Source organism: Triticum urartu, chromosome 6 (assembly GCF_003073215.2).
Source record: "Triticum urartu cultivar G1812 chromosome 6, Tu2.1, whole genome shotgun sequence".
Lineage (NCBI taxonomy): Eukaryota > Viridiplantae > Streptophyta > Magnoliopsida > Poales > Poaceae > Triticum > Triticum urartu.
In genome coordinates this window covers 539247885-539319973 of record NC_053027.1, presented here as the reverse complement: position 1 = coordinate 539319973, position 72089 = coordinate 539247885, and the positions used below count along the sequence as shown (strand labels likewise).

Below are 72089 nucleotides of genomic sequence, written 5' to 3'. Positions count from 1 at the left end.
GTCAGGAAACCATGACTATCTTTTGATCAACGAGCTAGTTAACTAGAGGCTCACTAGGGACATGTTATGGTCTATGTATTCACACATGTATTATGATTTCCAGATAACACAATTATAGCATGAATAATAGACAATTATCATGAACAAGGAAATATAATAATAATCATTTTATTATTGCCTCTAGGGCATATTTCCAACAGTCTCCCACTTGCACTAGAGTCAATAATCTAGTTACATTGTGATGAATCGAACACCCATAGAGTCCTGGTGTTGATCATGTTTTGCTCGCGGAAGAGGTTTAGTCAACGGATCTGCGACATTCAGATCCGTATGTACTTTGCAAATATCTATGTCTCCATCTTGAACATTTTCACGAATGGAGTTGAAGCGACGATTGATGTGCCTGGTCTTCTTGTGAAACCTGGGCTCCTTGGCAAGGGCAATAGCTCAAGTGTTGTCACAGAAGAGAGTGATCGGCCCCGACGCATTGGGTATGACTCCTAGGTCGGTGATTAACTCCTTCATCCAGATTGCTTCATGCGCTGCCTCCGAGGCTGCCATGTACTCTGCTTCACATGTAGATCTAGCCATGACGCTTTGCTTGCAACTGCACCAGCTTACTGCCCCACCATTCAAAATATGCACGTATCCAGTTTGTGACTTAGAGTCATCCAGATCTGTGTCGAAGCTAGCGTCGACGTAACCCTTTACAATGAGTTCCTCGTCACCTTCATATACGAGAAACATATCCTTAGTCATTTTCAGGTACTTCAGGGTGTTCTTGACCGCTGTCCAGTGTTCCATGCCGGGATTACTTTGGTACCTTCCTACCAAACTTATGGCAAGGTTTACATCAGGTCTGGTACATAGCATGGCATACATGATAGACCCTATGGCTGAGGCATAGGGGACGACACTCATCTTTTCTCTATCTTCTGCCGTGGTCGGACATTGAGCTGAGCTCAATTTCACACCTTGCAACACAGGCAAGAACCCCTCCTTGGACTGATCCATATTGAACTTCTTCAATATCTTATCAAGGTATGTGCTTTGTGAAAGACCTATGAGGCGTATCGATCTATCTCTATAGATCTTGATGCCTAATATGTAAGCAGCTTCTCCAAGGTCCTTCATTGAAAAACACTTATTCAAGTAGGCCTTAATACTGTCCAAAAGTTCTATATCATTTCCCATCAAAAGTATGTCATCCACATATAATATGAGAAGTGCTACAGAGCTCCCACTCACTTTCTTGTAAACGCAGACTTCTCCATAAGTCTGCATAAACCCAAACGCTTTGATCATTTCATTAAAGCGAATGTTCCAACTCCGAGATGCTTGCACCAGCCCATAGATGGAGCGCTGGAGCTTGGATACCATGTTAGCATTCTTAGGATCGACAAAACCTTCCGGCTGCATCATATACAATTCTTCCTTAAGAAAGCCGTTAAGGAATGCCGTTTTGACGTCCATTTGCCATATCTCATAATAATAGTATGCGGCAATTGCTAACATGATTCGGATGGACTTCAGCTTCACTACGGATGAGAAGGTCTCATTGTAGTCAACCACTTGAACTTGTCGATAACCCTTAGCGACAAGTCGAGCCTTATAGATGGTAACATTACCATCCGCGTCCATCTTCTTCTTAAAGATCCATTTATTCTCTATCACTCGCCGATCATCGGGCAAGTCTGTCAAAGTCCATACTTTGTTTTCATACATGGATCCTATCTCGGATTGCATGGCTTCAAGCCATTTGTTGGAATCTAGGCCCGCCATTGCTTCTTCATAGTTAGAAGGTTCACCTTTGTCTAACAACATGATTTCCAGGACAGGGTTGCCATACCATTCTGGTGTGGAACATGTCCTTGTGGACCTTCGAAGTTCAGTAGCAACTTGATCCGAAGTACCTTGATCATTATCATTAACTTCCTCTCTAGTCAGTGCAGGCACCACAGGAACATCTTCCTGAGCTGCGCTACTTTCCGGTTCAAGAGGCAGTACTTCATCGAGCTCTACTTTCCTCCCACTTACTTCTCTCGAGAGAAACTCTTTCTCCAGAAAGGACCCGTTCTTGGCAACAAAGATCTTTCCTTCGGATCTGAGGTAAAAGGTATACCCAATGGTTTCCTTAGGGTATCCTATGAAGACGCATTTTTCCGACTTGGGTTCGAGCTTTTCAGGTTGAGGTTTCTTGACATAAGCACCGCATCCCCAAACTTTTAGAAACGACAGCTTAGGTTTCTTCCCAAACCATAATTCATACGGTGTCATCTCAACGGATTTAGACAGTGCCCTATTTAAAGTGAATGTAGCTGTCTATAGAGCACATCCCCAAAATGATAGCGGTAAATCAGTGAGTGACATCATAGATCGCACCATATCCAATAGAGTGCGATTACGATGTTCGGACACACCGTTACGCTGAGGTGTTCCAGGCGGCGTGAGTTGTGAAATGATTCCACATTTCCTTAAGTGCGTACCAAATTCGTGACTTAAATATTCTCCCCCACGATCTGATCGTAAGAATTTTATCTTTCGGTCACGTTGATTCTCTAACTCATTCTGAAATTCCTTGAACTTTTCAAAGGTCTCAGACTTGTGTTTCATCAAATAGACATACCCATATCTACTTAAGTCATCAGTGAGAGTGAGAACATAACGATAGCCACCGCGAGCCTCAACGCTCATTGGACCGCACACATTAGTATGTATAATTTCCAATAAGTTGGTTGCTCGCTCCATTGTTCCGGAGAACGGAGTCTTGGTCATTTTACCCATGAGGCATGGTTCGCACGTGTCAAATGATTCGAAATCAAGAGACTCCAAAAGTCCATCTGTATGGAGCTTCTTCATGCGTTTGACACCGATGTGACCAAGGCGGCAGTGCCACAGATATGTGGGACTATCATTATCAATCTTACATCTTTTGGTATTCACACTATGAATATGTGTAATATCATGTTCGAGATTCATTAAGAATAAACCATTGACCAGCGGGGCATGACCATAAAACATATCTCTCATATAAATAGAACAACCATTATTCTTGGATTTAAATGAGTAGCCATCTCGTATTAAACGAGATCCAGATACAATGTTCATGCTCAAAGCTGGCACTAAATAACAATTATTGAGGTTTAAAACTAATCCCGTAGGTAAATGTAGAGGTAGCGTGCCGACGGCGATCACATCGACCTTGGAACCATTCCCGACGCGCATTGTCACCTCGTCCTTCGCCATTTTCCGCTTATTCCGCAGCTCCCGTTTTGAGTTACAAATATGAGCAACCGCACCGGTATCAAATACCTAGGAGCTACTACGAGTACTGGTAAGGTACACATCAATTACATGTATATCACATATACCTTTAGTGTTGCCGGCCTTCTTGTCCGCTAAGTATTTGGGGCAGCTCCGCTTCCAGTGTCCCTTTCCCTTGCAATAAAAGCACTCAGTCTCAGGTTTGGGTCCATTCTTTGGCTTCTTCCCGGCAACTGATTTACCGGCCGCGGCAACTCCCTTGTCGTCCTTCTTGAAGTTCTTCTTACCCTTGCCTTTCTTGAAACTAGTGGTTTTATTGACCATTAACACTTGATGTTCCTTTTTGATTTCCACCTCCGCTGATTTCAGCATTGAAAATACTTCAGGAATAGTTTTCACCATCCCCTGCATATTGTAGTTCATCACAAAGCTCTTGTAGCTAGGTGGGAGCGACTGAAGGATTCTGTCAATAACCGCCTTGTCCGGGAGGTTAATGTCAAGCTGGGACAAGCGGTTGTGCAACCCAGACATTTTGAGTATGTGCTCACTGACAGAACTATTTTCCTCCATCTTACAACTGTAGAACTTGTCGGAGACTTCATATCTCTCGACCCGGGCATGAGCTTGGAAAACCATTTTCAGCTCTTCGAACATCTCATATGCTCCGTGTTGCTCAAAATGCTTTTGGAGCCCCGGTTCTAAGCTGTAAAGCATGCCGCACTGAACTAGGGAGTAATCATCAGCACGCGACTGCCAAGCGTTCATAACGTCTTGGTTCTCTGGGATGGGTGCTTCACCTAGCGGTGCTTCTAGGACATATGCTTTCTTGGCAGCTATGAGGATGATCCTTAGGTTCCGGACCCAGTCCGTATAGTTGCTGCCATCATCTTTCAGCTTGGTTTTCTCTAGGAACGCGTTGACGTTGAGGTTGACATGAGCGTTGGCCATTTGATCTACAAGACATTTTGCAAAGGTTTTTAGACTAAGTTCATGATAATTAAGTTCATCTAATCAAATTATTTAATGAACTCCCACTCAGACAGACATCCCTCTAGTCATCTAAGTGATACATGATCCGAGTCAACTAGGTCGTGTCCGATCATCACGTGAGACGGACTAGTCATCATCGGTGAACATCTTCATGTTGATCGTATCTTCTATACGACTCATGTTCGACCTTTCGGTCTTCCGTGTTCCGAGGCCATGTCTGTACATGCTAGGCTCGTCAAGTCAACCTAAGTGTATTGCGTGTGTAAATCTGGCTTACACCCGTTGTATTCGAACGTTAGAATCTATCACACCCGATCATCACGTGGTGCTTCGAAACAACGAACCTTCGCAACGCTGCACAGTTAGGGGGAACTCTTTCTTGAAATTATTGTGAGGGATCATCTTATTTAAGCTACCGTCGTTCTAAGCAAATAAGATGTAACACATGATAAACATCACATGCAATCAAATAGTGACATGATATGGCCAATATCATTTTGCTCCTTTTGATCTCCATCTTCGGGGCACCATGATCATCGTCGTCACCGGCATGACACCATGATCTCCATCATCATGATCTCCATCATCGTGTCTTCATGAAGTTGTCTCGTCAACTATTACTTCTACTACTATGGCTAATGGTTAGCGATAAAGTAAAGTAATTACATGACGTTTATGTTGAAACGCAGGTCATACATAAATTAAGACAATTCCTATGGCTCCTGCCGGTTGTCATACTCATCGACATGCAAGTCGTGATTCCTATTACAAGAACATGATCAATCTCATACATCACATATATCATTCATCACATCCTTTTGGCCATATCACATCACATGGCACATGCTGCAAAAACAAGTTAGACGTCCTCTAATTGTTGTTGCAAGTTTTTACGTGGCTGCTATAGGTTTCTAGCAAGAACGTTTCTTACCTACGCCAAAACCACAACATGATATGCCAATTTCTATTTACCCCTCATAAGGACCCTTTTCATCGAATCCGATCCGACTAAAGTGGGAGAGATAGACACCCGCTAGCCACCTTATGCAACTAGTGCATGTCAGTCGGTGGAACCAGTCTCACGTAAGCGTACGTGTAAGGTCGGTCCGGGCCGCTTCATCCCACGATGCCGCCGAATCAAGATAAGACTAGTAACGGCAAGTAGATTGACAAAATCAACGCCCACAACAACCTGTGTTCTACTCATGCATAGAAACTACGTATAGACCTAGCTCATGATGCCACTGTTGGGGAACGCAGCAGAATTTTAAAATTTTATACGCATCACCAAGATCAATCTATGGAGTCATCTAGCAACGAGGGAGAGGGGAGTGCATCTACATACCCTTGTAGATCGCGAGCGGAAGCGTTCAAGAGAACGGGGTTGATGGAGTCGTACTCGTCGTGATCCAAATCACCGATGACCGAGCGCCGAACGGACGACACCTCCGCGTTCAACACACGTACGGTTGGGAAAGATGTCTCCTCCTTCTTGATCCAGCAAGGGGAAGGAGAGGTTGATGGAGATCCAGCAGCACGACGGCGTGGTGGTGGAAGCAGCGGTGATCTCGGCAGGGCTTCGCCAAGCTCCAACGAGAGGGAGAGGTGTTACGAGGGGAGAGGGAGGCGCCAGGGACTTGGGTGAGGCTGCCCTCCCTCCCCCCCACTATTTATAGGGCCCCTAGGGGGGGCGACGGCCCTAGGAGATCCCATCTCCAAGGGGGGGGCGGTGGCCAAGGGGGGACTTGTCCCCCAAGTCAGGTGGGGCGCCCCCACCCCTAGGGTTTCCATCCCTAGGCGCAGGGGGAGGCCCATGGTGTTGGGGAACGTAGTAATTTCAAAAAAATTCCTACGCACACGCAAGATCATGGTGATGCATAGCAACAAGAGGGGAGAGTGTGATCTACGTACCCTTGTAGATCGACAACGGAAGCGTTTGGTTGATGTAGTCGTACGTCTCCACGACCCGACCGATCAAGCACCGAAACTACGGCACCTCCAAGTTCTAGCACACGTTCAGCTCGATGACGATCCCCAGACTCCGATCCAGCAAAGTGTCGGGGAAGAGTTCCGTCAGCACGACGGCGTGGTGACGATCTTGATGTACTACCGTCGCAGGGCTTCGCCTAAGCACCGCTATAATATGATCGAGGTGGAATATGGTGGAGGGGGGCACCGCACACAGCTAAGGAACGATCACGAAGATCAACTTCTGTTCATAGGGTGCCCCTTGCCTCAGTATATGAAGGATGGAGGAGGAGGAGGCCGGCCAAGGCAATTTGTGCGGCCAGGATGTGTAGTCCTACTAGGACTCCAAGTCCTAGTAGGAGTCCACCAAGAGGGGAGGAAGGGAGAAGGAAGTAGAGGAGAAGGAAAGGTGGTCGGCCCCCTTTTCCCTAGTCCAATTCGGACCAGAGGGGAGGGGGGCGCAGCAGCCCCTTGGCCCTTTCTCCTCTTCCCACTAAAGCCCATCAAGGCCCATTGCTTCTCCCGTAACTACCCGGTACTCCGAAAAATACCCGAATCACTCGGAACCTTTCCGATGTCCGAATATAGTCGTCCAATATATCGATCTTTACGTCTCGACCATTTCGAGAATCCTCGTCATGTCCCCGATCTCATTCGGGACTCCGAACTCCTTCGGTACATAAAAACTCATAAACTCATAATATAACTGTCATCGAAACCTTAAGCGTGCGGACCCTACGGGTTCGAGAGAACAATGTAGACATGACGAGACACGGTCTCCGTCAATCAACCAATAGCGGGACCTGGATGCCCATATTGGTCCTACATATTCTACGAAGATCTTTCAGACCGCATAACAACATACGTTGTTCCCTTTGTCATCGGTATGTCTACTTGCCAGAGATATTCGATCGTCGGTATCCAATACCTAGTTCAATCTCGTTACCGGCAAGTCTCTTACTCGTTCGTTAATACATTCATCTCACGCAACTAACTCATTAGTTTGCAATGCTTGCAAGGCTTATGTGATGTGCATTACCGAGAGGGCCCAGAGATACCTCTCCGACAATCGGAGTGACAAATCCTAATCTCGAAATACGCCAACCCAACATGTACCTTTGGAGACACCTGTAGAGCTCCTTTATAATCACCCAGTTACGTTGTGACGTTTGGTCGCACACAAAGTGTTCCTCCAGCAAACGGGAGTTGCATAATCTCATAGTCATAGGAACATGTATAAGTCATGAAGAAAGCAATAGCAACATACTAAACGATCGGGTGCTAAGCTAATGGAATGGGTCATGTCAATCAGATCATTCAACTAATGATGTGATCCCATTAATCAAATAACAACTCTTTGTCCATGGATAGGAAACATAACCATCTTTGATTAACGAGCTAGTCAAGTAGAGGCATACTAGTGACACTCTGTTTGTCTATGTATTCACACATGTATTATGTTTTCGGTTAATACAATTCTAGCATGAATAATAAACATTTATCATGATATAAGGAAATAAATAATAACTTTATTATTGCCTCTAGGGCATATTTCCTTCAGTATCCCACTTGCACTAGAGTCAATAATCTAGTTCACATCGCCATGTGATTTAATAGCAATAGTTCTCATCACCATGTGATTAACACCCATAGTCCACATCGATATGTGACCAACACCCAAAGGGTTTACTAGAGTCAGTAATCTAGTTCACATCGCTGTGTGATTAACACCCAAAGAGTACTAAGGTGTGATCATGTTTTGCTTGTGAGATAATTTTAGTCACCGGGTCTGTTATATTCAGATCCGTAAGTAAGTATTTTGCAAATATTTATGTCAACAATGCTCTGCACGGAGCTACTCTAGCTAATTGCTCCCACTTTCAATATGTATCTAGATTGAGACTTAGATTCATCTAGATTAGTGTCAAAACTTGCATCGGCGTAACCCTTTACGACGAACCTTTTTTCACTTCCATAATTGAGAAACATATCCTTAGTCCACTAAGCATAATTTTGACCGCTGTCCAGTGATCTACTCCTAGATCACTATTGTACTCCCTTGCCAAACTCAGTGGTAGGGTATACAATAGATCTGGTACACAGCATGGCATACTTTATAGAACCTATGACCAAGGCATAGGGAATGACATTCATTCTCTTTCTATCTTCTGTCGTGGTCGGGCTTTGAGTCTTACTCAATTTCACACCTTGTAACATAGGCAAGAAACTCTTTCTTTGTCTGTTCCATTTTGAACTACTTCAAAATCTTGTCAAGGTATGTATTTATTGAAAAACCTTATCAAGCGTCTTGATCTATCTCTATAGATCTCGATGCTCAATATGTAAGCAACTTCACCGAGGTCTTTCTTTGAAAAACTCCTTTCAAACACTCCTTTATGCTTTGCAGAATAATTCTACATTATTTCCGATCAACAATATGTCATTCACATATACTTATCAGAAATGCTGTAGTGCTCCCACTCACTTTCTTGTAAATACAGGCTTCACCGCAAGTCTGTATAAAACTATATGCTTTGATCAACTTACCAAAGCGTATATTCCAACTCCGAGATGCTTACACCAGTCCATAGATGGATCGCTGGAGTTTGCATATTTTGTTAACACTTTTAGGATTGACAAAAACTTCTGGTTGCATCATATACAACTCTTCTTTAAGAAATCCATTAAGGATTGCAGTTTTGTTATCCATTTGCCAGATTTCATAAAACGCGGCAATTGCTAACATGATTCGGACAGATTTAAGCATAGATACGAGTGAGAAACTCTCATCGTAGTCAACACATTGAACTTGTCGAAAACCTTTTGCGACAATTCTAGCTTTGTAGATAATAACACTACTATCAGCGTCCGTCTTCCTCTTGAAGATCCATTTATTCTCAATTGCTTGCCGATCATCGGGCAAGTCAACCAAAGTCCATACTTTGTTCTCATACATGGATCCCATCTCAGATTCCATGGCCTCAAGCCATTTTGCGGAATCTGGGCTCATCATCGCTTCCTCATAGTTCGCAAGTTTGTCATGGTCTAGTAACATGACTTCCAGAACAGGATTTGAAAGTGCGTTATATCGACTAGAGGGGGGTGAATAGGCGATTTTTATGAAAGTCTTCAAAATGTGAGAGTTATGAAGACAAACAACGAAGATTAAGCCTTTTATTATGCAGCGGAAGTTAGATTACACTAGATCAGCCATGGTCATGTATTCAGTAGAGTGAAAGCACAATGACAAGCAACTGTAGTGTAATAAGGATCAGGTAAGAAGAAGTTATGAAGCCAAACAGTTCATACATTCACGTTGTGAAGAAGAAAGATAAAGCAAGCAGGCAATGGCTTCACAATGTGTAACAGTAAGATAAGGAAGTGAAGATGAAACCAGTGACTCGTTGAAGACAATGATATGTTGGACCAGTTCCAGTTGCTGTGACAACTGTACGTCTGGTTGGAGCGGCTAGGTATTTAAACCTTAGGACACACAGTCCCGGACACCCAGTCCTGAACACACAGTCCATGACACCAAGTCCTCACCATATTCTCCTTGAGCTAAGGTCACTTAGTCCTCGCCCAATCACTCCGGTAAGTCTTCAAGGTAGACTCCCAAAACCTTCACAAACTTCGTTCACTGGCAATCCACAATGTCTCTTGGATGCTCTGAACGCGACGCCTAACCGTCTGAAGGATTCACAGTCCTCAAGTGTAATAAGTCTTCAGATCACACAGACAGGAAGACTTAAGTGATGCCCAATTTACTCTGGCTCTGGGTGGTTAGGGCTTTTCTCCTCACTAGGAATTTTCTCTCAAAGGCTTTGAGGTGGGTTGCTCTCAAACGACAAAAGCCGCGCACTGAAATCTGAGCAGCCAACCGTTTATGGTTGTGGGGGTGGGCTATTTATAGCCACTTGGCAACCCGACCTGATTTTTCCAAAATGACCCTGGGTCACTAAGGAACTGACACGTGTCTCAATGGTCAGATTTCAAACTCTCATGACAACTTTGCTTGGGCTACAAGCAAAGCTGACTTGTCTGGCTCTGGACAAGATTCGCTCTCATTGTCTTCGCTCGAAGACATAGGTTTTTGATTTAGGCATCACTTCAGTCATTCTGACTGGTTTTCCTGGACCCCACTTAACAGTACGGTGGTTCCTATGACTCAACACAAAAGAAGAAGAACTACGAAAGATCTAAGTCTTCGAGCTCCATAGGCTTCAACGTGTCTTCTTCTGTCATAGTCTTCAATGTGAATATCTTCATAAACCACCTTTGTCTTCAATGTCTTCATACATTTTTAGGGGTCATCTCTGGTAGTAAAACCGAATCACTGAGGGACTTCTACCTGTGTTTTCCTGCAATTCTCACAAACACATTAGTCCCTCAACTAGGTTTGTCGTCAATACTCCAAAACCAAGTAGGGGTGGCACTAGATGCACTTACAATCTCCCCCTTTTTGGTGATTGATGACAAACTAGTTGAAGTTTTCAACGGGGAATATAATGTGTGAAGTTTGTAAAGGATAGGGAATTGTCTTCATAAGTTGCAAAGGCTCCCCCTGAAGATGTGCATATAAGTTAATTTGCTTTTGGGATGCAAATGCACATGGCAGGTTTTACTTGGGGAGATCCTCTTCAGTTTATGATGACAATCCACTATGCATGTGAAAGTATATGAAGATAATGACATGCATAATGGAAAATGGACGTCTGCAGAATGAGATAAGTGCGGAATTTATCGTCGCACATGCGGAATTTATCTTCGCAAACAGAGTGGCAAACAAGTAGCAGGCGACCATCGAGTTTTAGTGTTTACAACACAAAGAACCAAATGAAGCAAAGACAAGAGTTGTAAACACGAAGCAAAATATGACAAAACTTAAGGCACCCGCCCATTTTGACCCGCTTGAAGACTATAAACATCCTACGCTTCTCCCCCTTTTGTCAGTAATGACCAAAAAGGTTTGAAGACATAGAGTTTGCTATGCGTTCCCAAGCGCAACAGGGTCGGTGGAGTTGTTTGGTGGTGCAGAGCTGGGATGTGCTGAAGCAGGTGGTGGTGATGTAGCATCATCGTCTTCATCAATGATCCTTGCAGTAACTGTGGCAGCAGATGAAGAGAACTCAGAGTCTTCTAGTGATGGTGTGTTGCGCATCACAACCCTTCTAGGAGGTGTGGTGTCAAACTTGAAACGCTCTGTGAAGCCATCCTCTTCAAGTTCAGCTTCAGTACATATCATTGAGAGCTCTTTCCATGTACGACGGCAGGTTTCGTGTGTAACGAGGGCATTCTTGGTGGCAAGGTTTCGAAGACGATTGACATCCACCAAGAGGCTCTTCATCTGACGTTTTAGCCAGTCATGATGCCTATCTTGCTTTTGGTGAAGGGCCACAAGAAGCTCTCGGTCAGTGAGGACACGAGCACGCTTCTTGGGTCTTGGAGCATTTGTGCTGTCTGTGGCTTCAGTAGATGCTGGTGCACGTGTAGTGCCAGCCAACAGATATACCCTGGATATTGCTTCAACACCTTCAACATTCTGCGTGAAGCTCTGGTGTTCTGCATTTTGAAGACTTATCGGTTGCTTGGCAGGCTCAGGGTATATTGCTTCAGCAGAGATATCCACATCTGGCAAGAAGATCCGATGGTTTCGGGCAGAGGGCTGATACGAGGTCGCAGAGTGCAGTTTGATTAGCCTCATCACCCAAGGAGCATAGAACTTCAAACCAAATAATTCTGAGCCTGACGCTGCAAGTTGGCGTATGAAGAGATCCTGTGTGTTGAAGCATTTGCCATGCATGATATAGAATATGAGAGTCTTCATTGCACCCTCAATCTTGGCATGTGGTGAGTGTCCCTTAATGGGCCAGAGAGTCCGCCGGACGATGTGATATATGGTCCTGGGCAGGTACTCTAGGTCTTCAACGAAGAACTCAGTTGGATAGGGTGCATCCTGAGGCAATGGCTTCATCATTGAGAGCATCTGACTCATATTGGGTTCAGGCCTCTGGAATATGCTCTCAATAGCTTCAGAATGTAGTTGACAGCCTTCCTCGAAGAATTCGCCTGGAGTTGGCAGGCCGGTGAGCTCAATGATATCAAATGCATTGGCTTCATGATGGACGTTGCCGGTCATCCACTCCAGGACCCAAGTCTTCGGATCTCTGTTGTATCCTTTTATATGGAGAGTGGCATAGAACTGAAACAGAAGCTCTTCATTCCAGTGCTCTTCATCAGTCACAAACGGCAGCAGACCCACTTGCCTGAAGCAATCCAAAGCTTCCTCAAGACATGGCAGACCAGCAATGGCTTCAACCTCAAGGCGCTTGTGCGGGAAGATGCGACCTTGGTTGTATAGTATGCTTGAGTAGTAGCTGCGCTGAGGATAGCTCCAGAACCTATCTGATACAATCCTTTCCCTTGAATAGGGGTTCCTGGAGCTATTGAAAAATGTATTGTCTGCCTTGAAGCTATTTATGTCAAAGGAGCCAGGTGCTGATGCAGGACCTGGGAACCTTGGAAGCCTTGGGACTGGCTTCTGGACATGAGGCCTGTGCTCAATATGATAATCAAACTGTGGACCTGCAGCAGACTCAGGGACTGAAGTGTCTGGCTCAGTAGATTCGCTGTCCGCTGAAGCATTTGGTGGGGCGGGCTCCACATTGGCTTCAGCGTTTGTGGTGGCAGGCTCAACATTTTCCTCTTCTGCTTGTGTAGTTGGAGGAACAGCCTCAGGCATGTTCTCCTGGAGAACTGCATCTTGATGGAGCGGGGGAGTGGGTTCTGGTGGTGCTTCTTCATTGTCTTTGGCTGATTCAGCCGGAATTTCTGCTGTAGGGACTTGAGGCCGTGGACCTTTGTGAAGCCTACGGAACGCAGACGATGCTTGTGGGGTTGGAGTGGGCTGAGCCTCAATGTCTTCTTCCTCCTGAGGGCGATCCGCCCATGACTTATCTTGTGCCATTGGCGTCAGAGGACGACCAATACTGATGAGTTCGCTTGTTTCAAGCTGAGGAAGGGCTGCATCATCTTGCACATTGTCCTGATGACCAATGTCTTCAACAGCTATTGGGTCGGCTGCTGGAATATCTTCAGCGTCAGGAGCCTCTGTGAGAGCAGGCTCATGAACTGTTAGTCGTCTTTCTACATTGGGGTGAATGACAGAAAGGGGTTCAACCATCAAGGGCTCTGTGGGAGCAGCCCTAGATTTCTTGGTCTTGTGCTTCTTTTTGCTGGGGGCAGTAGGAGAGGCTTTAGAGCTCTTCCTTTTTCTGGCTTCAGCCTCTGCATTCCGTGTCGTCTTAAGCTCAGAAGCGGTTGACCGGCTCTTTGGCTTCGAGCCAGTCGTGGCGGTTGGGAAGACAATCGGAATAGCTTCTTGTCTTGATGCCTCTGGTTCATTCACAGCAGGCTGCTTCTTCTTCTTTGCGGCCATCTTGGGGTCAATGCCAGGACGCCCAAGTGCCTTGCGCTTTTCAGCCTCGTTTTAGGCTTGAACACATTTTTCTGCCAAAGACTTCATCCTTTCACGCGAGCCCTGAGCTTCAGCACGCTTCTTCAGAAAGTTTTCTTTGAGCTCATGCAGCATGATTTTGAAGCTCCTCACTTCCTGCACGCTGAGGCTGGCCATGTGCTTCTTGAACTGAGCCTTTTCGTGATCAATTTTCTGCTTTAGCTCAACAATGCGCTGAGCAATGGCCAGTTCTGAAGCAATTGCGCCTTGGAAGGCGACGCTGAGTCCAACAGGCAGCTGCAGATCATTGAAGCTTATGTCTGGTGAGTCAAACCATTCATCGATGAAGTTGTGGATGATGGAGACATCAAAGAGAGGTAGATTGTTGAAGATTTCAGCTTCTTCTTTGCTTTTGATAAGCTGTTCTAGAGCGTCATCTCCCAGATCTTCATCGCTTGATAGATCAATGGCTTCGCTACGCAGAATGGAAGCAGCAGTGAGCTCTTTGCCGGTTTGTGGTTGGGACTCCTTTTCTTTCCGGGGCTTGGAGACGCGGGATACGTCTTCAGACTGCACACTGACTTCAGGAGGTGCAGTTTTCAATGGCTTCGCCCTTGAGATTTTTGAGGCAGGTGCCGGCTTTGAAGCTTTTGATTTCTTCGTCTGCTTTGGCTTCGGCACAGCAGGAGCTTCATCAGAGTCAGAGTCAGCTGGAGGGTCATTTACGGTAGCCCCTTGGACTAAGATGCGAGTGATCAGACCCTCAAGATTGGCAAACGGGCCGATGATATTGGGTTCGGCGTCGCGTGTGCCATCTGCCCTTGGTGAGGAGGGACCAGGGTTGAAGTCAAGCCCAAATTTCTTCTTGTTTAGCTTCGCTGACTGTTGGGCAAACTGAAAGTCGCGCTTGAAGAGATTGTCGTCACGAGAGCAGAGAAGTGACGACGGATGTGCATCATCAGGCTGTGGTCCTCGGACCATGCATGGGTAGAAGCCTTGAGCAATGGCTTCATCTCTGGTCCTGGGTACAAGGTTCTTGTATAAGATATCCCCCCGTTGGTTCTTGATAGCATTCTTTTCAGCATACTCCTGGGTGACGAAGCGGTATTTGAACCACTGTTCTGCCCAATAGCGTCGAATCCATTGGATTCGGGTCTTGCGCTGCCCATAGCTTTCTTCTGGATCTATTTTGTACATTTCTGCCAAGTCTTCAGGCAGATCCTTGGAAGTTCCCTCACGTCTCTGTCTGCCCCTCTTTCTTGCTGCTGCTTTTGAAGCCATAAACTTTAACTTGAAAGGCTTCAAAACTTTCAAAGGCTTCAAAGGCCGTCCTTTTCTGGACCAACAGGAACTGGCTTCAGGAGAGTTTATGTGATGCTGTAGGAATTCTGCAAATGAATGCAGACTATGAGAACCAAAGGATTCTCCCACGGACATGTACATGTGACAGCATTAAGGTGCGAGGGAAGGGGAAGAGGTCATATGCATTCTCAGAAGGTTTTGAAGATTAATCAGTGTAGAAGACATTGACCTCATCGTGCGAAGACATTCACTCATAGATAAGAAGTTGGTTCCAGATTTGTACGAACCCATAGATCAGTACAAGTGAGGAATCTAACTACTTTATGAAGCATAAGTGAATATACTAGGCATGTTATGAGATGTAGCGAGAGATTTAACTAGTGTGAAGAGAAACTTCTTATGGTAGAAAGTGACAGAACCATGAGATCAAAAGAGGCTGTAAAAAGAAGTTTTATTTACCACACTGGAACTGCTAGACGGAAGGGAGATGATGCCGAGCAGTTCAGTCCTCCGTGCCCTAACTTGGCGACGGAAAACACCTACGGCGACGGCGGAGAGGACGATGTCCGCAGTCGGCGTGAGGATGGCGTTGGAGAGGTTGCGGCAGCGAAGCGCTTCGTCTTCGGCGTCGTCGAGTGCTAGCGGTGGCGCTAGGGTTCGTGCGAGGGTGGAAGAAGGAGATAATGACCGTGGTAAGTGTGAACTTATAGGCGCAGGGGGCGGCACTGTGCTATTACTCAGGTGCCCCTGGCGATTCGCATTTGAGTAGTACGTGGCCATCAGGCGGTATTTTGGGGGCAGTTCCACATCCCACGCATGCCTGGATTGTCGGGTGGTCGTTCCTTCTTCTCCGGATTTTATGTGGAGGAATGAGCATTAAAAACGGACTTTATGGTTGTCTCTATATCTTCAGCTGACAAGGACGCAGTGAAGACATTCGACAGTTTCAACAGAATGCATATGACTTAGAGAGATAGAGTCTGAGATAGAAAGCATAGAGAAGTTTGGGGTCCGATCACATTCACTTAGTTCAAAAGATTCAACACAAAGCCATAGCTATAAGTGAATGCTGTAGAGGACAGAGCACTAGTATATATATATATAAGCAATGTAGTGAAGATAATCATGAAGACATGTTCGAAGCCAAACCAAATGTGAAGACAATCAAATGTGAAGATATTGCAAGGTAACGCCATGAGTGAGACACTTCAAAATAGAACATTTGGTGGTGGCGTTACCCACCGTATAGGAAGTATTAGACCCAGACACGGCGCACAATTATCGTGGCGCTCCGAAGTCAAATTCCACATTAATGTATTCACACTTAGAATGTATGTCTTCATTGAATGAAGATATACTTTACTTTGTGTGTTGCACATCTAAGTCATCAATATGCATAAGTGTTAGGATGTGTGCCTGATCACAGGACATTTGAGGATTCCAAGATATTTAGCTCACACCGTAACTTGCAAAATCTCTTCTCATCCAAGGGCTTGGTGAAGATATCCGCCAATTGCTCTTCAGTGTTGACGTGTATGATATCAATGTCTTCCTTCACAACATGATCTCTGAGAAAGTGATGACAAATTTCAATGTGCTTTGTCTTCGAGTGCTGAACTGGGTTGTTGGCAATCTTGATGGCGCTTTCGTTGTCGCAGTAAAGTGGCACTTGCTTCAGATGAATGCCATAGTCCTTGAGTGTTTGCTTCATCCACAGAAGCTGAGCGCAGCAAGATCCAGCAGCAATGTATTCAGATTCAGCAGTGGAGAGAGATACACAATTTTGTTTCTTTGAAGACCAACATACAAGTGATCGTCCCAGAAAATGACATGTGCCTGATGTAGACTTTCGATCAACTTTGTCACCAGCATAATCAGCATCCGAAAATCCAACCAAATCAAACTCTGAGCCCTTTGGATACCATAATCCTAGAGTTGGGGTGTGAGCCAAATATCGAAGAATTCGCTTCACAGCTAAGTGATGCGACTCCTTTGGTGCCGCTTGAAATCGAGCACACATGCAAACACTAAGCATGATATCTGGCCTAGATGCACATAAATAAAGCAAAGAACCAATCATGGAGCGGTATACCTTTTGATCGAACTCTTTACCATTGTCGTCAGGACCTAGATGATGTTTGGCTGGCATTGGTGTTGTGAAGCCTTTGCAGTCTTGCATACCGAACTTCTTCAGGCAATCTTTGAGATACTTCTCTTGATATATGAAGATGCCATTGCGTTGCTGTCGTATTTGAAGACCAAGGAAGAACTTTAGCTCCCCCATCATGGACATCTGATATTGCTCTTGCATCATATATCCAAACTCTTCACTGTACTTCTGGTTGGTACAGCCGAAGATAATTTCATCCACATATATTTGGCACACAAACAGTTCACCATCATATGTCTTCGTGAAGAGAGTGGGATCCAGGGAACCAGGTATGAAGCCTTTGCTCTTCAGGAAGTATTTGAGTGTGTCATACCAGGCCCTTGGGGCTTGTTTGAGGCCATACAGTGCCTTGTTGAGCTTGTATACCATGTCAGGATGTTTTGGATTTTCAAAGCCAGGCGGTTGTGCAACATACACTTCTTCTTCAATCTTTCCATTGAGAAAGGCACTTTTCACATCCATTTGATATAGAAGTATGTTATGATGATTTGCATAAGCCAGCAGTATGCGTATGGCTTCAAGCCTTGCCACAGGAGCAAATGTTTCATCGAAGTCAATGCCTTCCACTTGAGTATATCCTTGAGCAACGAGACGAGCTTTGTTTCTGACAACTTGACCATGCTCATCTTGCTTGTTGCGGTATATCCATTTGGTGCCTATTATGTTGTGCTTCCGTGGATCAGGGCGCTTAACCAGTTCCCATACATTATTCAGCTCAAACTGTTGAAGCTCTTCTTGCATAGCTTGAATCCATTCAGGTTCCATGAAGGCTTCTTCAACTTTCTTGGGTTCTGATATTGAGACGAATGCGAAGTGCCCACAGAAGTTTGCTAGCTGAGGTGCCCTTGAACGAGTGAGTGGACCAGGTGCATTGATGCTGTCAATTATTCTGTCAATCTGCACTTCATTTGCAACACGAGGATGTACAGGGCGAAGACTTTGCTCTTGCTGATCTGCGTTGTTGTTGGGAGGAATGTCTTCAGGCTGAGCATTGTCTTCATGTTGATCAGGTGCTGAGATGATAAGTTCTTCTTCAGGATGAGCTTCAGAAGGTATAATTTCTCCAGTTCCCATAAGCTTGATTGATTCACTAGCTGGAACTTCATCTAGCACATTTGGCAGTTGCTCTCTTTGTGAACCATTTGTCTCATCAAACCGCACATCCACTGTTTCAACCACTTTGTAATGGAAGAGATTGAAGACTCTGTAGGAGTGTGAATCCTTTCCATATCCTAGCATAAAGCCCTCATGTGCTTTTGGTGCAAACTTTGAGGTGTGGTGTGGGTCCTTGATCCAGCACTTTGCGCCAAATACTCTGAAGTAACTGACATTTGGCTTCTTGCCTGTTAGGAGTTCATAAGATGTCTTGTTCAGAAGCTTGTGAAGATAAACACGATTGATTGTATGGCATGCAGTGTCAATGGCTTTAGTCGAGAATTTTCTTGGAGTCTTGTATTCATCTAGCATTGTTCTGGCCATCTCAATGAGTGTTCTGTTCTTGCGTTCGACGACGCCATTCTGCTGTGGCGTGTACGGAGCTGAGAATTCATGTGTGATGCCCAAGGTATCAAGATATGTGTCAAGGCCAGTGTTCTTGAATTCAGTGCCATTGTCACTTCTTATGTGCTTTATCTTGGCGCCAAAATTATTCATAGCTCGATTGGCGAAGCGTCTGAAGACATCCTGCACTTCAGTCTTGTAAAGGATTATGTGCACCCAAGTATATCTAGAGTAATCATCAACAATCACGAAGCCATAGAGGCAAGCAGTAGTAGCAAAGGTTGAGTAGTGAGTGGGACCGAAAAGATCCATGTGGAGCAGTTCGAAGGGTTGAGTAGTAGTCATGATTGTCTTCGAAGGATGTTTTGCCCTTGTCATCTTCCCTGCTTCACAGGCACCGCATAAGTGATCTTTCTTGAACTTGACACCCTCGATGCCTATGACATGCTTCTTCTTCGCAAGGGTGTGGAGGTTCCTCATGCCAGCATGCCCAAGCCTCCGATGCCAAAGCCAGCATTTTGAAGCTTTTGCAAGAAGACATACTGCAAGTTGTGGTCTTGCTGAGAAATCTACCACGTACAAATCACCTTTCCGATACCCTTCAAACACTAGAGACTTGTCAGATTCCATTAGTACCAGACAACGATATTTTCCAAACATTACGATCATATTAAAATCGCAAAGCATTGAGACAGACATTAAGTTGAAGCCAAGGGATTCAACAAGCATGACTTTATCCATGTGTTGATCCTTTGAGATTGCAACTCTACCTAGACCCAATACCTTACTTTTACCAGTGTCAGCAAATGTGATGTGGCTCTTGTCGGATGGACGTAATGTTGAGTCCATAAGAAGGCTTCTTTTGCTAGTCATGTGATTTGTACACCCACTGTCAATAATCCATTCTGAAGACTTTGAAGTCGCTGGTGTCGTACCCTACAGTGCAGTTAGGGGGATAGGCTTCACGAAGAGAATTGTGAAGCATAAACATTTGACGAACCAGTGGGTTATGAAAACTTAGATCCAGATTAGAACTAATAGGGAAAGTAGCATGCGATTCAGGAACGAGGTACATAACGATGCCATTTGGGCATTTTATCTTGCGCCCCACAAGATTTTTAAGGTCCCCAGTAATAGTGTCAGAAGATTTTGTTTTTCTGCTGGAGACCTTTCCCTGCAAAAGAGAGTTAAGCTTTCTTAACCACCCACATCTTCAAGGGTGGCTTAGAAGCAATAAGTCTAAGTGCAGCATCTGAGAACTTTGGCTTTGAAGCCTTAGAAAACAGTCTAGCAGGTGGACAATAATACTCATAGGAATAAGCAGAATAATTTTTGGTCATATGAACATGACGATTCAAAGAACCGTTCTCATATTCATATGCCTGAGTATGATTTCCCTGCAAAACATTTGCGTTAGTGTGACTCAGGTGAGTCCTCTGTTTGTATGAAGCCTTTGGACCATATGAAGCCTTTGGTCTGAGGTTTGTCTTCTTTAAGTGAGGTGTCATGAAGACATTCACAGGAAGATTTTCCAGACACTTTTTCGGAACCCAGATCTTCTTCATAGGCGGTCCATTCCTGCAGTTAGTACCAATGTACCTGGCAAACACTTCACCATTCTGATTCTTAAACAGTTTATAGTTTGCATCAAAGGATTCATCAATGTTAATGGGGTTAGCACAAGTGAAGCCAGATAAATTGGATGGATCTGCTGAAAGTTCCTTTGCAGCAACCCATGTGGTTTCGGGGTACTGCTCAGGTTTCCAGTAAGAGCCATCTGCATTTATTTTCCTCACGAACCCAACACCCTCTTTCCTAGGGTTTCGGTTCAGAATCTGCTTCTTGAGGACATCACATAATGTCTGATGTCCTTTAAGACTTTTGTACATCCCTGTTTCAAGCAATGTCTTCAGCCTAGCATTCTCATCAGCAATAGCAGTGGTATCCTCAGCAGAGGGGTTAGTCACCACATCAACAGTTGAAGATATTGCAACAGCAGTAGCAGTGGAACATTCAGCAACAGAAGTAGCATTATCACGCTCAATGCATTTAAGACATGGTGGTTCAAATCCTTCCTGAGCGGGACTGATCTGTTCGGCGCGAAGTGACTCGTTTTCCTTTTGAAGATCTTCATGAGCCGCTCTCAATTTCTCAAGTTCTTGCTTCCTTTGAAGATAATCATAGGAAAGCTTTTCATGAGTTGTTGAGAGAGTATCAAGACGATCTTCAAGTTCCTGATACTTAACGTGAAGGTTTTTTATGTCTTCAATTCAGGATTCAGATCGAGTCATTTCAGCACCCAACAGATCATCGCTTCTGTCTAACAGTTTTTGAATATGTTCCATAGCTTTCTGTTGTTCAGTTGCAATTTTAGCAAGTGTTTTGTAGCTGGGTTTTGAATCACAGTCAGAGTCATCTTCACTAGATGTTTGATAGCGAGTAGTGCATGTGTTTACCTTGGCACCACGTGCCATGAAGCAGTAGGTAGGAGTGGAGTCGTTATTGTCATTTGCGTCGGTGTCAGTGATGCAGTCATTGTCTTCAGTGTTGAAGATGGACTTGGCGACGTATGCTGTAGCCAGACTCGCAATGCCGGAATCAGACTCCTCCTCAGACTCCACCTCTGCCTCCTCAGAAGCGGACTCCTCCTCTGAATCCATCTCCTTGCCAACAAACACACGTGCCTTGCCAGATGAGCTCTTCTTGTGTGATGAAGACTTTGAGGAAGACTTGGAAGAAGACATTGAGTATTTCTTCTTCTTCTTGTCGTCAGAATCATATTCCTTGCTCTTCTTCTTCCTTCTGTTCTCATTGTCCCACTGTGGACACTCAGAGATGAAGTGTCCAGTTTTCTTGCACTTGTGACATGTTTTCTTCTTGTAGTCATGAGCAGAAGCTTCATCATTCCTTGAGCTTGATCGTGAAGATTTTCTGAAGCCTTTCTTCTTGGTGAATTTTTGGAACTTCTTCACTAGCATTGCAAGTTCTCTTCCAATGTCTTCAGGATCATTAGAACTGCAGTCAGATTCTTCTTCAGATGAGGAAACAGCTTTTGCCTTCAAGGCACGAGTTCGCCCATAGTTTGGACCGTAGATATCTGTTTTCTCAGAAAGCTGAAACTCATGTGTGTTGAGCCTCTCAAGTATGTCAGACGGATCGAGTGTCTTGAAATCAGGACGTTCTTGAATCATCAGGGCCAGGATGTCAAACGAACTATCAAGTGATCTCAGCAGCATCTTGACGATTTCATGTTTGGTGATCTCAGTGGCGCCGAGGGCTTGAAGCTCATTTGTGATGTCAGTGAGCCGGTCAAATGTGTGCTGGACATTCTCATTATCATTTCACTTGAAGCGGTTGAAGAGGTTGCGAAGGACACTGATTCTTTGATCTCTCTGGGTTGAGACGCCTTCATTGACCTTGGAGAGCCAGTCCCAGACCAGTTTGGATGTCTTCAAGGCACTCACACGGCCATACTATCCTTTTGTCAGATGTCCACAGATGATATTTTTGGCGGTAGAGTCCAGTTGGATGAACTTCTTGACATCAGCAGCAGTGACACCTTCTCCAGCCTTGGGAACGCCGTTCTCGACGACATACCATAGGTCGACGTCAATGGCTTCAAGATGCATGCGCATCTTATTCTTCCAGTAGGGATATTCAGTTCCATCGAAGACGGGGCACGCAGCGGAGACTTTGATTATACCTGCAGTCGACATAGCTAAAACTCCAGGTGGTTAAACCAAATCACACAGAACAAGGGAGCACCTTGCTCTGATACCAATTGAAAGTGCGTTATATCGACTAGAGGGGGGTGAATAGGCGATTTTTATGAAAGTCTTCAAAATGTGAGAGTTATGAAGACAAACAACGAAGATTAAGCCTTTTATTATGCAGCGGAAGTTAGATTACACTAGATCAGCCATGGTCATGTATTCAGTAGAGTGAAAGCACAATGACAAGCAACTGTAGTGTAATAAGGATCAGGTAGGAAGAAGTTATGAAGCCAAACAGTTCATACATTCATGTTGTGAAGACGAAAGATAAAGCAAGCAGGCAATGGCTTCACAATGTGTAACAGTAAGAAAAGGAAGTGAAGATGAAACCAGTGACTCGTTGAAGACAATGATATGTTGGACCAGTTCCAGTTGCTGTGACAACGGTACGTCTGGTTGGAGCGGCTAGGTATTTAAACCTTAGGACACACAGTCCCGGACACCCAGTCCTGAACACACAGTCTAGGACACCAAGTCCTCACCGTATTCCCCTTGAGCTAAGGTCACTTAGTCCTCGCCCAATCACTCCGGTAAGTCTTCAAGGTAGACTCCCAAAACCTTCACAAACTTCATTCACTGGCAATCCACAATGTCTCCTGGATGCTCTGAACGCGACGCCTAACCGTCTGAAGGATTCACAGTCCTCAAGTGTAATAAGTCTTCAGATCACACAGACAGGAAGACTTAAGTGATGCCCAATTTACTCTGGCTCTGGGTGGTTAGGGCTTTTCTCCTCACTAGGAATTTTCTCTCAAACGCTTCGAGGTGGGTTGCTCTCAAACGACAAAAGCCGTGCACTGAAATCTGAGTAGCCAACCGTTTATGGTTGTGGGGGTGGGCTATTTATAGCCACTTGGCAACCCGACCTGATTTGTCCGAAATGACCCTGGGTCACTAAGGAACTGACACGTGTCTCAACGGTCAGATTTCAAACTCTCATGACAACTTTGCTTGGGCTACAAGCAAAGCTGACTTGTCCGGCTCTGGACAAGATTCGCTCTCATTGTCTTCGCTCGAAGACATAGGTTTTTGATTTAGGCATCACTTCAGTCATTCTGACTGGTTTTCCTGGACCCCACTTAACAGTACGGTGGTTCCTATGACTCAACACAAAAGAAGAAGAACTACGAAAGATCTAAGTCTTCGAGCTCCATAGGCTTCAACGTGTCTTCTTCTGTCATAGTCTTCAATGTGAATATCTTCATAAACCACCTTTGTCTTCAATGTCTTCATACATTTTTAGGGGTCATCTCTGGTAGTAAAACCAAATCACTGAGGGACTTCTACCTGTGTTTTCCTGCAATTCTCACAAACACATTAGTCCCTCAACTAGGTTTGTCGTCAATACTCCAAAACCAACTAGGGGTGGCACTAGATGCACTTACAGGATTACAGTACCACTCTGGTGCGGATCTCACTCTGGTTTACCTGCGAGATTCGGTAGTAACTTGATCTGAAGTTACATGATCATCATCATTAGCTTCCTCACTAATTGGTGTAGTAGTCATAGGAACAAATTTCTGTGATGAACTACTTTCCAATAAGGGAGAAGGTACAATTACCTTATCAAGTTTTTACTTTCCTCCCACTCACTTCTTTCGAGAGAAACTCCTTCTCTAGAAAGTTTCCGAATTTAGCAACAAAAATCTTGCCTTCGGATCTGTGATAGAAGGTGTATCCAATAGTTTCCTTTGGCTATCCTATGAAGATTTACTTCTCCGATTTGGGTTCGAGCTTATCATGTTGAAACTTTTTCACATAAGCATCGCAGTCCCAAACTTTAAGAAACGACAGCTTAGGTTTCTTGCCAAACCATAGTTCATATGGTGTCCGTCTCAACGGATTTAGATGGTGCCCTATTTAACGTGAATGCAGCTGTCTCTAATGCATAACCCCAAAACGATAGTGGTAGATCGGTAAGAGACATCATAGATTGCACTATATCCAATAAAGTACGGTTATGACGTTCGGACACACCATTATGCTGTGGTGTTCCATGTGGCATGAGTTTGTGAAACTATTCCACATTGTTTTAATTGAAGACCAAACTCGTAACTCAAATATTTGTCTCGCGATCAGATCGTAGAAACTTTATTTTCTTGTCACGATGATTTTCCACTTCACTCTGAAATTCTTTGAACTTTTCAAATGTTTCAGACTTATGTTTCATCAAGTAGATATACCCATATCTGCTCAAATCATCTGTGAAGTTCAGAAAATAACGATACTTGCCGTGAGCCTTAACACTCATCGGACCGCATACATCAGTATGTATTATTTCCAATAAGTCAGTTGCTCGCTCCGGAGAACGGAGTCTTAGTCATCTTGCCCATGAGGCATGGTTCGCAAGCATCAAGTGATTCATAATCAAGTGATTCCAAAATCCCATCAGCATGGAGTTTCTTCATGCGCTTTACACCAATATGACCTAAACGGCAGTGCTACAAATAAGTTGCACTATCATTATTAACTTTGCATCTTTTGGTTTCAAATTTATGATTATGTGTATCACTACGATCGAGATCCAACGAACTATTTTCATTGGGTGTGTAACCATATAAGGTTTTATTCATGTAAACAGAACAACAATTTATTCTCTTACTTAAATGAATAACCGTATTACAATAAACATGATCAAATCATATTCATGCTCAACGCAAACACCAAATAACACTTATTCAGGTTCAACACTAATCCCGAAAGTATAGGGAGTGTGCGATGATGATCATATCAATCTTGGAACCACTTCCAACACACATCGTCACTTCACCCTTAACTAGTCTCTGTTTATTCTGCAACTCCCGTTTCGAGTTACTAATCTTAGCAACTGAACTAGTATCAAATACTGAGGGGTTGCTATAAACACTAGTAAAGTACACATCAATAACATGTATATCAAATATACTTATGTTCACTTTGCCATCCTTCTTATCCGCCAATCACTTGGGGTAGTTCCGCTTCCAGTGACCAGTCCCTTTGCAGTAGAAGCACTTAGTCTCAGGCTTAGGACCAGACTTGGGCTTCTTCACTTGAGCAGCAACTTGCTTGCTGTTCTTCTTGAAGTTCCCCTTCTTCCCTCTGCCCTTTTCTTGAAACTAGTGGTCTTGTCTACCATCAACACTTGATGTTTTTCTCGATTTCTACCTTCGTCAATTTCCGCATTACGAAGAGCTTGGGAATCGTTTCCGTTATCCCTTGCATATCATAGTTCATCACGAAGTTCTACTAACTTGGTGATGGTGACTAGAGAATTCTGTCAATCACTATCTTATCTGGAAGATTAACTCCCACTTGATTCAAGCGATTGTAGTACTCAGACAATCTGGGCACATGCTCACTAGTTGAGCGATTCTCCTCCATCTTTTAGCTATAGAACTTGTTGGAGACTTCATATCTCTCAACTCGGGTATTTGCTTGAAATATTAACTTCAACTCCTGGAACATCTCATATGCTCCATGACGTTCAAAACGTCTTTGAAGTCCCGATTCTAAGCCATTAAGCATGGTGCACTAAACTATCAAGTAGTCATCATATTGAGCTAGCCAAACGTTCATAACGTCTGCATCTGCTCCTGCAATAGGTCCGTCACCTAGCGGTGCATCAAGGACATAATTCTTCTGTGCAGCAATGAGGATAAACCTCAGATCACGGATCCAATCCGCATCATTGCTACTAACATCTTTCAACACAATTTTCTCTAGGAACATATCAAAATAAACACAGGGAAGCAACAACGCGAGCTATTGATCTACAACATAATTTGCAAAATACTACCAGGACTAAGTTCATGATAAATTTAAGTTCAATTAATCATATTACTTAAGAACTCCCACTTAGATAGACATCCCTCTAATCCTCTAAGTGATTACGTGATCCAAATCAACTAAACCATGTCCGATCATCATGTGAGATGGAGTAGTTTCATTGGTGAACATCGCTATGTTGATCATATCTACTATATGATTCACGCTCGACCTTTCGGTCTCCGTGTTCCGAGGCCATATCTGTATATGCTTGGCTCGTCAAGTATAACCTGAGTATTCCGCGTGTGCAACTGTTTTGCACCCGTTGTATTTGAACGTAGAGCCTATCACACCCGATCATCACGTGGTGTCTCAGCACGAAGAACTTTTGCAACGGTGCATACTCAGGGAGAACACTTCTTGATAATTTAGTGAGAGATCATCTTATAATGCTACCGTCAATCAAAGCAAGATAAGATGCATAAAAGATAAACATCACATGCAATCAATATAAGTGATATGATATGGCCATCATCATCTTGTGCTTGTGATCTCCATCTCCGAAGCACCGTCATGATCACCATCGTCACCGGCGCGACACCTTGATCTCCATCGTAGCATCGTTGTCGTCTCGCCAATCTTATGCTTCCACGACTATCGCTACCGCTTAGTGATAAAGTAAAGCATTACATCGCGATTGCATTGCATCATACAATAAAGCGACAACCATATGGCTCCTGCCAGTTGCCGATAACTCGGTTACAAAACATGATCATCTCATACAATAAAATTTAGCATCATGTCTTGACCATATCACATCACAACATGCCCTGCAAAAACAAGTTAGACATCCTCTACTTTGTTGTTGCAAGTTTTACGTGGCTGCTACGGGCTTAGCAAGAACCGTTCTTACCTACGCATCAAAACCACAACGATAGTTTGTCAAGTTGGTGTTGTTTTAACCTTCGCAAGGACCGGGCATAGCCACACTCGGTTCAACTAAAGTTGGAGAAACTGACACCCGCCAGCCACCTGTGTGCAAAACACGTCGGTAGATCCAGTCTCGTGTAAGCATACGCGTAATGTCGGTCCAGGCCGCTTCATCCAACAATCCCGCCGAACCAAAGTATGACATGCTGGTAAGCAGTATGACTTATATCGCCCACAACTCACTTGTGTTCTACTCGTGCATAACATCAACGCATAACATCTAGGCTTGGATGCCACTGTTGGGGAACGTAGTAATTTCAAAAAAATTCCTACGCACACGCAAGATCATGGTGATGCATAGCAACAAGAGAGGAGAGTCTTGTCTGCGTACCCTCGTAGACCGAAAGCGGAAGCGTTAGCACAACACGGTTGATGTAGTCGTACGTCTTCATGGCCCGACCGATCAAGCACTGAAACTACGGCCCCTCCGAGTTCTAGCACACGTTCAGCTTGATGACGATCCCCGGATTCCGATCCAGCAGAATGTCGGGGAAGAGTTCTGTCAGCACGACGGTGTGGTGACGATCTTGATGTTCTACCATCGCAGGGCTTCGCCTAAGCACCGCTACAATATTATCGAGGATTATGGTGGAGGGGGGCACCGCACACGGCTAAGGAACGATCACGAAGATCAACTTGTGTCATGGGGTGCCCCTTGCCTCAGTATATAAAGGATGGAGGAGGAGGAGGCCGGCCAAGGCAATTGGTGCGGCCAGGATGTGGAGTCCTACTAGGACTCCAAGTCCTAGTAGGAGTCCACCAAGAGGGGAGGAAGGGAGAAGGAAGTGGAGGAGAAGGAAAGGTGGCCGGCCCCCTTTTCCCTAGTCCAATTCGGACCAGAGGGGAGGGGGGCGCAGCAGCCCCTTGGCCCTTTCTCCTCTTCCCACTAAAGCCCATCAAGGCCCATTGCTTCTCCCGTAACTACCCGGTACTCCGAAAAATACCCGAATCACTCGGAACCTTTCCGATGTCCGAATATAGTCGTCCAATATATCGATCTTTACGTCTCGACCATTTCGAGACTCCTCATCATGTCCCCGATCTCATCCGGGACTCCGAACTCCTTCGGTACATCAAAACTCATAAACTCATAATATAACTGTCATCGAAACCTTAAGCGTGCGGACCCTACGGGTTCGAGAACAATGTAGACATGACCGAGACACGTCTCCGGTCAATAACCAATAGCGGGACTGGATGCCCATATTGGCTCCTACATATTCTACGAAGATCTTTATCGGTCAGACCGCATAACAACATACGTTGTTCCCTTTGTCATCGGTATGTTACTTGCCCGAGATTCGATCGTCGGTATCAATACCTAGTTCAATCTCGTTACCGGCAAGTCTCTTTACTCGTTCCGTAATACATCATCTCACAACTAACTCATTAGTTGCAATGCTTGCAAGGCTTATGTGATGTGCATTACCGAGAGGGCCCAGAGATACCTCTCCGACAATCGGAGTGACAAATCCTAATCTCGAAATACGTCAACCCAACATGTACCTTTGGAGACACCTGTAGAGCTCCTTTATAATCACCCAGTTACGTTGTGACGTTTGGTAGCACACAAAGTGTTCCTCCGGCAAACGGGAGTTGCATAATCTCATAGTCATAGGAACATGTATAAGTCATGAAGAAAGCAATAGCAACATACTAAACGATCGGGTGCTAAGCTAATGGAATGGGTCATGTCAATCAGATCATTCAACTAATGATGTGATCCCGTTAATCAAATAACAACTCTTTGTCCATGGTTAGGAAACATAACCATCTTTGATTAACGAGCTAGTCAAGTAGAGGCATACTAGTGACACTCTGTTTGTCTATGTATTCACACATGTATTATGTTTCCGGTTAATACAATTCTAGCATGAATAATAAACATTTATCATGATATAAGGAAATAAATAATAACTTTATTATTGCCTCTAGGGCATATTTCCTTCAGTCTCCCACTTGCACTAGAGTCAATAATCTAGTTCACATCGCCATGTGATTTAATAGCAATAGTTCACATCACCATGTGATTAACACCCATAGTCCACATCGATATGTGACCAACACCCAAAGGGTTTACTAGAGTCAGTAATCTAGTTCACATCGCTATGTGATTAACACCCAAAGAGTACTAAGGTGTGATCATGTTTTGCTTGTGAGATAATTTTAGTCACCGGGTCTGTTATATTCAGATCCGTAAGTATTTTGCAAATATTTATGTCAACAATGCTCTGCACGGAGCTACTCTAGCTAATTGCTCCCACTTTCAATATGTATCTAGATTGAGACTTAGATTCATCTAGATTAGTGTCAAAACTTGCATCGGCGTAACCCTTTACGACGAACCTTTTTTCACTTCCATAATCGAGAAACATATCCTTATTCCACTAAGGATAATTTTGACCGCTGTCCAGTGATCTACTCCTAGATCACTATTGTACTCCCTTGCCAAACTCAGTGGTAGGGTATACAATAGATCTGGTACACAGCATGGCATACTTTATAGAACCTATGACCAAGGCATAGGGAATGACATTCATTCTCTTTCTATCTTCTGCCGTGGTCGGGCTTTGAGTCTTACTCAATTTCACACCTTGTAACATAGGCAAGAAACTCTTTCTTTGTCTGTTCCATTTTGAACTACTTCAAAATCTTGTCAAGGTATGTATTTATTGAAAAACCTTATCAAGCGTCTTGATCTATCTCTATAGATCTTGATGCTCAATATGTAAGCAACTTCACCGAGGTCTTTCTTTGAAAAACTCCTTTCAAACACTCCTTTATGCTTTGCGAATAATTCTACATTATTTCCGATCAACAATATGTCATTCACATATACCTATCAGAAATGCTGTAGTGCTCCCACTCACTTTCTTGTAAATACAGGCTTCACCGCAAGTCTGTATAAAACTATATGCTTTGATCAACTTACCAAAGCGTATATTCCAACTCCGAGATGCTTACACCAGTCCATAGATGGATCGCTGGAGTTTGCATATTTTGTTAACACTTTTAGGATTGACAAAAACTTCTGGTTGCATCATATACAACTCTTCTTTAAGAAATCCATTAAGGATTGCAGTTTTGTTATCCATTTGCCAGATTTCATAAAACGCGGCAATTGCTAACATGAATCGGACAGATTTAAGCATAGATACGAGTGAGAAACTCTCATCGTAGTCAACACCTTGAACTTGTCGAAAACCTTTTGCGACAATTCTAGCTTTGTAGATAATAACACTACTATCCGCGTCCGTCTTCCTCTTGAAGATCCATTTATTCTCAATTGCTTGGCGATCATCGGGCAAGTCAACCAAAGTCCATACTTTATTCTCATACATGGATCCCATCTCAGATTTCATGGCCTCAAGCCATTTTGCGGAATCTGGGCTCATCATCGCTTCCTCATAGTTCGCAAGTTTGTCATGGTCTAGTAACATGACTTCCAGAACAGGATTACAGTACCACTCTGGTGCGGATCTCACTCTGGTTTACCTGCGAGATTCGGTAGTAACTTGATCTGAAGTTACATGATCATCATCATTAGCTTCCTCACTAATTGGTGTAGTAGTCATAGGAACAAATTTCTGTGATGAACTACTTTCCAATAAGGGAGAAGGTACAATTACCTTATCAAGTTTTTTACTTTCCTCCCACTCACTTCTTTCGAGAGAAACTCCTTCTCTAGAAAGTTTCCGAATTTAGCAACAAAAATCTTGCCTTCGGATCTGTGATAGAAGGTGTATCCAATAGTTTCCTTTGGCTATCCTATGAAGATTTACTTCTCCGATTTGGGTTCGAGCTTATCATGTTGAAACTTTTTCACATAAGCATCGCAGTCCCAAACTTTAAGAAACGACAGCTTAGGTTTCTTGCCAAACCATAGTTCATATGGTGTCATCTCAACGGATTTAGATGGTGCCCTATTAACGTGAATGCAGCTGTCTCTAATGCATAACCCCAAAACGATAGTGGTAGATCGGTAAGAGACATCATAGATTGCACTATATCCAATAAAGTACGGTTATGACGTTCGGACACACCATTATGCTGTGGTGTTCCATGTGGCATGAGTTTGTGAAACTATTCCACATTGTTTTAATTGAAGACCAAACTCGTAACTCAAATATTTGTCTCTGCGATCAGATCGTAGAAACTTTATTTTCTTGTCACGATGTTTTTCCACTTCACTCTGAAATTCTTTGAACTTTTCAAATGTTTCAGACTTATGTTTCATCAAGTAGATATACCCATATCTGCTCAAATCATCTGTGAAGTTCAGAAAATAACAATACTTGCCGTGAGCCTTAACACTCATCGGACCGCATACATCAGTATGTATTATTTCCAATAAGTCAGTTGCTCGCTCCGGAGAACGGAGTCTTAGTCATCTTGCCCATGAGGCATGGTTCGCAAGCATCAAGTGATTCATAATCAAGTGATTCCAAAATCCCATCAGCATGGAGTTTCTTCATGCGCTTTACACCAATATGACCTAAACGGCAGTGCTACAAATAAGTTGCACTATCATTACTAACTTTGCATCTTTTGGTTTCAAATTTATGATTATGTGTATCACTACGATCGAGATCCAACGAACTATTTTCATTGGGTGTGTAACCATATAAGGTTTTATTCATGTAAACAGAACAACAATTTATTCTCTTACTTAAATGAATAACCGTATTACAATAAACATGATCAAATCATATTCATGCTCAACGCAAACACCAAATAACACTTATTCAGGTTCAACACTAATCCCGAAAGTATAGGGAGTGTGCGATGATGATCATATCAATCTTGGAACCACTTCCAACACACATCGTCACTTCACCCTTAACTAGTCTCTGTTTATTCTGCAACTCCTGTTTCGAGTTACTAATCTTAGCAACTGAACTAGTATCAAATACTGAGGGGTTGCTATAAACACTAGTAAAGTACACATCAATAACATGTATATCAAATATACTTATGTTCACTTTGCCATCCTTCTTATCCGCCAATCACTTGGGGTAGTTCCGCTTCCAGTGACCAGTCCCTTTGCAGTAGAAGCACTTAGTCTCAGGCTTAGGACCAGACTTGGGCTTCTTCACTTGAGCAGCAACTTGCTTGCTGTTCTTCTTGAAGTTCCCCTTCTTCCCTCTGCCCTTTTCTTGAAACTAGTGGTCTTGTCTACCATCAACACTTGATGTTTTTCTCGATTTCTACCTTCGTCAATTTCCGCATTACGAAGAGCTTGGGAATCGTTTCCGTTATCCCTTGCATATCATAGTTCATCATGAAGTTCTACTAACTTGGTGATGGTGACTAGAGAATTCTGTCAATCACTATCTTATCTGGAAGATTAACTCCCACTTGATTCAAGCGATTGTAGTACTCAGACAATCTGGGCACATGCTCACTAGTTGAGCGATTCTCCTCATCTTTTATCTATAGAACTTGTTGGAGACTTCATATCTCTCAACTCGGGTATTTGCTTGAAATATTAGGTTCAACTCCTGGAACATCTCATATGCTCCATGACGTTCAAAACGTCTTTGAAGTCCCGATTCTAAGCCATTAAGCATGGTGCACTAAACTATCAAGTAGTCATCATATTGAGCTAGCCAAACGTTCATAACGTCTGCATCTGCTCCTGCAATAGGTCCGTCACCTAGCGGTGCATCAAGGACATAATTCTTCTGTGCAGCAATGAGGATAAACCTCAAGTTACGGATCCAATCCGCATCATTGCTACTAACATCTTTCAACACAATTTTCTCTAGGAACATATCAAAATAAACACAGGGAAGCAACAACGCGAGCTATTGATCTACAACATAATTTGCAAAATACTACTAGTACTAAGTTTCATGATAAATTTAAGTTCAATTAATCATATTACTTAAGAACTCCCATTTAGATAGACATCCCTCTAATCCTCTAAGTGATTACGTGATCCAAATCAACTAAACCATGTCCGATCATCATGTGAGATGGAGTAGTTTCATTGGTGAACATCGCTATGTTGATCATATCTACTATATGATTCACGCTAGACCTTTCGGTCTCTGTGTTCCGAGGCCATATCTGTATATGCTTGGCTCGTCAAGTATAACCTGAGTATTCCGCGTGTGCAACTGTTTTGCACCAGTTGTATTTGAACGTAGAACCTATCACACCCGATCATCACGTGGTGTCTCAGCACGAAGAACTTTCGCAACGGTGCATACTCAGGGAGAACACTTCTTGATAATTTAGTGAGAGATCATCTTATAATGCTACCGTCAATCAAAGCAAGATAAGAAGAATAAAAGATAAACATCACATGCAATCAATATAAGTGATATGATATGGCCATCATCATCTTGTGCTTGTGATCTCCATCTCCGAAGCACCGTCATGATCACCATCGTCACCGGCGCGACACCTTGATCTCCATCGTAGCATCGTTGTCGTCTCGCCAATCTTATGCTTCCACGACTATCGCTACCGCTTAGTGATAAAGTAAAGCATTACATCGCGATTGCATTGCATACAATAAAGCGACAACCATATGGCTCCTGCCAGTTGCCGATAACTCGCTTACAAAACATGATCATCTCATACAATAAAATTTAGCATCATGTCTTGACCATATCACATCACAACATGCCCTGCAAAAACAAGTTAGACGTCCTCTACTTTGTTGTTGCATGTTTTACGTGGCTGCTACGGGCTTTAAGCAAGAACCAATCTTACCTACGCATCAAAACCACAACGGTAGTTTGTCAAGTTGGTGCTGTTTTAACCTTCACAAGGACCGGGCGTTGCCACACTTGGTTCAACTAAAGTTGGAGAAACTGTCACCCGCAAGCCACCTATGTGCAAAGCACGTCGGGAGAACCGGTCTCGCGTAAGCGTGCGCGTAATGTTGGTCCGGACCGCTTCGTCCAACAATACCGCCGAACCAAAGTATGACATGCTGGTAAGCAGTATGACTTATATCGCCCACAACTCACTTGTGTTATACTCGTGCATATAACATCAACATATAAAACCTAGGCTCGGATGCCACTGTTGGGGAACGTAATAATTTCAAAAAAATTCCTACGCACACGCAAGATCATGGTGATGCATAGCAACGAGAGGGGAGAGTGTGATCTACGTACCCTTGTAGATCGACAACAGAAGCGTTTGGTTGATGTAGTCGTACGTCTCCACGGCCCGACCGATCAAGCACCGAAACTATGGCACCTCCGAGTTCTAGCACACGCTCAGCTCGATGACGATCCCCGGACTCCGATCCAGCAAAGTGTCGGGGAAGAATTCCGTCAACACGACGGCGTGGTGACGATCTTGATGTACTACCGTCGCAGGGCTTCGCCTAAGCACCGCTATAATATGACCGAGGTGGAATATGGTGGAGGGGGGCACCGCACACGGCTAAGGAACGATCATGAAGATCAACTTCTGTTCATGGGGTGCCCCTTGCCTCAGTATATAAAAGATGGAGGAGGAGGAGGCCAGCCAAGGCAATTGGTGCGGCCAGGATGTGGAGTCCTACTAGGACTCCAAGTCCTAGTAGGAGTCCACCAAGAGGGGAGGAAGGGAGAAGGAAGTAGAGGAGAAGGAAAGGTGGCCGGCCCCCTTTTCCCTAGTCCAATTCGGACCAGAGGGGAGGGGGGGCGCAGCCGCCCCTTGGCCCTTTCTCCTCTTCCCACTAAAGCCCATCAAGGCCCATTGCTTCTCCCGTAACTACCCGGTACTCCGAAAAATACCTGAATCACTCGGAACCTTTCCGATGTCCGAATATAGTCGTACAATATATCGATCTTTACGTCTCGACCATTTCGAGACTCCTCGTCATGTCCCCGATCTCATCCGGGACTCCGAACTCCTTCAGTACATCAAAACTCATAAACTCATAATATAACTGTCATCGAAACCTTAAGCGTGCGGACCCTACGGGTTCGAGAACAATGTAGACATGACCGAGACACGTCTCCGGTCAATAACCAATAGCGGGACCTGGATGCCCATATTGGTTCATACATATTCTACGAAGATCTTTATCGGTCAGACCGCATAACAACATACGTTGTTCCCTTTGTCATCGGTATGTTACTTGCCCGAGATTCGATCGTCGGTATCTCAATACCTAGTTCAATCTCGTTACCGGCAAGTCTCTTTACTCGTTCCGTAATACATCATCTCACAACTAACTCATTAGTTGCAATGCTTGCAAGGCTTATGTGATGTGCATTACCGAGAGGGCCCAGAGATACCTCTCCGACAATCGGAGTGACAAATCCTAATCTCGAAATACGCCAACCCAACATGTACCTTTCGAGACACCTGTAGAGCTCCTTTATAATCACCCAGTTACGTTGTGACGTTTGGTACCACACAAAGTGTTCCTCCGGCAAACGGGAGTTGCATAATCTCATAGTCATAGGAACATGTATAAGTCATGAAGAAAGCAATAGCAACATACTAAACGATCGGGTGCTAAGCTAATGGAATGGGTCATGTCAATCAGATCATTCAACTAATGATGTGATCCCGTTAATCAAATAACAACTCTTTGTCCATGGTTAGGAAACATAACCATCTTTGATTAACGAGCTAGTCAAGTAGAGGCATACTAGTGACACTCTGTTTGTCTATGTATTCACACATGTATTATGTTTCCGGTTAATACAATTCTAGCATGAATAATAAACATTTATCATGATATAAGGAAATAAATAATAACTTTATTATTGCCTCTAGGGCATATTTCCTTCACATGGGGGGCGCACCAGCCCACCAGGGGCTGGTTCCCCTCCCACTTCAGCCCATGGGGCCCTCCGAGATAGGTGGCCCCACCCGGTGGACCCCTGGGACCCTTCCGGTGGTCCCGGTACAATACCGATTACCCCCGAAACTGGACTTCCTATACATAAATCTTCACCTCTGGACCATTCCGGAACTCCTCGTGACGTCCGGGATCTCATCCGGGACTCTGAACAACTTTCGGGTTACCGCATACTAATATCTCTACAACCCTAGCGTCACCGAATCTTAAGTGTGTAGACCCTACGAGTTCGGGAGACACGCAGACATGACCGAGAAGACTCTCCGGTCAATAACCAACAGCGGGATCTGGATACCCATGTTGGCTCCCTCATGTTCCACGATGATCTCATCGGATGAACCACAATGTCGAGGATTCAATCAATCCCGTATTCAATTCCCTTTGTCAATCGGTACGTTACTTGCCTGAGATTCGATCGTCGGTATCCCAATACCTCGTTCAATCTCGTTACCGGCAAGTCACTTTACTTGTACCGTAATGCATGATCCCGTGACCAAACACTTGGTCACATTGAGCTCATTATGATGATGCATTACCGAGTGGGCCCAGAGATACCTCTCCGTCATATGGAGTGACAAATCCCAGTCTCGATCCGTGTCAACCCAACAGATACTTTCGGGGATACCTGTAGTATACCTTTATAGTCACCCAGTTACGTTGTGACGTTTGGTACACCCAAAGCACTCCTACGGCATCCGAGAGTTACACGATCTCATGGTCTAAGGAAATGATACTTGACATTGGAAAAGCTCTAGCAAACGAACTACACGATCTTGTGCTATGCTTGGGTCTTGTCCATCACATCATTCTCCCGATGATGTGATCCCGTTATCAATGACATCCAATGTCCATAGTCAGGAAACCATGACTATCTGTTGATCAACGAGCTAGTTAACTAGAGGCTCACTAGGGACATGTTATGGTCTATGTATTCACACATGTATTATGATTTCCGGATACACAATTATAGCATGAATAATAGACAATTATCATGAACAAGGAAATATAATAATAATCATTTTATTATTGCCTCTAGGGCATATTTCCAACACAAAGCACATCACTTCCCCGTAATGGGATATTCCATTAATATCTCACAAGAGCCAACTAAGAGAAGAACAAGATGCAAAAGGCTCAATGCATGACACACACGTACATGATGTGCAAACCAACACACACATACTTGATTGCTCAAGATAAACAAGTTGGAAGCACAACATATACAAACACATGCAAGGAACAAAACCAAACATGCAAAGGGGAAAGTAGCTATCAGTGTAAACACTTTAAGCACGAGTTACCGCATGGAGGAACATTGGATATAAGATAGAAACTTGATAATCTGAATAACTTGGCTTGAGACAATTAGAATGATGAAGTCCCCTTAATTCTTCATAAAGTAGCCAAGTCTCCAATGTCCTCCAACAACACCTATTGATCAAGTTTGAGCTAGTTGGTCCCCAACAAAGTTGGGTCCTAAGAGGTTAGTCACAATAGGCTTGGCTACCCAAATGGTTCTTTGCTTCAAACCACTTTGAGTACCAACAAACTTGTCAACCACATTGCCAACCTTATCCTTCCCAAGAGAATAGACATCATCAATAATAATTGGGTTGGATAAGTTACCACTTGTGCATGAAGAAGCGAGGTGACCTTTCTCACGACATAGGTAGCAACGATTACTCTTCACTTTCTTCTCACTGGATTTCTCAACTTGAGAAGCATTAGCTTGAGTCTTCCTGGGAAGAGGCCTTTCTTCAACTTGAGGTTGAGCATGAGAATGCACTTGTATCCGCTTCCCTTGTTGCTTGTCACTAATGGCCTTCTTATTCAATGGGCAAGATCTAACATGGTGCCCTTCAATTTTGCACTTGAAGCAAATAATCTTGACCGAACTCTTGACTTGTTTTTGGCCCTTCTTATTGTTGCTCTTGGACTTCTTCTTCTTATTGGAGTTGAATCCAAGTCCACCTTTTTCATTGGGGGATTTTTGTACACTCAAGATATTGTTGAGTGTGGCCTTCCCTTCATGACACTTTTCCGAATCTTTCTTCAAAGAAGTGACTTGGGCCTTGAACTCTTTGATTTCCTCTACATGGTTAGTCTCAACACAAGCACTAGAGGAAGTATAAGCTTCATCGTTAGAGCAACAAGGCAAGAAAAGCAATTCATCACAAGATGTACCAATGTTATGCATGGATGAATCGCGAGGACTAGCACAAGGCAATATAGCATTTTGACTAAAAATAGTGCTAGTGTCCACATGAGGCTCACTAGATGTTACCTTAGAAATCATGACCTCATGAGTTATCTTTAGCACATTATGGGATACTAGAAGATCATCATGAGAGCTTGAGAGCTTTTCATGGCTTTCTTCCAATTTCCCATAATTGCTAGATAGCAACTCAAGTTGAGCCCGTAGCTCAACGTTCTCCTTTAAAATGGATGTTTCACAAGAAATAGAGTTAGTAGCACAAGCATCATTATTAACAACAAAAGGAGAAGGCAACTTGGCAAGATCTTTTAAATAAGAAGCTTCAAGTTGAGCATGAGACTCGGTGAGTTTTATGAGCTCACCCTTGATGACCCTTGAGCCATTTTTGAGGTGCTCAAAATCCTCAAGGAGTCTAGCATGAGCAACTTCAAGCTTAGCATTTTTAGTTTCAAAAACATTGGCCACCTCAAGAGCTCTATCATGAGATTCCTTCACTCTAGATAACTCTAGAGCAAAAGTCTCCTCAAGAGATTCCTTGGTGGTTTGTTCAAGTTTAAGAGCTTGAGAGAGGTCCGCAATCTCATTAGCGTAATCACGCTCATGACCTTCCATTTTATCAATGGTGACCTCATGCTCCTCAAGACGAGATTCCAACTCATCAATATATTTCTTGCCCTAAATAGCAATAGACATGATTTCCATGAAGTTGGAACGAGCAATTTTATTCTTAAGAAGAACTTTAAAAATTATTTCCCCCTTAACTTTTAAGGAGGCAACATCATCATTCTCTTCATCATAATCGACATCATCATCACTCTTGCCATCATCAATATTATCACAAGATATATTGGGATTCAAAGTGGGAGATACCTTTGAAGCCTTGGCCACAAGGCAAAAAGCAATAGATGATGATGTGGGATCCCTTGAAGCACCATTCAAGACCACATCTTGTTCCATGGAGTGTTGGATTTCCTCTACATTGTTAGCACAACAACTCGAGAAAATACATGAATTTTTATCATGGCAACAAGACATAGCAAGCATATCATCATGAGATTTAGTCAAGCAATTTGTACATGATATGCAAGGACTATCAACACAAGCATGTGAAACATTTGGAGTGATCGAAGTTCTAGAGTCCAAAGATGAAGCATCGCAACAAGAAAGTGATGAAGGATTATCAAAACTAAGCCCACTATCATCATTGCAATGAACACCACTACTCACCATGTCCCTTGTGGCAAACCACATGTAGGTGAAGTAGAAGAAGTTGAGAACACAACACGGCCAGAGATGGAGGGAGAACTATCATCCGCACAAAACTTGGACACGCCATATTTATCTTAAAGCTTTGTCCACAACTCATGAGCATCCCAGAAAGGCATGAGTTGAAATATAACTACATTGCTCAAAGCATCGAAAAGCACATTAGAAGCTTGATCATTGAGATAAGAGTTTTTCTCATCCTCTAAAGATAATCTTTGCGGATCCTTTGGAGAAGAAAAACCCATATCTACAATTCTCTCTAAATTTGGGTCCATAATCCTAAAGAGATTAATCATGCGAATTACCTAAACATCAAAATTTGTGCCATCGAAACTAAGAGTGTGAGAGAATCCTAATCCCCTAGTCGACATCTTTACTCTCTAGGCGGTTAATCCTAACAAAGAGAGACGAGGCTCTGATACCAATTGAAAGATCGTGGATGTCGCCTAGAGGGGGGTGAATAGGCGCTTTAAAATAATTATGGTTGAGGCTTGAACAAATGCGGAATAAACCTAGTGGTTAATTTGTCAAGCACAAAACATACAACAACTAGGCTCACCTATGTGCACCAACAACTTATGCTAAGCAAGAAAAACTACTTAGGTGATAGCAAGATATATGACAAGAAACAATATGGCTATCACAAAGTAAAGTGCACAAGTAAAGGGCTCGGGTAAGAGATAACCGAGGCACGCGGAGACGACGATGTATCCCGAAGTTCACACCCTTGCGGATGCTAATCTCCGTTTGGAGCGGTGTGGAGGCACAATGCTCCCCAAGAAGCCACTAGGGCCACCGTAATCTCCTCACGCCCTCGCACAATGCAAGATGCCGTGATTCCACTAAGGGACCCTTGAGGGCGGTCACCGAACCCGTACAAATGGCAACCCTTGGGGGCGGTCGCCGAACCCGTACACTTTGGCAACCCTTGGGGGCGGTCACCGGTACCCGTCAAATTTCTCGGGGCGATCTCCGCAACCTAATTGGAGACCCCGACGCTTGCGCGGAGCTTTACACCACAATGATTGAGCTCCGAACACCACCAACCGTCTAGGGCGCCCAAGCACCCAAGAGGAACAAGCTCAAGGGTACCAAGCACCCAAGAGTAATAAGCTTCTCAACTTGTAACTTCCACGTATCACCGTGGAGAACTTAAACCGATGCACCAAATGTAATGGCAAGGGCACACGGAGTGCCCAAGTCCTTCTCTCTCAAATCCCACCGAAGCAACTAATGTTAGGGAGGAAAATGAGAGGAAGAACAAGAAGGAGAACACCAAGAACTCCAAGATCTAGATCCAAGGGGTTCCCCTCACATAGAGGAGAAAGTGATTGGTGAAAATTTGGATCTAGATCTCCTCTTTCTTTTCCCTCAAAAACTAGCAAGAATCCATGGAGGGATTGAGAGTTAGTAAGCTCGAAGAAGGTCAACAATGGGGGAAGAACACGAGCTCAAAGGATAAGGTTCATTGGGGAAGAAGACCCCCTTTTATAGGTGAAGAAAAATCCAACCGTTATGCTCACAGCCCGCACCGAGCGGTACTACCACTCCAAGGAGCGGTACTACCGCTAGGGCGGTAAAAGCCCTTTGAAACACAACAGCGAGGAGGCAAAAAAGCCAGAAGAACCATCGGAGCGGTAGTACTGCTTGACCTCACGGTACTACCGCTAGGGGTAGCGGTACTACTGCTAAGGGTAGCGGTACTACTGCTTGCGAGCGGTACTAAAAGATTACATCCATGCCTACCACCACTGGACTTGTGACGAGTTTTTGGTCCCGAGCGAAAGTAGCCACAGAAGTAGCCGCGGTAGTACTGCCCCAAGCGGTAGTACCGCTCCCAAGAGCGGTAGTAAAAAATTACATCTGCTCCTGTTCGCGGTAGTACCGCTGCAGCCTTTTCAGAACACCAAAACTGACACAACTTTTACAAACGGACTCCGAATTCGACGAAACCAAGTCTGTTGGAAAGCTAGCGACAAGGGCTAACACAATCTTGATAGAAATAACAATAAGAAGCAAATTAAGAAAGGCCCATAAGAAAATGGTGAGAACCCTTCCTCGGATAAGACCGGTAAAACCTCCAAACTGAAAACATCATAGAAGACGCATGCGAACTCCGTTTTCGATGAACTCAAGCTTGTCATTAAGATGACCATAAGCTCTAAGACTCACAAAGAGAACCAAATAAGAATCAAGAAACATGATGCAAGGATGCAATGGTTTGAGCTATCTACTAACGATATGATCAAGCTACCAACTTGAGAGCCCCCCTTGATAGTACGGCAAACGATCCTATAACCCGGTCTCCCAACTACCACCATGAGACCGATAAAATAGAAAACCTATCAAGGGCAAACATTTTCCTTGCACATGGTCCACTTGAGCTAGATGATGACGATCTTGACTCCCTCAAGTTGGACCACCTTTCTTGATTGTGTTGGCTCGATGGAGACTAGATGATCGCTCCCCCATAGTCCATTATGGGTGAGCCACTCTTTGGCACATCTTCACAAGTCCATTGACACCAAACTGGATGGCAAGCTTCAAGCACTTGATCTCTTCGTGATGCTCCACTTGAACTTGCACACGGCAATCTTGATGACGACCACCACTTGATGTCATCCTTTCCATGGGTTGTATGATATCTTCCTCTTGATGCAAGCCCATGGACACGTACCTAACCCCACATAGACTCTCACATAGAACATGGGTTAGTACACAAAGTGCAATGGACAATGCTTACCATACCATGGGATCACTTGATCCCTCTCGGTACATTTTCTACGCTTTGTGAGTTGATCAACTTGATTCACTCTTGACTTAGTCTTGATCAACCTTAAATCTTTCCAACTCTCTTCATTTGGATGATGTCTTGAAGGTAAACATGAATGATCACACAATGTTCTTTTTCAAGACATGTTTGCAATAAGTTCAACACTCACATGACCAATCTTTGGATAATTCTTTAATAGCACCTTGGTCAACCCATAAACTCCTTAAAACCAATACATGGACTTCAAGAAATGCCTATGGAAAAATCCTTTAAATATAACTCAATGCAACCATTAGTCCATAGAGAATGTCATCAATTACCAAAACCACACATGGGGGCACCGCATGTCCTTTCATCAAGATTGCATCTTCAACCTCCAGCACTCAAGTTCTTTATCTTCCCGAACCGCCCAACGTACCACCGGCCACCACTGCCCGCGGTCAGTGGCGCTGCCACGCCATTTCGCCCCGGGCCATCCCGCTAGCCCCGGCAATGGCCAGTTTTTCTCCGGCAAACTTGCAACCCCCCCCCCCCCCACCACCACCACCCCCCAAGATAGATAATGAGGCAGCCTTCTCCAACAAGTTTAATCCTTCCCCACGGCAAGCTCCTTCCTTCCCTCCGTTGTTCCTCCCTTCATGTGAAAATCAACCGACCGCAATTGATGTGCAGCTAAAATGAAAAAAGAAACTTATTTTATAGTATTTGTGAACGGAGGGAGTAACTAATAAAAATAATTGTATGCATCAGAGGCCAGGGTTTCATCTCCTTTTTTGAAAAAATAAATCAGAAGGCGTTTCTCAACGAGGATTGAATCGTGAAATCCCGCAGAGTGCACAAAGCTTAGACACGCACTATGCACATCTGAAACAGTGTGCCATAGCAAACTCTGATGCACTGCCATACGAAACACCTAAACGAAAAATATATGCACCTCAAGAGAAGGCCAAATTTCCAGTCGCCAACAACAAGGCCAAAATACATGTTGGGTGATTAACCACATGAAACTAATCAAGTACTCCCTCCGTTCATTTTTATAAGTCATTTCAGACAACTGAAATCGAGTTGTTTTGCACGTCTACACGCCTTATAACAGTGAACAGAGGGAGTAGTAAAACCATACATATTTATCTAGTTAGACAGGTGCATCCACCTGCTGTCAGAGCCTAGCTACCTATTTTTCTCTGGTGAATTGAATGAATACAGACATCATACGACATGTAAAAGCTACAGGATATGCACGTCCTGATGGCCATTTTTTAGTGCAGTCACCCCAGCAGAGCCAGCAGCAGGTTGGTGGTCCTCTGAGATATCATCTGGGCCTTTTATGTTGTTTAGCGACTTCTTGGCGTAAACTGTGAAGGCGGCCGTGAGGGCAGCGGCAGCGACGAACGAGATTATGCTGTAGACTATCTCCACTGTAGTCAACTTATGCTTGCCATACTTCACATCGGCCAACGTACGTATCAACCGCCCGCTGCATAAGCATTAAGCAAGATCAGTAAGTCATCACTACTTTGAGAGATGTCTCTGTTTGGGTTACTACAGTCTAGCTTAAATCAGCAGCAAGAAAACTCCTGCTTATCAAGAGCAGAAATGTATAGATTATGACGCATGTCTACCAAATACTGCACGCTCTACTAGAAAAGAATTGGTTAACGATCGGCAATCCATGTACTATTTTGTTATATAAGGGCATTAATCAGATGACAGATGCACAATAAACCTAGATGCATGGCCTCAATAGTCATGACAAAATGATAAAGCGGAATTTAGTAAATCCATAATCTGTAATGTGGATATCTGTATATACCTATAGATATAGATGAATGCCTCAGGTGTCATTCCGGCAACTGAACCACATACATAAGGGCTGAATTTGATTTCTGTCACGGCCACGGCATAGTTAAAAATCGAGTATGGAAACGGTGAGACTCTGAATAGTGCAACCACTCGAAACTGGTGGAACCAACTCCCTTCGCCAGCAAGCTTTATTAGAGCTATCTGCTGAGGCCATCTCTTTAACCATGCCTGCATTGAAAAAAAGGAACAAAACAGAGAAGATATTAAGACACAGCTCCTCAGGTAGAGAAAAGATGCAAGTCTGAGGAATCTTACAAGTAGTCGCTCGCGGAACAATGAGCCGATCCAATATGCCCCAACCATGCCAAGAGTAGTCCCAACAATAATAATCACGAAACCCCAGCCATAACCGAAGATCATTCCTGCTAACCACATAGAAGGTCCAGAGGGGACTAAAATGAGTGGGAAGAGAGCCAAAGATGCGACGAGGACAAGAGCCAATACTGGACGGCCAAAGGCACTTGCTTCCCATTTCATGATTGGAAAAAGAATCTGCAAGTAACAAACACAAGAAAATACATATATACATATTAGCGTAGATGTTCTGTTTCAACAACCCAACTCAAAATCTTCTTCATAAAAAAGAGAGAATAAGATTAAAGAGTACACATGCACAACATAGCTCAAAAACATGACACAATTGATATTTTCATACATACAACTAAAATTTCTCCCAAAGTTCAGTATGCCACATATGCATTCACTAAACAAATAGCATTCTAATTATATGAACCAACCAGAATATTCATGTCAATGGTGTAACAGTAATTCCTGAAAATTACAAGCTGGACTCTGAACATATGCTTGAGATCTAAGCAGATGTGACAAAAGGAAACATATAACAGACATGTTCGACAAAAACCAAAAGTATTAAGTTGAATGCCTCACTGGTGCTATACTGCTATTCAAGTATATTGAAGGACAACCAAACATAAAAATGAGCAGTGTGATAACGACTTGAAGCTTTATGATTGTCCCATGGAATTTATAGATGCATGCCACCTTAAAGTACCTGATTATTATATAAAAAAAGCCTATGGACCGATACAGACCAAGCAAAAGATCACATCCCAAAATGGCTAACTACCGAAGAGTCAACCAATGAGCCAACATCAGTTGGTTCTGAGATGCATTTCGTGAAATTCAGTGAAAGGTAACAAGAAGAATGGAAGTCGACTGGCATTCCAGTGAGCTGCCTAAAATTACCCTGTAAGGAAGAAATTTTATTTTGCACAGAAGGTATCAGCACCCACCTTCTCAAAGGCAAAGGGGGCTCCAAATTTCACAAAGATATAAGTTGCCATTATAAGAAGGAAGCAGACAAGCAGAGCTGTCATCCACCAACTGAAGTGACTTGACTTGGGTTGCTGAGGTAAAATTTCTGTGTTGTTGTCAGCCGTTGCATGTTGAGCTGGCGTCATCAGCATCGCGTATTCGTCGTCCTTTATGTTTTGCTCAGAATGCTCGATTCTATTGCATGACACCACAGCTGAAGAGCTTGGCGTGCTAGCAACCGTCTCACCAGCTCTGTTTACAAGCCAGGAAATATTATCAAATAAAGGTACTGATGCTGCCCACGAATGTAGAGATGTTATTAATTCGTGTCATAGATGTAAGGTTAAGGTTGACATGTGACAGATCCTTATCTAAATTAGAGTCGCACAGGCCCAACTCCATGTTATTTCCTTAAAACAACAATCGGGGTTACAGCTTATTCACCCACATATTACTGAACTCAAAATGCACTGGTTTGGGTAGCATGGTGTAGTGTTAACAAACAGTGACTGAATCATGATAGTTAAAAGCAGCATGGATGGATGTAACATGCTAGTGCAAGTAAGATTCCCAAACTGGATACAGCATTAAACTATTATCAAAGAAAAACGTCGAGTAATGCGACACCTGTTATCCTAGTGAAATTAGGAGTGGAGATATGTGCTCCTAAATGAATCCTAGGCTCCTGTTATCTTTAAAACCATGATATGATATTTGGCCACAGGGAAGCAACGATCCAAAGGAAAATAAGATTAGATAATCTGAGAGCAGCCAACATCAGGATGTAACATACTCATAAGTTGCCTGAACAACGATTCTTAAATCTTTCGAAACCCTTGGATCAACATCCATCCCCAATCCCCCCCAACCTCACCCCACGCATCAAACTAAAAAGTGCAGATATGGCATACTTGCAGTACTAGAATTTATTTTGTCTATGAGATGGACAAACAATAATTTTTAAGGAGGCGGGGATTTATTAGACGAGCAAGAATGGGGAAAAAGGATGACATTAACCAAGCTGGCCATCTAGCCGGCGTCCGTCGCCGTCCAGGACGAGCGCGGCGACGAGGTCGGGGAGAAGGGATCCGCGGGGGCGGAAGGGGGACGGCCTAGAGGCCCCGGCGCCACCGGCGAGGAGAGGAGCGGCGGCTTTATTGTGGCGGCCTCGAGGGCTAGGTTTTCGCCTCGACGATAGGCATACATCGCCGAGCACCGAATTTCCAAAAATAGCTCCGCTCCACGGATAAAAACAACAAGCATGGCGAAATCCGAGCAGGAAAATAAATAAAAAAGAAGCAGAAACTGCATGCGGTGGCTCGGGAGGACGGGGTGCTACCTGTGCGCCTCCCCGGGCTCGATATCCAGAGGGAGGACGCGTGCCATGTCCGAGGCTTTGCTTCTTCTCCCCTCCCTTCTCCGTTGGGTCTCCGGGAGCTCGCGGCGGAGGGGCGGAGGAGCGGAGAGAACCGGAGCAGAGCAGGGCGGGCGGGCGGGCGGCAGTCCGGCGCTGCGGGTAGCTCACCGGCGGCGGAAGGTTTGATATGATGGATAGATTCGGGAGCGTTGGTTGGTTGGTGGCCGGCCGGTTTGCTTCGAACCAAAGGGAAGCATGTCCGCGGTCGACTCTTTCTATCGTGCTTCTATATCCACGGTGCTTCTATATCCACGGTGCTCGTGGCGACACCGCACCGGTGAATGAATTCTGGTCGTGTCTTGGTGCGACTTTCTTTCGTCTAGAAGTTTTCTTTTCTATAGAAGGCCGCGGATTTGTTATTTTTAAAATATACTTCCTCCGTTCCTAAATATTTATCTTTTTAGAGTTCCAAATGAAATACCACATACGGATGTATATAGATATATTTTAGTGTGAACATTCATTCATTTTGCTCTATATGTAATCACTTGTTGGAATCTTTAGAAAGACAAATATTTAGAAACGAAAAAAGTATAAAGGAATGACACAAGTATAAGTTAGAGGGTTGCCGATTGCAACTGGCTTCATCGTGTTGAAAGGAAGCAGTAGAGAGGCTTTACAATAATCATCTCGTTTCATTTCATTGGTTAATAGTTTGATTTTGTATTTTAATAACTGCCACACGTGTGGCATGAACACATGACAACTTTGAACATTTTTATGGCAAGTTTAGTGACGCGAGGGTGACAATTTTAGTTGTCAGGCATGACAACTTTTTTTCAGATGGCATGTTTCGTCTTTTTTTGTTTGTTTTTCTTTTCGGATGGTAGCTTTATTTGTAAAAAACCTCAATGTCGGAGTGCTTTGTACCACACGTATGACACTTAATATTTGGGTTTATTTTTGCAGCAACATGTCAACTTACTATAATTCTTTTTGTGCACTTGTTTGAAATTTGCCTGTGATAGTGAGTTTCATATCGTGCATGGATGCGTGGATGGTTAGAGCAATTTTGACAGTGTTATGCCGTCATAATAATCACTCGTTTGGTGTTTGAGACATAAAAGCAGGTCTAGTATAACCATCGTATCTTTCCCCATAATTTTTGAAGGCGGCTTCAAAGATTCCACGAGCCTTCAAAATTAGAGGCTGGAAGTGTTGATATGCAATCCAAAGCCAACCGTCCGGATGGGAAGAAAGTTTCAACCAATTTCTTCCTCTCGTGACTATTCATGTCAATGCCGTAGCTGTATGTGTGACTGTCCTGCCAATGACACAACTGTTATTCCACCGAAAAGAGAGTCGCTTAATAGCCGCCATGCCGCATGCCACTTCCTTGACTGCCCCTACTGGTTTGGAGGTCACCCCAAGGTCTACTACTAGTGGTTGAGAATCGTCTTTATGGTGATATCTCAAGGAGAATAGCATGGGCCTTCGTGGTAACATGTGCCCCTCCAATGATGAATAGGTTCCCCTTCAAGAAAGTGAATATCTGAATACATCCCCGTCTCCACGGTTCTTTGGTTAACCCTAACTCATTTACTTCTACCTTGCAAGCATCATATATGTTGTTGTCTCACCTTGGCCTTGCTAGGATCACTTTCATATTCTGCATAGCCTAAATTGCTACTAATCACTTTCATATACTTCCAGATTTGGGCGCAACCATAATGTCCGGCGCAAACTCTGGCATCTGTGTTCCACCAACTAAGGTTTGTGGATCTAGTTAAACTTCCTGAAGGGTGTGATCTCACCTGGACAATGTTCATTCTTGAAGCCGTGCCCTTACTGAAGGAGCTATACATTACAGTATGTGCTTACCTAAAGATCTATTTTAGCCAGAACAAGGGTGCTCATTGACAGTTTATTTTTATATTTCTCCCATTGTTGACAGGCAGTTATGGGATGATTTGTGTTCAATGGAAATGGACGAGGAGAAGAGGAAAAATAATTCTATAGCAAGAACAAGGGTGTAGAGTGGGGTTCGGCCGCAACTAATTTCCAGCACCACAATTTGGTCACACTCGTCATCTTTGGCTTTGAATTTGAAGATTACTTTGTTAGTTATGTCAAACGTGTTATGGCTGCGGCGGTTAGTGAAGAAAATATGCCCTAGAGGCAATAATAAAGTTATTATTTATTTCCTTCTATCATGATAAATGTTTATTATTCATGCTAAAATTGTATTAACAGGAAACATAATACATGTGTGAATACATAGACAAACAGTATGTCACTAATATGCCTCTACTTGACTAGCTCATTGATCAGAGATGGTTAAGTTTCCTAACCATAGACAAAATGTTGTCATTTAATTAATGAGATCACATCATTAGGAGAATGATGTGATTGACTTGACCCATTCCGTTAGCTTAGCATCCGATCGTTTAGTATGTTGCTATTGCTTTCTTCATGACTTATACATGTTCCTATGACTATGAGATTATGCAACTCCCATTTACCGGAGGAACACTTTGTGTGCTACCAAACGTCACAACATAACTAGGTGATTATAAAGGTGCTCTACAGGTGTCTCCGAAGGTACTTGTTGGGTTGGCGTATTTTGAGATTAGGATTTGTCACTCCGATTATCGGAGATGTATCTCTGGGCCCTCTCGGTAATGCACATCACTTAAGCCTTGCAAGCATTGCAACTAATGAGTTAGTTGCGGGATGATGTATTACAGAACGAGTAAAGAGACTTGTCGGTAATGAGATTGAACTAGGTATTGAGATACCGACGATCGAATCTCGGGCAAGTAACATATCGATGACAAAGGGAACAACGTATGTTGTTATGCGGTTTGACCGATAAAGATCTTCGTAGAATATGTGGGAGCCAATATGAACATCCAAGTTCCGCTATTGGTTATTGACCGAAGACATGTCTCGGTCATGTCTACATAGTTCTCGAACCCGTAGGGTCCGCATGCTTAACGTTTCGATGACGGTTATATTATGAGTTTATATGTTTTGATGTACCGAAGGTTGTTCGGAGTCCCGGATGTAATCCTGGACATGACGAGGAGTCTTGAAATGGTTGAGACATGAAGATTGATATATTGAAAGCCTATGTTTGGATATCGAAAGTGTTCCGGATGAAATAGGGATTTTACCGGAGTACCGGAAGGTTACCGGAACCCCCGGGGCTTAATGGGCCTACATGGGCCTTAGTGGAAATAGAGGGCAACACGGGGAGTGTGGGGCGCGCCCCCCAAGGTCCAAACCGAATTGGTTTAGGGCAAAGGGGGCCGGCCCCCTCTTTCCTTCCCCCCCCCTCTCCCTTTCCTTCCCCCTCTCCTACTCCTACTAGGAATGTCCTACTCCTAGTGGGAGTAGGACTCCCCCTTGGCGCGCCTCTCCCTGGCCGGCCGCCTCCTCCCCTTGCTCCTTTATATACGGAGGCAGGGGGGCACCCCATAGACACAACAATTGATCGTTTGATCTTTTAGCCGTGTGCGGTGCCCCCCCCCACCATAGTCCACCTCGATAATACTGTAGCGGTGCTTAGGCGAAGCCCTGCGTCGGTAGAACATCATCATCGTCACCACGCCGTCGTGCTGACGAAACTCTCCCTCAACACTCGGCTGGGTCGGAATTCGAGGGACGTCATCGGGCTGAACGTGTGCTGAACTCGAACGTGCCGTACGTTCGGTACTTGATCGGTCGGATCGTGAAGACGTACGACTACATCAACCACGTTGTGCTAACGTTTCCGCTTTCGGTCTACGAGGGTACGTGGACAACACTCTTCCCTCTCATTGCTATGCATCATCATAATCTTGCATATGCGTAAGAAAATTTTAAAATTATTACGTTCCCCAACAGTTAGAGGACATGTTCTTGTATAGTAGGTCGGAATTGAAGTGCGGCGACTGTCAGGAAAAAAGCCGACCAGGTTCCCCTGGACTAAAAGGCAGAAGATTTTGTTGAAGAAGAGACTCACCGCACGGATCGGGTCGCTTGCCATAATACACTCCAACAAGACGATAAGGGTTGGTCGTAATGCAAAAAATGCTTTAGTGCTCACTGCATGACACAAAAAGTTGTTGATTTAACATTCAACCATTGGAAGTCTTTTGTTACTTTGGTTCTTAAGAGTTATTTCAATTTGGTCGGTACCCCACTCGTACGCACAAGGGCAGCCATCGCTAGGGGTTTATGTTGTCTCCTGCTGCGCAGCTGCCGGCCTGCCTCATCTTCTTTGACCTTAGGGTCATGAAGATGTGGTGGATCCCGGTCTTTGCTGGCGGAAGGGCTTCGTTTTTAAGTGTTTTTTGAGTTTTGTTAGTGTTTGTGTTCTGCTCAGGAATGCGAAACGACGACGGTTTCCTGAAGACGAATAAGGTTCTCCACGCCTAGTCCCTGTCCTGGTGGTGCTTCTAGCATCGTTCGTCTTTGGTGGATCTGATCTCCGTTCGTCTATATTCGTGTGTTTACAAGTTGGATGCTTCCGATCTATGCTTCTCTTCATCGGCGATGGTTATTGTTCTGGTGCGCTGGTCCTCTGGGGTCTTAGCACGATGACTTTCTGACTGTCTTCTACAACAAGGTTTGCTCAGCTCCAATGTTGGAGGGGCGATGACGGCGGCACATCTTCCGCTCGCTCCAGTGCTTGTAGTTGTCGCTAGGTGGTGTAAGAACATGCATGTAATTTATTACTTTTGGTGTTCTTTGTACTACTTTAACAGTTGATAAATAGATTGAAAGTTTTCTCGCAAAAAAAAGTTCATTCATGAAAGTACTCTTCTACTCCCGAGTTCAAATGAGCTCAGGTGAACAGTAAAAACAATTTGAAAACAAAATGAAAAGGATCTAAAAAGTTTTACTGACAAACATTGATGAAAGTTTTCAATGCTTACAAAATTTCATGGTGAAATGACATCTGTATAAGCCGTGGCAAAAAAACACATCACTCCAAAATGCTGTTGGAAATGGCATTTTTGGAGCATCATTTTTTTAGCCACAGCTTCTAAAAATATCATTTCACGATGAACTTTTGCAAGCGTTGAAAACTTTTGTCAGTGTTTGTTACTAGAAAAATTCAGAATTTTTTGGAAAAATTTTCATTTTTTTTATTTTACTGTTCACCCGAGCTCATATGAGCCCGGGCTAAGAAACTCCATGTCCATTTTTTCAATTTTGTTTTGACCACACTATGAACTTTATTATTATGTTATGACAAAAGGATGATGAATACTTAATGATCATTCGTATAAATTCAGAAGAAACGTTTCGGCCAAGATGTCATTAGTAGTTCCAAACCAAGGAACATGAACCAAACTGCAAACAATAGCATGACATATCTGGGATGAGGATTTGTGGCCAGATCTTTTTTCCGTGCTCTTATACAGATATAAAACATTAGGAATCATGGTAGAAAATAGTGGTAAAATTGCAAAAATAATTCTTGCTGCTGAAAAATTGCATGTACTTTTGCCGCTAAAAAATTGCGCCCATTTGCAGATAAACGACAACCTTCAATGATGCTTTGTTGGAGCTAATAGCCCGCTCCCTTCTTTTTCCTCTCAGCTATTTCACACACCTCGCACACAAGAACAGAAGAACACAGGAATTTTGGTGCCTGCTACCTCACGCAGCCTGTCTTTTTCCTCTCTATCTCTCTTGCAAATAAACATGCTTTATTACAACCTTAAGTAGATTCACGCATGCATAGCCCGGCCTCCGCACTCGGCCACTAAATATGATTGCCAGCACAGGTTTCAAATTTGTCGTCCAAATCCTCCATAGGTCACTGCTGCCACTGTAACAGCATATAGCGTTATTGAAAGCGTAATGGAAAGCATATCCAGAACCTAAATGATGCTGATATCAAAGTTTTTTTTTAATAAATAGAAAAGGAAGATTGTCCCCAGCCTCTGCATCAGAGCTGCTGATAACGAAGTGGAGTCGCTCATACCTTAAACAAGAATAGCAAGGTCAGACTATGGCTTCAACGTTAGAACTCTGGCAGTCAGCATAGCGGCGCGTGCCAATGATGTTACAAACACAGATACATCTGAATGTACAACGTAGAGTAATTAGCATCTCCTAGCATCCTCAGATCAACGGCCGGTTCTGTGAATCCTAATTCTAACCGGATTACGGTCCCCTCCATGCGGCAAAGACTGACTAACTGGCAGCAGAGCTAGCAGGATCAGTGTCCGTTATGGACAGGATATAAGTTACTACCTTATACATAAGGTTCAGCTGGGAAATCTGGCTCCTCCTCCGGCTTCTTTAGTGTAGACAGGTCTTTTATGGCCTGAAGCCCTTTAAAGTTCCCAGCCATTATTTTCGCGGCCATCATTCTTAGAGATTATTCTTCCGTGGAGGCCCTTCTTCACCATTCGAGTCTTCTGATCTCAGGCCCTTCTCCATCTTTCTCCTCATGTACCGCCGCAAAGCAGCTTGGATGAAGCACGCACTCCATGTTCTCCAATGGGGTGAGTAGTAGCGGAAAGTGTGCTGCAGCTTCTTGCTATGCCACCGCCCGAATTGGCTGGCCACGAACCTGAGATCCTCAGCCTGAAGTGAAAAGGCCTCCACGTCTGTGAGCGCCTTCACTGTGCAGGTGGCTGTTGGCAAACTGGTAGGTTCCGGGATAAAAGTCCATCCAAGAAGTTCCTCGCCGCAGCAATCACCAGATTTCAGGAGAACTGAATTGAAGAAGCCTGTGCGGCCACCATCTGTTGTGGCGCTTTCCAGTTTCCCACGGATGATGAAGAGCATCTCAGTCACCGGATCACCCTCACGGATAATGTATGTGCTCTTTGTGCACGGTGATGATACAAGACGCGCAAAGATGGCATCTAGAAGTTGGTCATCCATCTGGCAGAAAAACGGAACCTGAAACCTCATAATAGAAGAGAGATTAGCACATGACAAATGATAACAAGAAGTCTAGTGCATTTGAAAATTCAAAATAAAAAGTCTAGTTCATTCGTTATGTATTTCCACATAATCGTGTACAAGTATTTACCCGGCGAACAAGATCCAAGCAAAGGTGGCGTCTTATTTCACGTCGCAGATACTCTGGTAGAACCTGAAATATATACTCTTCATCCACACCTCGAGTTAAAAGCCACTTGTACTGAATAAATTTTCTAACTCTTTCCCGCAGTTCACCAGGAAGTTGACGGTATGTCATCCACTCCTCCGTATCTCTTTGCTTTAATCTCCACTCATCCTCCCTCACAGTGATAGATTGGAGGGAGGTCTGCAGTAATAACAATGTAAGATAGTATGTTCTAAAAAAACAGTTTACATTTATACATTCTGATTAAAATGATAAGTTTCATGCACATGAATAATGAACTTCTACAATATAGAGCGTAAGTAAGTATGTAAAATGTACCTGCACATTTCCAATCAAATACACACACAAGACCAGGCCGGATGATTCCAAGGCAAGACTGAATACTGCCAAGAATATACCGAACAGTGTCTCACCAATGTAGGTGCTAACAGAAATAGTCTGGCCATAGCAACTGTCAAGAACATGGAAGGGAGATATACCATGTTAGAGAGCCACTTACGAATACCGACAAGATTCAGCCGAAACTGAAAGAGTAAGATTCTATGGAAGCTTTCAACTTACATAATACACCCTCTGTTTCTAAATATAAGACGTTTTGGCAGCTTAATTTAAACGTCTTACATTTAGGAATGGGGAGAAATATAAAGAGCAACTGTTTGTAAATACGCCCTCTGTTTCTAATTATAACGGTATCAAAGAGCAACTGTTTGTAAAGGAAATTGCAATGTAAGTTCTCACTTAGTACTATAGTTTGATATGAAGATGTCCAGTGCAGAAATACCTTAGATTCTGTAAACCCCACCAAAGGGAATAGAAGAGCTTTATCAAGAAACCCTGAGCAGGCACTAGATTTGACAGTGCAGGCAGGAACATGCCATAGTCGAATGTGATGCTGGTATCACTAGCATTGCAGCTATGGAAGATATCAGTCGTACTAGCCCATTTCTGATTTGGTGCCATATCACAATCTAGGTACCTAATATCACACCCAGTTTCATTCCTGCAACTCATTTTCCAGCAGGCTGTTTGGCGATCAACGGATAGCAAGTACCATACTGCACCTAGTACCTAAATGAACAGGAGCAGGGGATCCTAAGAAAATTGCAATACATATCAAATGATGAAAGGTTGCCTATAAAAGCATGTAGATACCGTACATGACTAGTTATCATGTAAAGCAACAGGCTGTATACAGCCCCTTGCCAGGCAGTCTTTGCAACAACTTCAGTAGCTTTGATAATTTCATAAGTTAAAGGGAATATGAGATATAGTCTTGGAAGATACTGAGCAAGAACTATAAGCACCAGAATGTTATCGCTGGGCTCAGCGTTGGAATATTTGATAGCTGGTATCAAATACCAGACTATGATCTGCACATTAAGTAAAGATACATAAGTAGAATAAATAAACGAGAAATTGAGATGCAGTGCTTCCAGGCTGCACAGAACAATACATTATTTGCCCTTGCAGAACATAGATAATTCACAATGATTGTACTCCCTCCGTCCATATTTACATGGCGCCCTCGTTTTCCATGATTAATCTTTAACCATCAATTTTGCCAACGTTATCTTAATTATTATGTCATAAAACTTATACTGTTGGAAGCTACATTTTAACATAAATTGAATGATATAATTTTTGTGACACCTAACTCACATTTTGTTGGTCAAACTGATGGTTAAAGTCGAACCTAGAAATATGTGTGCGCCATGTAAATGGGGACAGAGGGAGTATGTGAATGAAAAAAAAAGTTCAGTGGTTTGTCTCATAAGCTCCACGATTTCTGCATTAGATTCTTGAATTTTGTTCACACAAAAAAAGATTCTTGAATTTTGTTAGGGAAGAAATTCGCCCAGGTTGAACCACAGAGTCACATAAGTTGATACGAACATGGGTGCAGGATCTCACCATCAGGTTGAGGCCCCTCGAAGTTCTGAAATAATCCACTCTACTGAAAGTGCAAAATTTTATTTCAGGTAATCTTTTTCTAGAATGTCCTTTACAGACAATCCCAAGGGCTCATTTAGAGAGAGAATGGTTGAACCTATATAGTATTTCTTCATCGTGTCCAATGCAGTGCTGAACTCAAACAGAACTATATATACTTTTATTTTCACAAAAAATTAGGATTGCAACTGCGATGAAGAAAATTATTTGAGTTCATCCCTATCTTACAATTTCACACTTTGTATAGCATATCCATGTTAAATAAGATTTAAGATTTGCAAATACTTACATGACAAACATCCTAAAACCAGGCATCATTACTTCATTAGAACTACTTGCATTCCACTTGGAACAAAAAAGAGGACTAGCAAGTTACCTGTGGCAAAGGCAGTGCAGCCACCACATCAATTGCAAAGTCAGATCTCAAATATTTCCATGCAATCTCTCTAGGGTCTCTGACGAAATATCCTCCTTTAGAAATCCCCAAGGTTGAGCTCTTCTTAAAAATTGCAGTTCTGAACTTTAGTATGATGTGAATCGCATATAAAAGATCGGTAATTGATCGTAATAATGTAACGATGATGGTTAAATGCCTGTCTGTCCCGACACATGAATAGGGGGTGCCGTAGACGATTTTTGGCACGTAGAAGTACAGGGGGTCTACGAATAGAGCAAGCAAGCATGAAAAAAGGAAAATGCAGTTCCATGTCAAGATGAAGCCACTTGATGGATCAAAAATCTTGTTGTTCCCTGAGCTCGCGACACCAAGTTTAATGGCAGGGAATGCTGCCTGTTTCTGTTGAATTGGTATGTCCCCTGAGCTCGCGACAGCAATACTAGCAGGTAATGCTGCCTGTTCCTGTTGAATTGGTGGCGGCGGCATCCCCATCTCCTCATCAAACCTGTGAATGGCAGCAGCACAAAAAGAAAATTGGTTGGACCCTAGCACCAGATTTCCCCAACATCTGAACCGTGCACGACAAATTGGACTCTTGTTCCTTACTAACAACATGGACTATGATTATTTACAATTCAGAAGAAATATTCTTCTTTCTATGTCAAGTAAGCAGAGTACTTTAAATAAATTTTAGTTATCCATCAACAGTTTTAGTTTAGGTGGTGCTGCCTTTCACTTTACCCACATATGCTAATTTTAGTATAGCTTAACAAGTCAAAAAAATTAATAACACACATACGTGCATGATCTATATAATAGACTAATAATAATAATAGGAATCAGACTTTTTTTAAGGGAATAATAGGAATCAGACTGATCCTGCTGGGCACGGTCGTAAATGCTGGACCCCTGACCGAAAGAAAACAGACCCAAGAGCTAGCTGCCGCGGTTCACCTCAACGTCCGCTGCCTGCGGAGCGCCATCTCGTCCTCCACCTACCTCGGCGCGGCGCCGGGCAGGAAGAGGCCGGTCGAAGCGAGTGCGCGAACTCGATCAGCGGCCTAATCCGGCGGCGAGACAGCGGGTGGCTGGTCTCCTCTGCGTCCGCGGTGGGAGGGGATAAGGCGGTGAGTGAAGGCGGGAATGGAGAGCCGTCGACGGCGAGGAGTTCGAGTGAGGTTGGCGACAAAGTCGACGACCCGGAGGAAGACTTCATGCGTTTCATTGCTTTGGTAGCCGACGGCAAGGGCGTGTACAGTGCGTTAGAGCATCTCCAACAGGCGTGCCGCCGGGCGCGCCGCGCGCAAAAAACACATATGCCATACGCGCATCGGCTGGTTTGGCGCGGCGCGTTACGCCAACTCCAGTAGCCGCGCTAAAATGCAGCGCGCGCGCCGCTCCAGCAGCACGCAAAAAAGCAGCACGCGTGCTCATTCTAGGCTATTGGAAAATAAATAGATTGCATAGATTAACGATACAAAGGTATTTTACATCGGAAACATAGATTGCATAATAATTAAAAACGACAAACGATAAAACACGAGATAGATTGCATAAAAAAAACTAGTCTAAGTCGCTATCATCACTATCGTCATCCTCCTCGGCGGTGTCGTCCGAGGTATCCAGCCAGATGTCCAACCACCGATCATCATCCGGCGTGAAGAACGACTGATCACCTGCTTCAACGAGATCGGACTGCGCGTTCGCCAACGCCTTGCGCCGACGCATGTCCAACCGCGCCTCGCGGCGCCTTCGCGTGTCCTCCTCGCGACGCCTTGCCCAGTAGGACTGCTCGTAGGCAACGTCCTCCGGGTGGCGGCGCCGCCACTCCGCCATGACCCGCTCGTCCTCCTGGGCGACGAGGAGGCGGCGCTGCTGCTCGGCGTGCTCCGCACGGTCTTGTGCCGTGTTCAGACGCGGCAGCGGGGCACGGTCGAGCGCTTGCTGGAGCGTGTAGACATCCTGGAAGTTCATCTGGCCGCGCGACCGGCTTAGGCGCCATGCCGCCGCGTCGTACGCGCGGCCGGCCTCGCGCGCCGTCCCGTACGTGCCGAGGCCGAGCCGGAGATCGCCGGAGCGTATCTCCGCGTAGTAGCCGCCGTTGGGGCGCAGGCGGACGCCGCGGTAGCCGAACGCTCCTCGGCGGCGCGGCGGCATGGTGGCGCGTCGGTGGCGGGGCGCCGGGGCGACGGAGGCGCGTCGATGGCGGGGCGCTGGAGCGGCGCGTGGCAGAGAGAGAGGAAGAGGAGAAGAGGAGACGTGGAGAGGCGCGTGGCGCGCGCCGCACTTTATAGGCGCGCCGGAAGCGGCGCGCAAAAGATGACGTGCGAGCTAGCGCCTTTTCGCGCACGCGCAAACGGTTTCCGCGCGCGTGGTTTTCCCGCCGCCGCTGGAGCGTGGCAAAACGCCCCGCGTGCGCTAAAGGCTGCGTTTACCCCGCGCGCGTCGTTTCGCGCGGCCGTTGAAAATGCTCTTTGGGAGTAATACTACATTCACGGATTTTTACAGAGATTTTACGGAGTGGTTGAGATTCGACACATTATAATTGGTTTAAGGGGATGGGACAGGTCCCACCCACCTGAAAATCGAGCGGGGGGAGGGGGCGGTGAAGAGAATTAAGGCAATGGCCCGTAATGCTCCGTAAAGAGCCCGTTGATTTAGCATTTTTGGTGCGTTAGGTCCTAAATATACCTGGCCAAACCTCGGGCCGGGCCGGGCTTCGGGCCAGGCCTAGCCAAGCCCGAGCCAAAAAACCTGGGCCTGAGCCCGGCCTGGCCCGGCCATCGGGCCTAGTTTTTGGGCCCAAGCCCGGCCCGAACATGCAAAAACCCGCCAGGCCTCGGGCCTCGGGCCAGGCCCCTTCAGAAAACTGCAAAAATGACGGGCCCGATGGCCTGGCCGCTTGGGCCTCGGGCCGGGCCCCTTCAAAAAACTGCAAAAATGACAGGCCCGGGCCCGGCCCGGCCAGGCCATCAGGCTCAAAATCTAGGTCCGAGCCCGGCCCGGGAGCAGCGTCGGGCCGGGCCGGGTCGGGCTTTTTCGGGCCGGGTCAGGCCGGGCTGGCCGGGCCGGGCAGCCCATGGCCAGGTCTAGTCCTAAAGGCTAAAACCGATGTAGTGTTTCACTGCGGACGCGTGTGAACACGTCTGCAGGCGGACAGTGATACGAGATCCCATGATGCGCAACGTGTGCAACGTGTGGTTGGATGATTAGGTGGATAGTGTTATCCACCGTCTATCAGGGTTCAAGTCTTTGGTGCTCGCATTTGAATTTATTTCAGAATTTTCGACGATACACGTTCAGTGGGAAGAGACATTCCCGTCGACTACGAGGCGTCTACGGTAAGTTCATCTTAAGATCATATGCTGGCTCATAAGGATAGGGTGTGAGTATATGCACGTATATATGAGCATTTGCGTCTGCATTGTGTTAAAAAATCCGATGATGTAAGGCTCGTCATACCCACAATATAAATAAATTTGAACAAAATTCATGTAAACAGATTAAATTCATTTAATTTTAGACATATAACATACATCAATCAAACGATATTTCATCCTTTAAACTAATAAAACCTTAAAAAATAACTTGTAACGGATGATAACCTCGTACGGGTGGTCGGGTTGGCCTGCAACACCTTCATAGTTGTTCGTGTCATCATCAAAGTAGTCCTTCCAGCGCTGGAAGGGCGCGGGGATGCGACAGCCCTACCCGACTGTCGCTTCGCGCTCACCGAGAAACTGTTCTGCTTTCTCCTACACCGTGTGGAGGGCCACCGCGACCAACGTTGACCCTGGCTGGGAAGCCTTGCCCTTCCTCCTGCCGGCAGTGGTGACGTTGGCGGTCTCGCTGAGAGACCTCTCCTCGTCGGTCTTCACGAGCTCCCCGTCGAGGCGGCGTAATCGTCACGCGGTCGTTCCCGCCGTGGTCGGCGACCGGTCGCGGGCTCAGGCTTACATGAGGCATGGGTCCATGCAAACTCAAGTTGGCGCCTCGTAGTACTTTGCGAATGCTCCCATTGCGCCGCCTCCCTGGCCGTTCTCTCCTGCTGCCATGATGCTTCGGGACGATGAGGAGCCGCCACCGTCGCTACGGCGGCGGTTGCTCCTCCTTGTCGCCGAAGGAGATGACGATCCCCTCCTTCTCAAAGGAGGCGGCCATCATGGAGATCGAGGGCTCGGAAGTGCGACGGCGACTACACCAAGATCCGGAGTCGTCGCCTGACAATGCGGACAACCATGACTTTGGCATGGTGTGGTGTGCTGTGGCCGGCACGGATCGGAGAGGCTGTGAGAGGAGATGAGTGGGATGGTGTGGTGTGGACGACGTCAAAGCCTTGCTTAAATAGGCGCGGTCACGTGAGGGACGGGAAGCCTGCTTCAATGCGGTGCACCGGCCGGAGTAGACTTCTCATTTTCACCGCGTCAACATTGAAGCGACGCCGTGTTCAGTCACATCACTTTAACCAACATCAATGTCCTGAAGTCATGTCTGCTCTGGAGCGATGCTGACCGACATATGAATGCGCGGAGAAGGGTTTAGGGCAGATAGGTTTTTGCATGGGTCCAAGGTGTCGGATGCGGACGTGATAGCGGTTTGAACGCCCACAAATTCTCCCTGTTTTCGTCTGATTTGTGGAATTTCAGACAAACGAATTGGTCCACGGATCCATGAGGCACCCTGTTAGATGGCAAACTGTGGCCGTTGCACCATGTTAGATGGCAAACTGTAGCCGAATAGTTATGTTCGAAGTTTGCAACACGATATGAGAGATCGCGTCGGAGGTGCCTTTAGATACACAGAATAATTGTTTTGGGAGGAAACCACGTAGGTTAACCAACGAGGTGGGAAAGAGAAAGAAAAAAGAATGTTTGTTAGCTAAGAAATGATATTTTGAAAAGAAAGATATAACATTTGTTTCTTTGTACGAGATGTTCTTCTCTTATTCACACCTTTCTAGTTTTAACTCTCTTTTTTTGCATAAATTCTAGTTTTAACTTTAATCGCCTCAATGCTAGATGTAACATAAAAGACGATCCATTGTATAAGAAAAAACTGTGAGTGTCATTTCATCTCATAACATTGGAAGCATCAATCTTTTTTTATGTCCAGACCTCCACGAATGTCATTGCATCACAAAAATGTGCACGCGGTTGAAACATTCATCAATGTTTACGATGATTCTTTTATCAATTTTTTAATTATTTTTGATTTACTGTTCATCAAAATGTGAGCTCGGGTTCAAATACTCCATGTCCTCGAAAGTGATCTTTTGATCCCGAACTCACATGCTCCATGATAAACAGTAAAATCCAAAAAAGTGATAAAAATTCAAAACATTCTGAATTTATTTTGTGGCAACATTGATGAATAAATTGTGCACAAAATTCTGTGATGAAATGACAGTCATAGAGGTCTTGGCAAAAATAACAAAATTGATGCTTCAAAATGCTTCCAACAATAGTCTTTTCAGAGCATCGATCTTGCTTTTTTCCCGGATCTCCACGAGTGTCATTTCATTACAAAATTTGCACACAGTTAAAACATTCATCAATGTTTATGGTGATTTTTCATGTTTTTTATTTCTTTTACTTTTTCTATTTTATTGTTTTATCAGAGAGCATGTGAAGTTGGGTTCAAAAACTCCATGCCTGTGGACGTGTTGTTTCTCAACTCGAGCTCAAATGAGTTTGGTGAACTGTAAATCTCAAAAACAAAAATTGATTTTTTTTGGCAAACATTGACGGATGTTCAGGGTGCTTGCAAAATTGCACTATAAAATGCTTTTGGAAATAGCACATTTGGAGCATCGATTTTATTTTATTTTTTCCATGACTTCCACGAATATCATTCCATGACGAAACTTTGCAAGCACTCAAAACATCTGCTAGAGTTTGTCACAAAAAATCAGTCTTTTTTTCTATTTGAGCTCGGGAGCAGAAGATGACTTTCGATGGAGTCATTGTCTAAACGATTATACATAAAAAATACTACCTTATCAACCATTGCATATGATTTAGTGAGCTCGGAAATCATCCGGCTAAAGCAACATGTATCCTTCATACGCCTCCTTCACACACCGTGCAACCTTGTCCCCTTCTTCTATGTACCCAATATTTTTCAGTGGAATATAGTTGTATGGAACATAAATATCTGGATTAATAATATGAGAACTCGAACTGAAAATGAATATGGTTTATTGTATTTGATAATTGTATAATATTTATTAAATATAATCCCTTGCACATAATAATAACAATAATTGAATATAAGTAGCATAAAATATTCTTAAGAATTTTTCCATTCATAGTTGCATTTTGAGGTGGACCTTTTCCCATACTGAAAGAAATAACTTAGAGCATTTCCAACAGCTACCAATAAACCTTCCCCTGTAGATGTCTATAAAGGCTCTCCCCATAAATTTATTAGGTTACACAAGTGTGCCCTATAAACCTTCCCCTATAGTTAGCCTGACACATGTGCCCCCACCTGTCAGTGATGATATCTCTCTTTCTCTCTCATGTGCATGGAAGACACCATCGGCAATGGCAAGGCATTGACAGGAGGCGGCGAGGTGGTGATGAGTGACGGCGAGGCAAGAAGAAGTGGCGCGACGAGTCAACAAGAAGCAGCGCGACGATGCGGGGGGGGGGGGGGGGGGGGGGATGGGAGTCGATGGCACGACGTCCGGCTCAGGCAACAGCCTGCATGGCGCACCCGAGGGCAGGGGAGGCGGTGCAGTGATCCGTCCATTTTGCATCATGCTTTTATATCGATATTTATTGCATTATGGGCTGTTATTACACATTATGTCACAATACTTATACCTATTCTCTCTTATTTTACAAGGTTTACACAAAGAGGGAGAATGCCGGCAGCTGGAATTCTGGGCTGGAAAAGGAGCAAATATTAGAGACCTATTCTGCACAGCTCCAAAAGTCTTGAAACTTCACGGAAGTTATTTCCAGAATATATAAAAATTACTGAGCGCAAGAAGTACTAGAGGGGAGCCACACACCAGCCACGAGGGTGGGGGCGCGCCCTACCCCCCTGGGCGCGCGCCCCTGCCTCGTGGCCCCCCTGGTGGCCCTCCGATACCCATCTTCTGCTATATGGATTCTTTCGTCGAGGAAAAAATCAGAATCCAGCTTTCGGGACGAGACTCCGCTGCCACGAGGCGGAACCAATCTAGGGCTCCAGTGAAGCTGTTCTGCCGGGGAAACTTCCCTCCGTGAGGGGGAAATCATCACCAACGATCCTCTCATCGGGAGGGGATCAATCTCCATCAACATCTTCACCAGCACCATCTCCTCTCAAACCCTAGTTCATCTTTTGTATCCAATCTTTGTATCCAAACCTCAGATTGGTACCTGTGGGTTGCTAGTAGTGTTGATTACTCCTTGTAGTTGATGCTAGTTGGTTTACTTGGTGGAAGATCATATGTTCAGATCCATTATGCATATTAATACCCCTCTGATTATGAACATGAATATGCTTTGTGAGTAGTTACGTTTGTTCTTGAGGACATGGGAGGAGTCTTGCTATTAGTAGTCATGTGAATTTGGTATTCGTTCGATATTTTGATGATATGTATGTTGTCATCCCTCTAGTGGTGTCATGTGAATGTCGACTACATGACACTTCACCATTGTTTGGGCCTAGAGGAAGGCATTGGGAAGTAATAAGTAGATGATGGGTTGCTAGAGTGACAGAAGCTTAAACCCTAGTTTATGCGTTGCTTCATAAGGGGCTGATTTGGATCCATATGTTTCATGCTATGGTTAGGTTTACCTTAATACTTCTGTTGTAGTTGCGGATGCTTGCAATAGGGGTTAATCATAAGTGGGATGCTTGTCCAAGTAAGTACAGTACCCAAGCACCGGTCCACCCACATATCAGATTATCAAAGTACCGAACGTGAATCATATGATCGTGATGAAAACTAGCTTGACGATAATTCCCATGTGTCCTCGGGAGCGCTTTACATCATATAAGAGTTTGTTCAGGCTTGTCCTTTGCTACAAAAAGGATTGGGCCATCTTGCTGCACCGTATTTACTTCTGTTACTTGTTACCCGTTACAAATTACCTTATCACAAAACTATCTGTTACCTATAATTTCAGTGCTTGCAGAGAATACCTTACTGAAAACTGCTTATCATTTCCTTCTGCTCCTCGTTGGGTTCGACACTCTTACTTATCGAAAGGACTACGATAGATCCCCTATACTTGTGGGCCATCAAGACTCTTTTCTGGTGCCATTGCTGGGGAGTGAAGTGCCTTTGGTAGGTGGAATTTGGTAAGGAAAATTTTATATAGTGTGCTGAAATTTACTGTCACTTGTTACTATGGAAAGTAATCCTTTGAGGGGCTTGTTCGGGGTATCTTCACCCCGACCAGTAGAGCAAAGAGTTGCTCCTCAACCTATTGAACCTACTGAAAGTGAGAATGTTTACTTTGAAATTCCTTCGGGTATGATAGAAAAACTGCTAGTTAATCCTTTTGCAGGAGATGGAACATTGCATCCCGACTTACACTTAATCTATGTGGATAAAGTTTGTGGATTATTTAAGCTTGCAGGTATGCCTGATGATGTTATCAAGAAGAAGGTCTTCCCTTTATCTTTGAAGGGAGATGCATTGACATGGTATAGGCTATGTGATGATATGGGATCATGGGACTAGAAACGGTTGAAATTGGAATTCCATCAGAAGTTTTATCCTATGCATCTTGTTCATTGTTATCGTAATTATATATATAATTTTTGGCCTCGTGAAGGAGAAAGCATCGCTCAAGCTTGGGGGAGGCTTAATTCAATGTTATATTCATGCCCCAATCATGAGCTCTCAAGAGAAATGATTATTCAAAAATTTTATGCTCGGCTTTCTGACAACAATCGCTCCATGCTCGATACTTCATGTATTGGTTCCTTCATGATGAAGACTATTGAATACAAATGGAATTTATTGGAGAGAATTAAATGCAACTCTGAAGATTGGGATCCCGACGAAGGTAAAGAGTCAGGTATAACACCTAAGTTTGATTGTGTTAAATCTTTTATGGATACCGATGTTTTCCGTAAATTTAGCACTAAATATGGACTTGACTCTGAGATAGTAGCTTCTTTCTATGAATCCTTTGCTACTCATGTTGATCTCCCTAAGGTGAAGTGGATTAAATATAATCCTCCCATTAAAGTAAAATTAGTTGCACCTATTAAAGTTGAAGAAAAGACTATCACGTATAATGATCCTATTGTTCCTACTGCTTATGTTGAGAAACCACCTTTCCCTGTTAGAATAAAGAATCATGTTAAAGCTTCAACCGTGGTCAACAAAAGTAATATTAATACACCTAAACCCCCTGAGCAAGTTAAAGTTGAACCTAATGTTGCTATGGTTAAAGATCTCTTGGTCGATAATATTGATGGGCATGTTATTTACTTCTGTGATGAGACGTCTAGAATTGCTAAACCGGGTGCTAAGGATAAGCATAGACCTGTGGTAGGCATGCCTGTTATTTCTGTTAAAATAGGAGATCATTGTTATCATGGCTTGTGTGATATGTGTGCTAGTGCCAGTGCAATACCTATTTCCTTATACCACGAAATCATGCATGGTATTGCACCAGCTGAAATAGAAGGTATTGATGTTACCATTAAGCTTGCTAATAGAGATACCATTTCGCCAATTGGGATTGTTAGAGACGTTGAAGTCTTTTGTGGGAAGGCTAAATATCCTGCTAATTTTCTTGTTCTTGGTTCCCCTCAAGATAGCTTTTGTCCCATTATATTTGGTAGACCCTTCTTGAATAATGTCAATGCTAAGATAGACTGCAATAAGGATATTGTTTCTGTTGGTTTAGGGGATATGTGTAACGCCCTCGATGCGGCTATATCTCCCACGTGTCGAAGCACGACTTAGAGGCATAACCGCATTGAAAGCAATGTCGCAAGTGAGGTAATCTTCACACAACCCATTTAATACATAAGGGAAAGAGATACATAGTTGGCTTACAATCGCCACTTCACACAGTTACATGAATAAAGCATTACATCATACAGATACAATCAAGGTCCGACTACGGAACCAAAATAAAAGAGGAACCCCAAATGCGACAAGGTCCCCGATCGACCCCAACTGGGCTCCACTACTGATCAACTAGAACGAAACAACACGAAGGACAAGATCTTCATCGAGCTCCTCCTGAGCTTGGTTGCGTCATCTGCACGGACTCATCGGCACCTGCAAGCTGGTTTTGGAAGTATTTGTGAGCCACGGGGACTCAGCAATCTCGCACCCTCGCGATCAAGACTATTTAAGCTTAAAGGTAAGGCAAAGGTATGAGGTGGAGCTGCAGCAAGCGACTAGCATATATGGTGGCTAACATACGCAAATGAGAGCGAGAAGAGAAGGCAAAAGCACGGTCGAACAACTATGATCAAGAAGTGATCCTAGAACAACCTACGTCAAGCATAACTCCAACACCGTGTTCACTTCCCGGACTCCGCTGGAAAGAGACCATCACGGTTACACACGTGGTTGATGTATTTTAATTAAGGTCAATTTCAGGTTTTCTACAACCGGACGTTAACAAATTCCCATCTGCCCATAATCGCAGGCACGGCTTTCCAAAATTCAAATCCCTGCAGGGGTGTCCCAACTTAGCCCATCACAAGCTCTCACGGTCAACGAAGGAATAGACCTCCTCCCGAGACATTCCGATCAGACTCGGTATCCCGGTTCTACAAGACATCCTCGACAATGATAAAACAAGTCCAGCAAAGCCGCCCGATGCGCCGACATCCTGATGGGAGCTGCACATATCTCGTTCTCAGGGCAACACCGGATGAGACATCCCACGAGTAAAACCAGCCCTCAAGTTTCCCCGAGGTGGCCCCGCAGTCTACTCAGTTCGGACCAACACTTAGACAAGCACTGGCCCGGGGGGTTAAAATAAAGATGACCCTTGGGCTGGCCTAACCCAAGGGAAAAAGGCTAGGTGGCGAATGGAAAAACCAAGGTTGGGCCTTGCTGGAGGAGTTTTATTCAAAGCGAACTGTCAAGGGGTTCCCATATACCCAACCGCGTAAGGAACGCAAAATCCGGGAACATAACACCGATATGACGGAAACTAGGGCGGCAAGAGTGGAACAAAATGCCAGGCATAAGGCCGAGCCTTCCACCCTGTACCAAGTATATAGATGCATTAATTAAATAAGGTATATTGTGGTATCCCAACAAGTAAACATGTTCCAACAAGGAACAACATCTCCATGTTCCAACAAGGAACAAACTTCAATCTTCACCTGCAACTAACAACGCTATAAGAGGGGCTGAGCAAAGCGGTAACATAGCCAAACAACGGTTTGCTAGGACAAGGTGGGTTAGAGGCTTGATTCAACAATATGGGAGGCATGATAAGCAAGTGGTAGGTATCGCAGCATAGGCATAGCAAAAGAGCGAGCAACTAGCAAGCAAAGATAGAAGTGATTCCGAGGGTGTGATCATCTTGCCTGAGATCCCGCAAGGAAGAAGAACGAGTCCATGAAGAAGATAAACGGACGTAGTCGAACGGGTCCTCACACACGACGTTATCGGAACCAACCCGAAGAAGCAACACCGGAAAGAAGCAAACAACATGGTAAACAACCATCACATAAACATGGCATGATGCACAATCAAGTATGATGCATGTCCGGTTTAATGATACATGGCATGGCAAAGTGCACAAGCAACCCTACAAATTAAGTGGAGCACAATATGCAACGGAGTTGCATATTGCCAAAACACCACATAACGTATTTGGTTCGATCTTGCTTATGTACCCAACAATATTAAATGTTGTTAGCATGGCAAGAAGTGAAGCAAATGAAAACTACCTATCTAGGAAAGTTTAAATGAGGCCGGAACAACAAACAACAAATTCCGTTAAATCCCCATATGCATATTTTAGATTTGGTACTGTTCTGCCCTAAACATAATTTTAGAGTTATTGAACATGCAAAGTAAGGCCACCATGTTAAACTAGGCATTTTTATACCCCATTTACATATAAAGTTTATTAAGTTCGGAGCTACGGTTAAATAGTTATGAAATGCATAGGAGCAAATTTAACCAAACAGCATTTTAAACATTTCAAACATGGATAAAAGTTGCATATTATTAAACTAGACAAAATTCTAAGCAACTTTCATATATAAAACATTTTAATCCGATGCATAGTTGTGAAGTTATTAAATGCATGAAGAACAGGGACTTTTCTGTAAAACAGTCATCTCTGGAATAATAGACAAATTCGCAGCACACAGAAAAAAACAACTATGGGCTGAATCTGAGACGAACTGGGCTGCTCACATCGGGCCAACAGGCCAGCTGGGGGATGAGGCACTGGGCCTACTGCGCGCTAGTGGCCCAAGAACACAGGAGGCCGATTTGGGGCGTCGCGTTCAACGCTCGACGGCGTGCGGGCTGCAGCAGTCGCCTCGTTCCTGCTCACGTGAAGCAGAGGCGCGGCGAGGCAGTACTTGAGCGGCTGGAGTCCGGAAGCGGCAGCGCAACGGCGGGATCCGGCGGAAGAGGCGAGTGGATCCGGACTCGTGGCGGCGTTCTCCGGCGGGGTGGCGCGACCGACGGAGCTGAAGGAGGCAGGCCCGCTGGGGAGGCACGAGGCGAGGCGCTGGACGAGTGGGCAGTCAACGCGGCTCCAGGTGAGCGGGCGCCTCGTCCTGGAAGCAGAGGTCGCAGGCGGCAGTGGCCCTGGCGCTGGCGTCTCCCGGCGACGAGGATGGGGTGGACCCAGGCGGCAGGGACGACGGGTTCGGCGATGCACTAACTTGGCGCGGACGAAGGCACGGCTCCTGGATCCGGACGCGAGTGAGGCTGGCGACGCGACAAAGGAGGCAGCGAAGATGGCCCCGGGCGTGGGATGGCAACAGGAATCCAGGACAGGGCACCGGCGAGGATCCATGGAGGCAGAGCTCCATTCCGTGGCCATGGAGGTCTCCCTGTCCAACGAGAAAGGAGAGAGAAAGACAGCATGAGAGAGAGGGAGACCGAGGAGGAAAAAGGAGGAAGAAGGAGGAGGGGAGGCAGGGGCGCGCAGGGTCCCTGTTGGTGGTGCTCCGGTGGCGCCGAACTCCAGCGAGGCGAGCTGCAGGAGGAGAGCACGAGAGGGGCTCCAAGCGGGAAGGAGGAGGCTGCGATTTGCTGGGGATTTTGGTGGCGCGGAAATCACGGGAGGCGGTCGGAGGGAGGTGGATCTGAGACGGACGGTGGTTGGCTGGGTGGGGAAGACGAGGAGGAGACCAGGTGGACTGGCGGCGGCGCGATGGGAAAGGATGGATGGGACAGGATGCTAGACTAGGGTTGGACCTTGTGTATTTGTATGGCAGGTGGATTAAGTTGGGGCTATCGGATCCCTCCGATCGTAATCGGGCGATCGAGAAAATAAATAGTTAGGAAGTCCAATTAACAAAAAGGAGACGTTTTGTAGATGTTTGGGGATGATCCGGACACGACGGTGACGACTGCTCGGGTCGGGTCCGGGACAATTTTCGGACGCGCGCGTGAGGGGTTCGATGCACTGTGCAGAGAGGGTTTCAGACCGTGCGGTCGCATTGGACAACTCCGGAAGCGAAGAGGGGAAGGAGGATGGACTAGGTGGGCTGTGGCGAGACTGCGAGGGGGAGAAGAGAGAGAGGGCCCGGCATCTGTCTCCGGAGACCGAAAACGTCCAACGTTAGACCGGCTATAATGCCGCTATAGTTAAACGTTGGGGCGTCAAACGAACTCTGAATGCGATGAAACTTGACAGGCGGTCTATCTACACTATAATAAGATCACACGTCAACTCTCATCCCATTCCGAGAACATTTTCTGGCCACTTATAAAATACTATTTCGGACATGCCGCGGGCACGTGCAAGTGTGTCTGGACTCGGAACGGACAACATAGAGAACTGGGGAAACCCGGATGGATGCAAGTTTTAAAACATGATGATGCAATGCACATGATGACATGATAAGATGCAACACGCAAGCAAATGACATGGCAACAACAACGAATATCAGGAAGACACCTGGCACATCGGTCTCGGGGCGTCACAATATGTCTCATGAGTTTAATTTTTCGAAATTTCGTAGACAACCCCATGATAAAGAATTGCCTAGTAAAGATGAAATTGTTGGTCTTGCTTCTATTGTCGTGCCTCCTACCGATCCATTAGAACAATACTTGCTAGACCATGAAAATGATATGTTTATGAATGAAAGAAGGGAAATAGATGAAGTATTCTTTAAACAGGGACCTATTCTGAAACACAACTTGCCTGTTGAAATCCTAGGGGATCCTCCTCCACCCAAGGGTGATCCCGTGTTTGAGCTTAAACCATTACCTGATACTCTTAAATATGCTTATCTTGATGAAAAGAAAATATATCTTGTTATTATTAGTGCTAACCTTTCAGAGAAGGAGGAAGAGAAATTATTGAAAACTCTGAAGAAGCACCGTGCTGCTATTGGATATACTCTTCATGATCTTAAGCGCATTAGTCCCACTCTATGTCAACACAAAATAAATTTGGAGGAAGACGCCAAACCAGTTATTGATCATCAACGACAGTTGAATCCTAAGATGAAAGAAGTGGTAAGAAAGGAAATATTAAAGCTCCTTGAGGCAGGTATAATTTATCCCGTTACTGATAGTCAGTGGGTAAGTCATGTCCATTGTGTCCCTAAGAAGGGAGGTATTACTGGTGTTCCTAATGATAATGATGAATTGAGCCCGCAAAGAATTATTACATGTTATAGGATGGTAATTGATTTCCGCAAATTAAATAAGGCTACTAAAAAGATCATTATCCTTTGCCTTTTATTGATCAAATGCTAGAAAGATTATCCAAACATACACATTTTTGCTTTCTAGATGGTTATTCTGGCTTCTCTCAAATACCTGTGTCAGCTGATGATCAATCAAAGACCACTTTTACTTGCCCTTTCGGTACTTTCGCTTATAGACGTATGCCTTTTGGTTTATGTAATGCACCTGCTAACTTTCAAAGATGCATGATGGCTATATTCTCTGACTTTTGTGAAAAGATATGTGAGGTTTTCATGGACGATTTCTCCGTTTATGGATCCTCTTTTGATGATTGCTTAAGCAACCTTGATCGAGTTTTGCAGAGATGTGAAGAAACTAATCTTGTCCTGAATTGGGAGAAATGTCACTTTATGGTTAATGAAGGTATTGTCTTAGGACATAAAATTTCTGAAAGAGGTATTGAAGTTGACAAAGCTAAAGTTGATGCTGTTGAAAAGATGCCATGTCCCAAGGACATTAAAGGTATAAGAATCTTCCTCGGTCACGCCGGTTTTTATAGGAGGTTCATTAAGGACTTCTAAAAAATTTCTCGACCTCTGACTAATCTATTACAAAAGGATATTCCTTTTGTCTTTGATGATGATTGTGTAGAAGCATTTGAAATACTTAAGAAAGCATTAATTTCTGCACCTATTGTTCAGCCACCTGATTGGAATTTACCCTTTGAAATTATGTGTGATGCAGTGATTATGCTGTAGGTACTGTTCTAGGGTGAAGAGTTGATAAGAAATTAAATGTTATTCAATATGCTAGTAAAACTCTAGACAATGCCCAGAGAAATTATGCTACCACTGAAAAAGAATTTTTAGCAGTTGTATTTGCTTGTGATAAGTTCAGACCTTATATTGTTGATTCTAAAGTAACTATTCACACTGGTCATGCTGCTATTAAATATCTTATGGAAAAGAAAGATGCTAAACCTATACTTATTAGATGGGTTCTTCTGCTACAAGAATTTGATTTACATATTATTGATAGAAAGGGAGCTGAGAACCCCGTTGCAGACAACTTGTCTAGGTTAGAGAATGCTCTTAATGG

At 44.3% G+C, this 72089-nt stretch overlaps 1 protein-coding gene and 1 pseudogene across 1 annotated transcript; both read right to left on the bottom strand.

Moving 5' to 3' along the window:
* Positions 1–43146: 43146 nt before the first annotated feature.
* On the bottom strand, positions 43147–46894 carry LOC125515044 (TVP38/TMEM64 family membrane protein slr0305-like). The gene is made up of 5 exons (XM_048680461.1): positions 46710–46894; positions 45349–45622; positions 44351–44587; positions 44046–44263; positions 43147–43709 (listed from the first exon to the last, which is right to left on the bottom strand). Exons 1-5 carry the CDS (start codon positions 46754–46756, stop codon positions 43460–43462), a joined length of 1026 nt encoding a protein of 341 aa, XP_048536418.1. The 5' UTR covers positions 46757–46894; the 3' UTR covers positions 43147–43459.
* Positions 46895–52717: 5823 nt separating this feature from the next.
* Positions 52718–57401, bottom strand: LOC125515043 (annotated as a pseudogene).
* Positions 57402–72089: the final 14688 nt, after the last annotated feature.

Excerpts from the sequence above, each read along its gene's own strand:
- LOC125515044 (XM_048680461.1), bottom strand. The coding sequence starts at position 46,756 with ATGGCACGCGTCCTCCCTCTGGATATCGAGCCCGGGGAGGCGCACAG. Across the intron at positions 44,588-45,348 it reads CCCCCTTTGCCTTTGAGAAG|ATTCTTTTTCCAATCATGAA; the intron begins GTGGGTGCTGAT and ends TGTTACTTGCAG. Across the intron at positions 44,264-44,350 it reads TGTTCCGCGAGCGACTACTT|GCATGGTTAAAGAGATGGCC; the intron begins GTAAGATTCCTC and ends TTTTCAATGCAG.